The sequence below is a fragment of the Colobus angolensis genome, unplaced genomic scaffold, assembly GCF_000951035.1.
Source record: "Colobus angolensis palliatus isolate OR3802 unplaced genomic scaffold, Cang.pa_1.0 Scaffold229, whole genome shotgun sequence".
Taxonomy (NCBI): domain Eukaryota; kingdom Metazoa; phylum Chordata; class Mammalia; order Primates; family Cercopithecidae; genus Colobus; species Colobus angolensis.
Window position 1 is genome coordinate 2,338,394 of NW_012115477.1, and position 68,869 is coordinate 2,407,262.

At 34.7% G+C, this 68,869-nt stretch overlaps 1 protein-coding gene across 2 annotated transcripts; it reads right to left on the reverse strand.

Annotated features, from left to right (window-relative positions):
- Window positions 1-4,259: 4,259 nt before the first annotated feature.
- TMEM196 (transmembrane protein 196) lies at window positions 4,260-58,123 on the reverse strand. Of its 2 annotated transcripts, XM_011944159.1 has the most exons (5): window positions 56,746-58,123; window positions 14,710-14,766; window positions 10,527-10,781; window positions 9,282-9,355; window positions 6,727-7,076 (listed from the first exon to the last, which is right to left on the reverse strand). In XM_011944159.1, the coding sequence occupies exons 1-5, from the start codon at window positions 56,890-56,892 to the stop codon at window positions 7,070-7,072; spliced, it is 540 nt and encodes a 179-aa protein (XP_011799549.1). In that variant the 5' UTR covers window positions 56,893-58,123; the 3' UTR covers window positions 6,727-7,069. The 2 variants fall into 2 exon arrangements, with proteins under 2 accessions (XP_011799550.1, XP_011799549.1); XM_011944160.1 differs by lacking the exon at window positions 9,282-9,355 and having other exon boundaries at window positions 4,260-7,076.
- Between the last annotated feature and the right edge of the window lie 10,746 nt (window positions 58,124-68,869).

Below are 68,869 nucleotides of genomic sequence, written 5' to 3' on the forward strand. Positions count from 1 at the left end.
ATTTACTCTGAAGTGACCAAGCACAATTTATGTTAATGTATCATATTCTAGACTTCCCCTTACAGCTACAGGGTGCTTAATACATCTATGCTTTGGAAATTATTATAGTTATGAATTTATCATTGTCCAATGGCAAAGTGAACTTGCCCAGTTGTGAAAAAATGCCCTGCAGGAATTTACAAAGTAAGTCATTACTTTAAGGCCACATTTGTTAGTAAAATATCTGAAAGTCCAAAATTTGCACTGAGTAGGATAGACTAATGAATAAAATGAAAGACTAATGAATGAAAGAAAGCTACTCGATTTCTTTGTGTCTCACTTTGCCTTGACATTTTTTGTTGTGATTCCTGTTGTCTTGTACCATATTGGCTTTAGGGTGATACTGACAGTATTAACTCCAGCTTGAATGAAACCTTTTCTCCTGAAATCTTTGGCGCAAGTCAAATCAACTAAACTGGATGTTTAAAATAGAAAAGAAAAAAAAAAGTACCAGAAATAAACATGTCTTTAATATAAGGGAATAATTTTGTTCATGACTAAATTAGTTTTCTCTATACCCTACAGGTCCAAGCACCTTATCAATAAAGCCTAGGGGAAAAGTGATCTTGTTTCCGTTTCTCAGTTACAGCTTTCTACCTGTCTCCAATGACTTCCTAGATTTTCCAGCCTCTTTATATTCAAGGTTTACGGAGCTCAAGTTTTCTTTCAGTTGGCTTTCTTTGAAATCCTGTTTTCAGTCTGAGCACATACTTGTTGGCCAGGTGACTAAAACGGTCGCTTCTCTCACTAGCTGCTGCTACCTCAGTGACTAAAGCTGGATTTTAATTGGCTGATTCAGGAGTAGGGAGTTTCGTTAAAGGAACCCAAGTGTCTAGAGTGAAATAACTGAAGGTAGCTATCAAGGCTTGACAACTGGAGAGATTAAGTCTCAGGTTCAAGTGCAGGGACCGGAAACTGAAATCAAGGCAGCATCAAGAACCAGAAATTTGAATTTAAAATCAGAAGAAGTAGATTAAATAAAGGAGAATGGTTCATATGGGATAGAATTGGTTTGTTTTATGGACCTAAGTATGAGAGTGTGTGTGTGTGTGCGAGTGTGTGTGTGTGTATATACGCATGTTCATGTTATATGATTTGGCTGAATGCCTTTAAGATTCAGGAGAAATGATCTCACTTTTCAGGTAAAATGATGTCTACCCACCTTTTTCTTATTTATTCTATTTCTTATTTCTTGTTAAATAAGAGGTGTTAATATTATAAAAGTATATTCACCTTTATAGATAATGTATATTATAATAGCATTTGCTAAACAGAGCTTGACAAATGCTTATTTTCACCTGCTATGCCACCATCCTCTTTGCTGGTAAATGGCAATAGGCTAATATTACCACTACTAAGTATATTGAGACTTGGAAACTTGACCTTCTCTCCAGCAATTCATTTTATTACAGAGAACACTGAGGCTTTTACTTTGTTTCCTCAGAGGTTGATAGAAGAATACTAATATACTCTGAAGATAGAAAGAGAAGTCTGGCTTTCAAACGCCTTTTTGGATAGTAATGAAAGGAGTGGACATTTAGACTGCTATCTAAACAAGCCCTTAGATTACTTTTATATTACAAAGTTGAGTGTTATTTCATCCTTGGGCTGACTTACAGTTCAGAGTGAGGGGTAGTGTTGGCTAATAGAGCCACCCCCAAAGGTGTCAGTAGCTTTTCTTTCCTGGGCAATGACCCTCTTATTTCAAGGGATTTCTTTTAGTGCATGACACCCCCCCGACCCCAGTTCCCGGGATGGATGTTATAGAATGATTAAGTGGAGATCAATACCCCGTTGGATACTAAGGAACAGTCATGAGTCCCGATTACTTGCAGCTAATACAACACTTGGTGAAATTTTGACAACATTTTAGATTTTTCTGTGAGGTTTCAGGCAAATTCTAGAGCCTTCTTGACAATTTTCAATGGCATAACAACTTTTGGCTTTGGGGAAAGGCTTGCAGTGTATTCTGTGGCTGAAGAAGGTAGAGCCTGTCAGTGAAGAAAATCTTGTGAAAACAGTAGTCCCTAGTTGATGTGGAGGAAGGTAAAGATGGCAAGATTTCCAACTAAATGAAAGCCTTCTGCCTAAAATGAAGGAGTCTCTTTTCACTATAATTTGTTGATGTAGATAATATTGAAGTGTTAAAATATTAAAATAATTTCATTAAGGCTATAGCTTGATTTTTAAGCAATATATTACTTGTGAAATGCATTTGTATTCCTAGTAAAGGACTCTTGTATTCAATAAATTGTTTTCCTAGCAAAGGGAGTAAAAAAGAAATTCCTCTGTTTAATTTTGCTAGGCATCCACATTTCCAGCAATTTCTGAATTGGTTTCCCCTGCTATGAGTAACTGACAACCTGTGATTTATGGATTTGGAATAATTGAATTTCTTGGCTGTCATACACTTTGAGTAAGAAATATTACATATGTTTCCAGAAAAAAATGACTAAAAGAAGAAAAGAGTGAAGTGATGCCAACTTCTGACATTTTATTTGGAAACAGTGCTCTAATTGAATAATACTTAAGATGCTTCTCTAAGTTTCTGAAATATGTTTGCTAAATAATCTTTGAAAATGTAGTTTGGGACATAAGGTTTTAAAATACAACATTTTTGAACTAAGTCAAATAATAAAGTGGAAGACCATATATTTATTATTCTTACATCCCCAAGCACAAGAAATGCAGGGTATCTTTTGACACATGTAATAAGTAGAGTAAAATTCTTCAAAAATAGGGGTTACACACCATCTCATTTTGCTTGTCAAACATACAACATTTGGTAATTTAGTGGAATTGTTCTAAGCAGAACTTTTTAAATGTGAAATCTCTAAAAAGATTTTCTACTTGATTATGGGTTGTGCACATTTGCTAGTTTTTACAAGTTGTGTTCAGTTTATGGATTTTTTTTTTTTTTTAGACAGAAACTCACTCTGTCACCAGGCTGGAGTGCAGTGGTGCGATCTTGGCTCACTGAAACCTCCACCTCCCGGGTTCAAGTGATTCTCCTGCCTCAGCCTCTTGAGTGGGTGGGGTTACAGGCGCGTGCCATCATGCCCAGCTAATTTTTGTATTTTTAGTAGAGACGGGGTTTCACCATGTTGGCCAGGATGGTCTCAATTTCTTGACCTCGTGATCCGCTTGCCTCGGCCTCCCAAAGTGCTGAGATTATAGGCGTGAGCCACCGCACCCGGCCCAATTCATGGATTTATAATTGGTGCATCACCTTTCAAATTCCATGGAGTATTTACTGACTCTTTTTATATTTTCAATTGTAATGACAGTCGGTTAATTATGCAAGAATTTGTACAAGGACTGAAGGAAATGGGAAGTTTCTATGTGCTTTTGACTAGCATTATCCAATGGATCTTTCTGAAATGATGGGGATCTTCTGTAACTATTGCCCATATATGTCTATTTGGCACTTGGAATATGGCTAGTTTGATGGAGAAACTGAGAAACAAAAATATTCTTTTTGTTTTAATTAATTGATATTTAGATTTAAATAGTCACATGTGGATAGTGGCTACCATATTAGACAGTGTAGGTAGACCTTAGAACAGTGAGTTTATGACCTTGAGCAATTCAAGGCTTCTCTTATGGGTGGCATTAAAATTGGCTGCTCTGGATTACGTTCAAAGGATTTCCTCAGTGGTTCTTAACTGGGTAATATCTCCCTACCAAAGAAACAGGTAAGCATTTGTTAGGACATTTTTGGTTATTAACATGATTAGAGTGTCCTCCTGGAAGAGATGAAAGATGCTCAATGGCCTGAAATGTGTGGGACAGTCTGCATAATAAGTTATTATCCAGCCCAAATGCCAGTAGCAACCAGTTTGACAAACTCAAGTAGGCCATCAGAGTTCTCTAAATATTGTGGTTTAATTTGTGACATCACATGCAATCTCTGTCCTACCATAGTAAATTCTGTCTCATATGATCTGTGTCTTAGTTTCTCATGCCCTTAGGGACTTCACATTCTTATTATAATCATTTTGTTTGATGTTTTCAACCAGTCTCTCTATACTTGAACATATTCTAACTTTTGTATCTCAACTAATATTCTTATTTAATTCTATATCCTTCATCTGTGACTATCTCTTTCCCCTCATTCACAGCAGGCTATCCCTTGCCACTCTCAGAATAGCACATTTATTCATGTAGCTATTGGGGAAGCTATTTCTGTATTATAATGAAAAGAAAGCCAACACCATATGTAGTTTCAAAGCACATCATTTTATTATAGACATGTCAGTAGAGTTACCATATCATGTTCCATTTCCAAACCATCGTGTGTGCATATATATACATATACATATACACATATGTGAATATATATACACACATACACATGTATGTTTAACATTTCCAAAGAGAGCCCAATTGTATTCTTTTATGCTTATGATACCTCTCCCTATTTGATATGGTCCAAAGCATACCACCATACCAGTTTCACATATTTTTTCTAATTTAGTATCACCTTGCTTTCTTCCAAGGGTAGGCTCATACTAAAACTATAAGGTAGTCACTTAAAACATTCCAGCATGTGGTTCAATGTATTGTCCAAATTAAATTTTCAAGCACTTAAACAATATCTTTCTAACATCCCCCACTTATCTAAAAAAGAATCACTGCACATCCCAAGTAAATCATTCTAAACTGAACTCTGAAAACACTAGGTAGAAATGATCATATTTAAAAATATATCTATACTTGGTTAAACATACACTGTAAACTATTTGAATAATTATGATTGCATCTCTTTTTAACTATACATCAAAGCAGTGATATGCCTTCTTTTGCCCTTTAATGTTATGTTATAAATCAGTTCAAAAGGCATTACAACATTTTTCTGATTTATTATAATTTTGTATTGTACAAACATGTTTATAGAGAAATGCCACGGAAAATTAGAGTCAGTGTTTATTCTTGCAGTACAAAACTACATTCTTGCGTGAATTCAGTAGGACCGTACACACACAAACATGTTCATGATGTAATTTAGATTTTCATTGGCAAAGATCATGCCTGTTTGTGGCACTGAATGAATAGTTATGATGTTGATTCACTATGTGAGGTTGCATTTATGGACAGCTTCTGTAATATACTAGCCAATGAAGTTATCCAAAGGCATTGGGAGACTTCAAAAACTACACCAAAAAAGCAGAGTCCCGTTATTTCTGTTGAATAGATGACAGCCAGAAATTTTAGTGAGCTGATTTGAATAGGTTACGTGATGATCATGTTGCTATAAAATAAAAGACCTTCAAATTTTCATTAACTTGTATCATTATTACTGTGTCAGCACAATTAAAACTCATGTTTTGTTTATAAGTCATATTCTCATACTGGGTACTAAATATTTTAATTTACCTATGGTTCAATAAGTAACTCGTAAAAAATGACTTGAAAATTGACTAGATTTGGGGAGAAAGAAAAGTATACAATATAGTGAGAGTTATGTATTTAAAAATAATAGATTTCTTTGCCTGTTGCCACAGGTTACATTCTCATAAATATATTCAGATATATGTTTTTTTTTCATGTATATGTGTTGTTCTTGTTTGCTCTTTTGACATTCCATTATTACAGGAAATGAATGAATCTAGCTATATAAATGTTAGCCTATCTTTTTACTTTTTCCACAAAGAATTCTTTCAGGCTCTTTGGATATATGCTTTCTTATATATGGACTGCCTATATTATTTCATGAAAATTGTAAAACAAAACACCTAAATTAAATTATAGCAAAGGTAAGTATAACTTCATTGTTGGGGGGTTACATCATCTACCCTTTTGTATCATTTAATTGGACTGCAAGGTGTTTGAAATATCAATACCATCAACAATTTTAAGTCATGATGTCTTTATAAATATGGAAGTATGTCATTAAAATCATGTTCCTTTATAAATTAATTTTAATTGCTATACATAAGTACTATAATCATAGTGAAACAGTAAAATAAGTAATCTATCTATATACTACACTATTCAGATCACTCATCTTCATAAATATCAGCCACAATGGTATTTACACAAAACAAACCTAATAGAAAGAAGAAAAATGGGCAAGTTTAGTAGAAATTAAACATGTGATTTTGTGGGCATAGAAGAGCCTTGAGCAATTGCCTTCCCATTTCTATTGGAGTAGAATCTTAATAATACCCCCACAGCATCACAATTGCTTTTCTAATACCTATTTACATTCATGTATGCTATAATATATGCTGTATACATGTTGTATATTTACAGTATATATACACACATTCACACACATCCTTTATTCTTAAGCTCATTCATGAACATGCAGATCAGTCTGCACAGTATGATCAAAACATGTTTATTTTCTTAAATGATATTCACATATAACTTTTCCTTCTTTGTGCAAAAATGCAAAAATACCATATAGATTAGTATCCTCTCTCTCTAAAAAGTCTCTTTTTTATGCTTGAGGTTTTTTGTCCTTTACAAATAAATTATGAAATATATTTCATTCACAAGTTGAAAATAATTACAATGTTTTTATAACAAGGCATTACTGAGGTTTTGAATGGTGGCATCCTTGAAGCCATCTGTCTTTCAAAACAAAGACATCAGTAAGTTATTTTTATTTCTTGATATTTGCACTTTTCAATTACTCATATGAAATGTCATTACAAATCTAATAATCATGCTAGTCAAATAGTGTTTGTATAGAATATGCATTTTATTTGTTTTATTATTTCTTTTTCCTGAAAAGGAAACAATCTGGAAAGCCTCTTGAAATTGCTGTATTAGAATGTTTCTGGAAAGTTTTTCACCCCATGAAAAAGGGTGGAGAAACCAGTGAGGCAATATATTTTTTAGGAAGAATAATTTTAGTGGATGCTCAGGAGAAATAAATGCAAATGCAAAAACTGTTTTATTTTCTAGTCCTGTGGTGTCTCATTGCCTCATGAAAATCCTAAAACGTGTTCAATTCTTTAAAACATTGATTATACTCTTCCATTAAATATCAGCTGTGGTCCTCCATTGCTCATGTTGTCTGTCATTTCCTGTTAGAAAAATGACATGATTAATTAAAATTCGCTTTCGGAATAAGACATTGTTTTGGTTAATGAGTTTGCAAAACAGAAATTTTAATCCATTGAAAAACTTGCTAAGTTTTGGGGAAAGACAAGGATATTGCTGTTATATTTGAGGAAATAAAATTTCATGGCATCTTGGAGCACATGAAAATGCTGAAGTAAGAGTCGGTTAGACCAAAATATTCTATCCACAACAACGGTCCATTCTCTCCCCACTTTCCTGAGTTTCCTCTTTCTTTCTTCAACTAAATTTTGGAAAGACCTCGCCTAGAAAGAAGAAGATGGTTAAATGCTCAAGTTTTTCTAATGCATAGACTCTGCTGAGCCTGTCAACAAAGTGCCAATGCATTCTAGAGGTGACCTTAATTCTACAGGAAAATGCGTGGCCTTTTGCTAAGAACAGAAAAAGGCCTACAAGGGAATCATTGCTCATTTGTAACTATGGATCACTAAAAAATCACAGTAGGAAAGACTGTTTTTCATGACACCATCACTCTTCCAGTAAGAAATAATAACAGCGAAGTCTCTTAACATGTTTTTAATGGATCAGTTACTAAAAAGTTAATAAGTAAAACTATATAGAAAAGCACTGAAAATATAGATGCAAAGGACAAACTAGCATTAAAAGTTTCACTTTCGATTATATGAAATAACATTATGAAAAATTGTGATGCTTTTAATTCATATGTTTTATTAAATATTAAACCCTTCCCAACACAATAAAAAGTGATGGGATGTGAAGCCCATTCATATTTTAATGGTTAGAGCATCATACTAAAAATATGTTGATAAAATTATCTAAAAATAGATTGGCAGCATCTTTCCATGCTTGAACAAGCCTATTTACAACAGAGCAGTAAAAAAAATACATATATATATATATGTATATATATACACACACACACATATATACACACACACACACACACATATATATATATATTCTCAATTTATTTCTATCTGTTTCTTTCTAGCTCTGTTTGGAGAATCTGCTAGATATGTACATGGTGAAAGTCTCCTAGAGATTCATGTGATGAAAAATCTGAAAATATATTAGGGTTATTGTGCTGGAGCTAAGTTTATAGCTCAGAAATCTGATTTGAGGTTTCATTGAGGAACTCATCATTGATGGCAAAATAAGCAGAATCACCCCCTACCCCCAATGATCTTCAACAAAATTTACTTTTCCCCTTTTACCTACTAAGAGAAAAATCAAATTTCTAGTAGATTTACATAAACCTATTCGGTGCCTTTTCTCCTTCTACAAGGACTTTGCACTCAAAAACTGCTTAGAAACGATAAAAAGTTAATCCATTATATTAACCTTCAATTGCAGAATTTAGTAAAACAATTTTTAAAAATTTTACAAAAAAAGAGTTTTCTTAACTGAATTCACTCTGCCACGAACACAGATCAAAATCACTGATCGGAAAGAAGAGTGAAAATTATTTTTAAAATGAGTGAGTCTCCAGTTTGCAAAAAAATTGAATTTGCAAATAGGCATGCTTAATTTAATAGGAAGATTGTAGTTTAAATTTGGGCTGGACCAATGTGACTATTTGCAAATGGGCTTTCTGCAAATGGACCATAGTATCCATGTGACTTTCTGTATGTCCACTTACTTTGTTTGAGCAAACCAAGAAACATTACTATTTATTTTTAACAATTTGAAATATGGGAACTAAATTTAAAATTTATCACATAAGATAATTTTACTAGAAGAGTCTTTTCATACTGAAATTTTACTGTATTAGTGTCCAACTTTGGCCATCTTCTCATGCAATTTTAGCATGAGGGAAATACACAGTTTGTCTTTATCCAAACATATCTATTATTAAAAACAAAACTCTGGCCCATGAATGATTATACTGAGTCAGTATCATGAAGTAGCAGACAATAAAAGGAGTCGTGAATCATCCAAGCAGAAATGTGTTTGGATGCTTATAGGCGGGCTGAGTATTTTAAATACTCAACCAACTTTCAAGCTGCAAGACTCGGCCATGTAGGTTTATGTCAGCTCTGCAAAGTAAGCGCTTATGAAAGCGATACTTTGAGAAACAACATTAAACAACATCAGTTCAGACTGATCTGTTGACATCATGACTTTCTGGAAGGGGGTAATACTTTCTGCAGTGACATTACAACATGGTAACTCCCTAGAAATCAGCGTACCTTGTAGGTAACTCTGGTGTCGGGGGCACCACCGGGCAGCTGGGCAAGTCGGTTATTTCAATAGCCCTCAATCTCTAATGTAAATATAACAATCATACAATAAATATTGCACAAATATATACAGAAAACTAAATCAGACTAGTATAAAAACAAAGCACAAAAGAGCCACTATTCATATATACATATAAAATGACCATCTATTTTTAACAATCATTTCTTTAAATTACTGGAGTCTTCCTATGTATATTATTAATTCTTTAATGAAGGACATGCGTAGCTCTGTTTAAAACTGCTTTCTTGAGTCAATTTGAGAACACTTACTCACCTTATTTGAATGTATAGATTGTACACAAAATGGAAACACTACAGAATAAATATTTTTTCTTCAAAATAACATTATAAAGAAATGTGCAGTAAGTCTTGCTGTTATTACTTCTGCTCTGTGCTTATGCAATTTTATTTCCATGACATGAAGCAAAATATAATGTGGCCATTACCTTAGTGAGTTTATTTTACAAATGTTTCCTCTTTTCTCTACTAGATCCAGTAGCAGGAACTGAATTAAGGAATATGTGCAAAATGTAATAGAAACACAGACATCATACTATACCTTTTGTCCTTTTATACAATTAATTTAACTTCCTATTTATATGGGTTTCATGAAACAATTATGCAAGGACAACTGCTTAAAATACAGGCAAAGCTATCCACATATGCATAAGTTTAGATGAGAATTAAATGAAGCTTTATATGGACTGTAATATCTGCACTGATAGGCCAGGCTTTTTGTCACCTTATTAAAAAGCCCCTTTATACTTGAAGATCAAATTTACATAATCAAATGCATCTCCTTACAAGAACAAGGGAAGAGCTAGAAAAGGGAATTCATGCAATTTCTAAAACTGGCATTATTGAGTGGAGAGTGTATTTAGTATCTGTGCTTTTCCTCAGTATAATACATAAAAATCCATATTTATAAAGCATTCACTATTTTATGAAATACTATTTTAGGCACTGTGTTTTTGAATAGACAGATAGACCACAAACTTTTGTTGAAAATAGGTGTACCCATGAACTGCGGAGAAAAAATAAATAAATATAAAATTTCTATTCTTAACCCAATAGAGACAAGTGTGTAAAATCTGATTCCGCAAAGTGTGATCTAAAGTTTCAAGTTGATTCACCCAGAGTGGACTTCAGTCTTCATCATGTGCTAGCAGTGAGAGGAAAAGGTACGAAACTCACTTTCTCAGCCATTTCATGAGAGTGATGCAGGGAATGCTCCCTTTCTGAGAACATCCTCCTCTGTTCATAACTGGCTAGTCGACAAGTGAGCCAGGAAGAGAGAGTGCAGCCCCCGATCCCAATGCACGCGAGAGACATGGAGGCAAGGTGCAGAGGGTATAGGGAGGAAGTTTTCTTTGTGACTGCCCGGAGGAACTGAAAATTCAGGATGCCCCCAATGAGTCCACAGATACAGCAGGCTGAAAAGAGGATCATCTGATAAAAAAAAAAAAGAAAGGGAGCGTTAAAGTTGAAAAGTCAAACCTGACCAGAACACAGTTGCCCTGTCGGGCTGCACGTCAAGGATGACTAACCTACAATAAAGAAGAAAAAGTGGTTTTGGTGCTTCACAGAGGACAGGAGATTTTTTTTTTTTTTTAAGCCAAGTTTCTGTTCACTCTGACTCACTGTAGACAGAGAGAGTATACCACAGTGTTTCAGAAATTGATAGCTGACGATATTAAAGCCAAGAATATAGCTTATGAAAACCCTGAAGCAAACAAAATTTATCTTCTAGGTAGATTCAGATTTAAATATTTATTTAACATCTACTGTGTGCTACTATGCTAGAAACTTTAAAACTTTAACAGATATCATCTCAATTAACACTCCCAGCAAGCCTCTGAGATAGTAACATGCGTTTTAGAAAATGAATGGTAAATAGCTAACGCTAAATTTAGGCACCAAACCCAGATTTTTCTGATTCTAAATCTAATTTCACTGTGTCAATCCTTCAAAAATATCTCAATAGCTGCTCTTTGGATTGTCATTGGTTCCACCTAACTTCAAATCTTTATACCTTCCTACCTATGTGAGCTTAGGAAATTTAGTTAAATCTCTTTTTTTAAAAAAAAGTTCACTCATATTTCATTGTGCATGTATTTCCTAAACAAGTACTTTAGGGACTCCTATGAACTGGCCCCTATATATTACAAATATTTTATTACTTTGTGGCACTATTGTTGAAGAATATACAATAGGTGTTCCAAAAATACTGTTTGTTTGTTTGTTTTAGTGAAACATGATGTAGCTTTGCTTTTGGTCCTACTATTGGTTGGATCTCGGTGTCTATTAATAGAGCTAGGGGGGTTAATCAACAACTATCATAGGATCCCTAGCAGAACCAAGAATAATGCTTTCTGAGACGTAAATATTTTGTGAATATTTAATAAACTTAATTAACTAGTCAAATAACTTTAATAATTATATTTTCTTTTAGCATCTGGTCTAAATTCTTCCATGGGCTTTCATGATACTTTATAGTATGATACTAATTGAATTATGCAATCTCATTTCCATTCTTCTCTGGAACACAGTCTTATTCCAGTCACCTCTCTTGTCCTTCAATATGGGTTACTTATTCCCACATCAGTGATATTTTTCATTTCCTAGAAATAATTTTGCTTTTTCCTTAGACTCCTGGATGAAAGGCACAAATTAAGTCCTAACTTGGACTTTAATGATCTCCTCCTTTGCTATAATTCCCCAGGTCAAACAGCTTTGTAACTCGCTTTAACATTTAATTTTACTTTATCGGGTATTATTTTTCTTTTCTTTTTTTTTTTTTTTTTTTTGAGATGGAGTCTTGCTCTGTCGCCCAGGCTGGAGTGCAGAGGCGCAATCTCGGCTCACTGCAAGCTCTGTCTCCCAGGTTCTTGCCATTCTCCAGCCTCAGCCTCCCCAGCAGTAGCTGGGACCACAAGCGTCCGCCACCACGCCTGGCTAATTTTTTGTAATTTTAGTAGAGATGAGGTTTCACCGTGTTAGCCTCGGTCTCCTGACCTCGTGATCCGCCTGCCTTGGCCTCCCAAAGTGCTGGGATTACAGGCGTGAGCCACCGCGCCCGGCCTTATCAGGTATTATTTTTCATTGACAGTTGAGTTTACCCTGCACTTATTAAGCACCTAGCATCTGTTAGCCCCTGAGTCAGCAGCTGCTGGCATTACAATCAATCATTCATAATTATTCCTCTTGAGAATAGTTAAATCTTGTGAAAGAGAAGATCCAGAATTTTAACATAGCATGATAAATATTAAGAAAGGGATATATGGATTGCCCTAGGAGTAGGGAGAAGAATTTAGCCCAGCCAAGATTTTTGGAGAAGGCTTTCTTGAGAATATGTCATGTCAGTAACTACAGTAACTACAGTAGTTAATTTCATTTCTTCAACTTAATTCAGCATTCCTTATTGCATCTGTATCATCAGAGCCAAAAATCCAATAATGAATAAAATCTTTTTATACTTGATTAAATATAATACTGAAGATCTGTTACCAATAATAAAATCATCCTACTAACTGTAAACTTGTAGCTCACGATGCCTAGTAGAATTAACCAATTATATTTTATTTTAAAGTTGGTTTGGATGTCATACTGTTCTTTGATATATTTTGGTGTTTACTCATTCTCTGAACATATGGAAAGATATTATAATCAAACTTCAAATAATTAATTATTGTTATAGAGAAAGTAGACAATACCTTTAGTTTTCTATCACAGGAAAGCCCATATCTTTCCTGATGTCATTCTGATTAATTCTTTAAAGGCATGACACCTCATTAACATGTGCTAACAAAGCAATCTTATCCAGGAATTAAAATGTTAAAGTCTGTAACCATATACTATTTTCAAATTTCACGAGGTTGGAGACTCTAGACTGCAGATATATTTGGAGTGAAAACTTTTTTAAAAATTTCATTAAAATGTAGAAAATCTTGATAGTTAAATGCCATCAATGGGGACTTCAGAAGGTACAGAGGATAATGTACCTTCTAATAGTAGACACAGCTACCACCTGAATGGTAGTTTCTAAAAAAAAATCAGATTTCATTTTTTTTTTTTTTGTAACTTATAAGAGAAAGACAGAAAAGTGACATTATTGCTTTTGTATAAAACAACAACAACAATAACAACAAAAAGCCTCTTCCTTTCTTTTTTATTTTTTCCTTCCCTCCCTCCTCTTCTTTTTCTCTCTCTCTTTTCTCTTTCTTTTCCTTTTTGTCTTGCTTCCTTGTTTGTTTACTTGCTTTCTCCCAAGGAGTTGTTCCTACATAGTCATAAAGAGTCTTGGTAGAGGAAGAGCATAAGAAGAATGAAGGCCATGTCTAAAGAATGATGGGAGAATCATAAATGCAAATTACAAGCCTGAAAAAATACATTTTTTTCTAAAGGTTTCATTTTTCCCTTTATGTAATTTTTAAAAATCAAATATAAAATTGCTGTCTAAAGCAATGAGGGCTTTAGCCTTTTTGTCGTAATAGATGTTCTCACAAAGAAAGGTGTGATTAGAAAAAGGGGTCAAATAAAAATAACTGCAATGCTTCCAACTCCCTGATTGCTCACATAACTGGCCTCCCCTTGGAAAACTCTTTTTAGGCTCAAAGGCCACTTCCTAGGGTCCCTGTGTAGTATTAATTTTGCTAATTTGTAAGTGTCTATGTTCTTTCCCATAATACTTGGTAAAATAAACCACACTTTTTCCTTATTTCCAAACTCTCATAAAAAATCATGAAAGGCAATGTGGAATCCACACTTCAGCATGCAGTGTGTCTCATCCAACCAATATCAGAGTTAACTGGGAGTGTGTTCCATACCCCAGAAACCCACTCTAGTACCACAAAACATCTGAAAACACTTATGGGTGCATTCACAGTAATAAAAGAAAATAAAATAAATCTCTGAGAATTAACTGTAACCATAGCAACACAGCTGTCTTGCTGCTTCGCAAAACTTGCTTCACAGTCAAAGAAAGCCAATAATCCTTAGGCCCAGTTCCATATTTAAACGGTTACATTTCTCATGGGCTGAAGCTTTATCTTCTTGAGCTCACTGAAGGATTCAGGCGATTGTCTGGCAGTCTTCAAATTGGAAAACTAGAGACTGCCATCTGCAGCAGTCATTAAAGGTTACATATTCCGGTATTTAAAGAGTTTATTAAAGTGTTTTTATATTGGTGGGCTTTTGTCATGGTTTCATTTTGATGGTTTTCTTTGAAAACAGAAAAGGCAGGATTTTTTTGCCAGTTTTTTTTTTTGTCTCAAACTAGCAATATTCAGTATATGAAAACTGGCTAGTCATCATTTTTATTTTAGAAGTTTACATTTCAAACACCTCAATGCATAATACAAACAAACAAAAAACTTACGACAAGTCCTGATTTTTTTTTGGCGCACAATATTCCACAAATGCCACAAAGAAGAAACTGAAAAGGAAAAGAAGAACAATTATGCCTTATCCAAAGACACGAGGACCCCTAGATTTTAGCTTTTAGTTCACTCATGACACTTTCTCCAGGGACGATAGAACATTTTAAATTTCCTTCAAAACCTGGAAAGGATAAGATCTCATTCTAGAATAGTAAAGGATAAAAGTATAAACCCTAATAAAAATTTATTTTTTGCAAGATTGTTACAGGTAATTGAATCCATTTAAGCACCAGGTAAAATTATTAAGTAAATAAATTTAGAGCTTTGTTTCTCTCATTTCCTTTCACTGTCTGATTCCTTTCCACTTTCTTAGGGAGAAAAGTGGTGTGATACATTCATTCATACTTAACAACGAGAAATCAGTAAGTTATACTACAGGAAAGAATCTGCACAAATCAAAAGATAATGCATCAGACAAGGAGATTATTCTCTATAGAGATACTCTTTGTACCTTTCCGATTGGTACAATGACTACTTCCTTATTCTACCAGAAAGACTGTTCTTGTGGATATGTCAGAAGAACACAAAGGGATAAAGCAATTGATAGCATGTAATTTCTTGTAGATAAAACATTGTTGACATAATTGCTTTGCAAAGGCAGTCACATCAGATTATCTACCAAGGAGAGACTATTAGATATTTTGGTGATCATAAAATGATAAATAGTTTAATTTGAATAGAGACAGTTCCATTTGAATGCAAGTTTTCACATACTTCTAACTTGAACTAAACTATATAAAATATTCATTAATTAGTAAGAAGTCCACTAAAGGACTTCAGATTTGTAAAGAAAATTTTGGGCCGGGCGCGGTGGCTCAAGCCTGTAATCCCAGCACTTTGGGAGGCCAAGACGGGCGGATCACGAGGTCAGGAGATCGAGACCATCCTGGCTAACCCGGTGAAACCCCGTCTCTACTAAAAAATACAAAAAAACTAGCCGGGCGAGGTGGCGGGCGCCTGTAGTCTCAGCTACTGGGGAGGCTGAGCCAGGAGAATGGCGTGAACCCGGGAGGCGGAGCTTGCAGTGAGTCAAGATCCGGCCACTGCACTCCAGCCTGGGCGACAGAGCGAGACTCCGTCTCAAAAAAAAAAAAAGAAAGAAAATTTTGATTTGCAAAGAGGACTGGTTTTCGTTGTTGTTTAATTATCTGAAGTCAGAACTAACAATATAGTTTATTTCACTAAATATTTGACACCTGGATAGATTTATTTCCAAATACATATGAAAATATGCTAAAGATTATCTGAGATAATATGCATGTGAGAAGTACCAAGAAAATTTGTTAAAAAGCAGTAAGTAAGGGAAGTTGTTGCAAGGAACCTTTTCCTATAAGGGAGCAAAATGATTATGCAGGCAGTGGTGCAGCAAGAAGGAATAGGGAACACAGAATATATAAGAATTTGGTATATAATTTAGATGACCTTTCATATTAATGGAAATGATTATTTTCCCAATAAATAGAACTAGAATAATGTGTTAACATTCCCTAACATACACCAAAATTAATATAAAATTGAATATTTACACAAAAATGTTTAAATGCCTTGGGAAACAACTAAGTTAAATATTGATGTAATTTTAGAGGACCGGGAAGGATTTTCTAAATGTAGCACCAAAGTAATAAACCAAAGTAGAAAGTACTTATTAATAGAAAAAAAATTAATTCTGATGGTCAAAAACATAACACTCAAAGGCAAAAAATGTTGGGATTATATTCAGAAAGTATATGATAGCTAAATAGTTAACATACTTTCGAAATAGAGCTAACAAAATATTTTTAGTATTATAAAACCATGAGAAGATAGAAACTCAGAACTTTATAAAATCTGAATACTTGCATAATTTTCAGTAGCCTTAAAAAACTATTTCAGAGTGACCATTTCTCACCACCCACTGTGTCCTAAGTGTAGATGATCATGTCCTCTTATGGACTCTTTTTGTTACTAATTTCATCTCACATTTTTCAAGGCTGTGCTCAAGAAATTCCAGTTTGGACCAATTCTGTACCTCTCAGTGCTTCAAGCTTCAGATCAAAGCTCAAGCATACTCTTCTCTTTAAGTTTCCCTGACTACCCTGTTTTCATTCTGAAAGTTCGTTTATCCAGAACTCAATCGAAAAGAATTTGAAAGCAGTGTAGTTTTATGTGCCTTGCACCTGTTTTGAAATCTATAAACACGGCCATTATTCATTTACAGTAAAGCCCAAGGGGTGGTCAGGAGCATAAGCAGAGTTCTCCATTCAACATGGAGCATGTTGGAACATCTAGGTGCCAATAAATTTCCTATTTTGTATTGTCTCACTTCAATTGGATGGAGCTAAGAAATGGGAAATCGAGGATTGGGAGAGGGAAGGGAGAGTAGTGAAGGAATCAATCAATATTTTTTCTACTTGCAGCAGAAGAATGTAAATACTCTCCAACTGTCATTTCTGTTAGAGTATCCACAAATCACATTTCCTAGAGAAAAGCTGTAACCTGAGAAAAAGTGGGCACATGTAACGGGAAGTATATGAAATTATGGGATTTATGAGGAGGATCTAAAAGATCTTGGTTGAAATTTAGCCACCACAGTTTATAGAAAAGAGAAAAAGAGGCCTCCAAAGTAGTAAATTGATATTTTATTTCGTTGGCTATCTTTATTTACCCCAAGTCATAATACTGGAAGAGATCTTAAAAGATTATTTAATTTATCCCTCAAAGCTTACATGTGGGGATGTGGGGAACTAGAGGTCCAGAGAGGTTAGTGACTTGCTAACACATACAATTTAAGACTTTATTAAGTGTCTAATTAATTTGTTTTTAATAATGTAATGGACCGGACGTGGTAGCTCATGCCTGTAATCCCAGCATGTTGGGAGGACGAAGCAGGTGGATCACAAGGTCAGGAGTCTGAGACTAGCCTGGCCAATATGGTGAAACCTCATCTCTACTAAAAATACAAAAATTAGCCAGGCGTGGTTGTGGGCGCCTGTAGTCCCACCTACTCTGGAGGCGGAGGCAGGAGAATCACTTGAACCCAGGAGGTGGAGCTTGCAGTGAGCCAAGATTGAGTCACTGCACTCCAGCCTGGGCAACAGAGCAAGACTCTGTCTCAAAAAAAAAAAAAAAAAAAGTAATGGAAGTGGTTTTTAAAGAGGGTTTTTTTGGTGTTAGTTCAGTGTAGATTATACTAGCAAATCCGACTGGAAGTGTTCAATGAATTCCTACTCACCTACAACTGCAAGACCATTGTTAATTTATATTATAACTTTTGATGTAATAAAATAATAAGAACATCAGTCAATTGTCTTACATTCTAAAATTAAATGCATCTTATTTTATAAAGGAATTTGTTATATTTCAAAGTACATTTTTTTTGTTCAACATAACTTTATCCAGGATGCAAAGCACTTACCCACGTTATGGAAATTATTAAGCAAGTAAAAAAAACAAATTAGCTAAAAAAGTAAAGCTGATAGCTGTGTACATGTGTAAAGTCTGAACAATTTTACATGAGAAAATATAATTTTATTTCTGAGAAGATGGAATGTTTAAATCCAGGGAGGGTTACTTGCATTGCTCTTACTGTGAAATAATATAAATGCTGCAATCTAATGATAAGACATCAAGTGCTACACTATAAAATAAAATTAGTTCATCCTCCAAGCGAACTTCATTTGATTCCAATTTAGATTGTATTCAATAGAAAACTAAGATTGTGACTTGTTGGATGAAATGACATGATTATGAAGACAGTATTTTACACTTTGAGTGGATTTTCTTTATGTTAAGTCCTTGGAGATTTCTGCTTTTGTTTAGGACATAGAAAGATGCAAAGATGTCATTTCCACTCTTACAGCAAGGAAATGATGATATTTTAGAGCCCATCAGAGAGCTGGTTGAGGTTCCAAGACAATGAGATAACCTCAATTCAAAGAGGGACAATCTTCTTCAAGAAAAATCTGATGCTGTGTCACCTGTTGCAGAGTAAGGGAGGAAGAGACAGTGAGCATCACACATTTGTGTGTGTTGAGGGAGGTATAAAGCCCTGCTCCTTCCGTAGACCTTCTTTTTTATGAAGCAAAAGCCTTAGGTTTCTGGCAGAAGGGAAGAAAACTTCTCATTTCCAGGGTCTATTCAAATATAGATTGTCACGGTAACTGGAGGAAAAGTAGAAGATACTTAAAAAAAAAAAAATACAGAGGGAGAGGCAGGAATTCATCTTGGGCCTAGCATCCTATGCCTATACTAAGTAGAGGACATCGACCACTGGAGAAGAGGCAAGAGCCTTCTGCCCAAGGTCAACCCCAGATATAAGGCTAAGTTTAATTGTCTCAGGGAGCAGGGTACAGAATACTGAGAAAGCCCCACACCTGAGATCAGGTGCACAGGGACTTCTAAACTAAAACTGGTCGACAACAACAAAACACCTTCTCCTTCAGCCCCACCGTCACTTCACCATGAGTTAGCAGTTGGGAGTAACAACTGATAGCAGTCTACCAATGAGGGAGAGACAACAGCATGGGAGGAGACCCTACACCCCGACCCTGTGATGAAGATGAACAGGTACTCCAGCCGAGGGTGGGGCACTCACACCAGAAAAAAAAAAATGTCCAGCACATAAGCACAAGGCAACTATAGGCCACTACTAGAGGAGTGTAAAAAGTATTTTGTACCAAAGATAATCACAGCCACAACATTTAGTTCCGTACACCAGACTGACTCCACTTCTCACACTAACAGCCTAAAAGTAGATATTAAGATAAAATACAAAATTCTGAAAAAAAAATAACTTTCAAACTTTGCACTATATATCCAGCCAAACTCTTATTTAAGCAACAGATTATAAGAACATGTTCACTTGGCCAAACGCATGGTGGTAGACTGAGTTATGGCCCTCCAAATATATCCATCTTCTAACCCCCATAATGCATGAATATTATAGGGTAAAAAAGGCTTTGTCAATGTGATTAAATTAGGTTTCCTGAGATGGGGAGATTATTACAGATTATCCAGGGATTCCTTAAATGTAATCACAAGGGTCATTAAAGAGGGAGGCAAGGTCAAAAGAAGCAGAAGACTATGTGTTGACAGAAACAAAGAGGCAGGGAGAAGAAATTTGAAGATGCTACACTGTTGGCTTTGAAGAGCGGCAAGGGGGCTATGAGGCAAAGGAGGTAGGTGACCTCTGGGTACTGGAGAGGACAAGGAAGCTGATTCTCCCTGGAGCCCCCAGAAGGAATGCAGCCCTAAAAACTAATTTTAGACTTCTGCCCCTCAGAACTGTGAGAAAATGAATTTCCGTTGTTTTAAGCCACGAAATTTGCAGAAAGTTGTTAGAGAAGCAACAGGAAACTAATATAGGCTCAAAAACATTATTCCACATAAAACTCTAGAAGAATTACCGGAAGTTGTATTCAGGACAATAAATAGAGAAAGATATGAGACAGGAAAGGAAAGAAATAACAAAAACACAAAATAAAACACAGTAAATGTTTTAAATGGAAAATACATTATTGAAAAAATTAATATCTGCTAATACCCCAGGCGATTTTGGCATAAGCTATGATGTGTTGAGCAGGAGTAAAGAAGATGTAAGTAAAATGTTCTAACATTCTTATATTACTTAACTCAATAAAGAGATCCTAACTAGATTTAGATAACAATTAAAAAGTTGAACATTAAATTTGTGCATTAAATTCTCGATCAGAAAACTAAAAATAAAGAGAATTTGTTTTAAAAACAAGATAAAATGACAACAAAGATTAAACCAATAGGTATTAGGAAAGTTAGAAAAAAATTTAAAAAGTAACACTATGCAATAAATTGGTGTAAATAATTCTAATAAAGTAAGCAATAAGACTAAATGTGAATGTTTTCAATTTTCTTAGCAAGAGGAAAAATAGAGAACAGAAAAGTACTTTGTTAGAATTTCTCCAAAATGAGTAAAACCCTTTTCTTTCTCTGCTAGTTTGTCTGTCTTCTCTGTCTCCCTCTTTCCTTTTCTTTCTCTCTTTCTCTTGCACTGGCCTAGGTACTAGTTAATGTGTTCCGTATTAGTATTCTTTTCTGTACAAGAAAGTTTATTTTGGGGAAGAGAGACTAAAAGTAAAAAAGGCAATGGTAGAATTTCCCAGTTTGAATTATGTAATGGAAAATTTCAGAACCATGATTACTGTGGAAACAGATATAACTATTAGCTGGCAGGGAGAGCAGGCAAGGTTGAAGGAGAGCAGGCAAGGCTGAACTGATAAGATTATAAACGATGACGGGCCAATCCTATTTTAACACAGCTTATTAAAAATTTTTCCCACATAATATTTAACTACTTCAGATGAAGTAATTTTCTCTGAAATTCTCTAGTTATTAGAGGAGATATACTCATTAGAAAATAGAAACAACACTACTTTTTTTTACCCACTGAACCACAAATTGAATTTAATACTTTGATAACCTTTAATGACTTATACAATTTCATAAACATTAGTTCATTTCTTTAACATGCATAGAAAAATCATCAGGAAAACACACAGACAGATGTTAAATGTTTAAAAATTGTTTAGAAAGAATCTAGTTCTGGCTAAAAGATGTATTTATCCTGTACCTGGATTAAAAGTTGAAAGATTTATTTTGAGACCACTAGTTCTTGAATATTCTTACTCTACTTCACTCACCTTTTAATTAAGTAATAACTCTGGAAGCTCTTAGAAAGGTTATTTTGTGGTTCAAAACACAAAATGCACATAGAAAGCATTTCATAGTTTTCTTGATATTGTGCTGGTGATTGTGTTTTTCTTACATCATATCCTGGCTCAACTCATAAGGATGCCTCCTCTGTTATGGGCTTCTTTTCGTTTGAGATCCCACTTTTCTAGTGGTTTCTATTATATATATATACACACTATATATATATATATATATATATATAATATGTATTATATATGTATATATAGTGTATATATATAGTAAATTATCTCTGTAAAATGAAGAAAGCTTATCAAGTTGGAAAGCCTGCCTGAAAGCAGTGGTTTTCAAATTTGGCTGCATATTAGCTTTTAAAATTCCTGACATTTTAACCAATCAAAAATTAGAATCTCCAGGGTAGGACTCATGCATCATTATTTTTAAATCTTCCCAGGTGATTCTAGTATACAGTCAAGGTATAGAGTCCATTTCCCTGGGAATCACATGCAGTGTTTTCAGCAGTGCTTTATCAATAGACCTATTCATTTTAGGGCTCTCCATTTCAGCCCTGAAATTCTCCTTAATTACTATCAGTGAGATCTCGACAAACATGAAGACTGAATAAACTGCTCTTCAAGGGAGAAACATGGAGTCAACATTCAAAACATAAGGTCAAAGAGTGAGAGTTGTTTGGTTTGTAATAGGTCTTAGACATAGAGATCATTATTTTATCATCCTTTAATTTATTTCACTCAGAGCCCTTCATCGTTGCTAATACGTATTTTTTTTCCCTAAGTCTGTAATCTCTTCTAAACTTTTTTCAAACTTTTGTTTTGTTTTAGTTAACTTGACCTAGAATTTGGCATGGTACACTATTATCTGGGTAAATCAGGTCAGTTTTTTATTGAGAATTGAGAAATAGGCAAAAGAAAGACACTTATACAAACAAACACCCCTGCAAAAAAATATTGAAGGGAAATAAACTGAAATTAAACAAGATCAAGAATAAGAAAACAAACAACTGAATTAAAATATGGGTGAAAGATCTGAACAGACAACTGACAGAGAAGATACACAGATGGCAAATAAACATATAAAAAGATAGTCAACATTGTTTGTCATTAAAAATTATAAATTTAAACAACAGTGAAATACCAAGACAAATCTGCTAGAATGGCTAAAATTAAACAAACAAATAACTGATGATATCAATTGCCTGTGATGTGAAGCAGCAGGAATTTTCATTTGCTACATATAGGAATGGAAAATGGTGTAGTCACTATGTAAAACAAGATGGCAGTTTCTTACAAAGATAAACATAGTCTTCCCATATGGCCCAACAACTTTGCTTTTAGGTATTTACCTAACTAATTTGAAATGATTTGTAAAACTAGGAACAATAAAGTTTTTTTTTCATAGATGGATGGATAAACTGTGGTATATTCATACAAGGCAATACCATTCACTGATAGAAAAAAAAAGCTAGATACCAAGACACTCAAAGGCATGGACAGAATGTAAATGCATACTGCTAAATAAAAAAGCCTGTCTGAGAAGGCTGTTCACTGTCCAATTCTGTAAACTTTTGGAAAAAGTAAATAAGAGAGACAGTAAAAAATAAGCAATTGCTAGGGTTTGAGGGAGGTAAAGGGGGTTGAAAAGGCGACACATGGGGTATATATTTAAGGAAATACAACTATTCTGTATGATATTGCAATTGTGGATACATGATACTATCCTTTTGTGAAAACACATAGAACTGTACAGCACAAAAAAACCTTAATGTCTAAAAATTTTTTTAAATTAATTTTGTTAAAAATTAAAAAGTTAGGGGGTTAGGGAATCCCAGAATAGAATGTAGAATGTAACCAAACAATATAACTATAATAAAATGTGTAAGACAATTTCAATGAAAGGGGTCAGGGAGAAAACGCTGACCTGAGATATAACTTTAGAAATAAGTGGAATATGTAAAACTGAAAAAAAGACAAAAAGGCAATGGTATATAAGCATTATACTCTATTTCACAAAGTTGTTTCCTACAGGGTTACTGGTTAACAATTTTGACACCACTATACATGTATACTGAAATTGAACAATTAAATAAATGCATAGATGGTAAAAGCCAGATTTCTTACTGTTAGACTGAGAGTTCAGAGATAAGTCAGGGGAAGAGTCTAGAATGATCCAATGGGAAGGGACTGGAGTTGTAGGTATCAGTATTAAGCAATTTTTAGTTTAATGTAGACACAGACGGTTACATATAGAACTATTTATATGGATGTCTATACACACACTGGCATATTCTCATACACATACTTCTTTGCTCTGATAACTGATAAGTTCTAGAAGGAGCAACATCCCAGTATCAATGAGCACACCTATCACCCAGATCCTGGTTTTGAATGCCTTCTCCTAAGAAAGGAACCATGCATCCTTGGAGAAATGATTGATTTTTGGACTGGGGTAGGAAATATATAAGATGAATGTAGAGCATACAAACAAACAAAACCCACATTGAGATTTGTCAAAGGGACAAAGGAGCCAACTGAAATAGCTTCCAATGACTAAAGCTGGAGCAATTCAAGCAATAAAATAAAATAGCATGGGATTATGACACAATGTGTACCATAAATATCCTTAAGGCCATGAAAATGAATGATAGACTAACGCAGTAAATGGAGAAAAGAGGAAAATCTACTGTACAGAAAAATTTCACATAACTTATGTAGATACTTTGCTCTCAAAGAAGTGGAGCATAACTTCCCACTATGTAAGTGTGAGCCACACTTAATGATTTTCTTCCAAAAAGTACCATATGGGAATACAATAAGTGTATTTGGAATGAGAGGGTGGCACCCCTTTTTGGGGTGGGCCAAGGAACTCTGCTAGCATTTTTTCAACCACAACCACTGAGGTCATTGTTTTGCCTGCCTATATCCAAGGCTGGTTTTGCATGTGGAATTGAAATGAATGCAGAATCTGGAGGGTCAGGCATTTCAGAAACAAACCCAAAAGTTCCATGGAATACAGTACTCTTTTTTCCAAGGAGAACACCACCTCAATCAGGTGACTAAGGTCAATGCCAACAGTGATAAATTGTGTTGATAGCATGCATCCTTCATTCAATGTGATGAAAATGGCAAGGATGCCCACTATTACCACTTGTGTTATACATTGGAGCAGAGCTACTAGACAATCCAAACTGGCAATAGCAATAACTTAAAAGTATTAAAATTGCAAATGTGGAAGTGAAACTATCATTATTTGTAGACAATATAATTGATATATGAAATTCCCAAGAGAATCAACTCTACATGGTAATACAGAAAGGTAGCAAGGCACAAATTAGTATTAGAAATTAGTAATATTCATATATGCAAGTGATAGAATTCCTAAAAATAAATTGTGTAATGTAAGTATAAATAAGGAGAAAACTTAAAAACATTAATGAAGAAACTATAGTAGATTTGTACAAATGAAAATATATAAAACATAATTGCTGTAGTCTGAATATTTGCGAATGGAATTAGTGACCTTATAAAGGAGACCTCAGAGAGCTTGTCTATCTTTTCAGTTACCTGAAGACACAGCTAAAAGGTGCCATCTTTGAAGCAAAGAGTGAACCCTCAACAGACACTGAATCTTCTGGCAGCCTGGGGAAAATATTTGCAACAATAAGCAAAAGACTAATTTCCCTAATGTAAATGAACTCCTAAAAACTAATAAGGAAAAGATAAACGATTCAATGGAAACATACACAAAGGATATGAACAGATACTTCCCTGAAATACAAATGACTTCTAAATATAAACATGCCCAACCTCATCAGTAATAAGAGAAATGCAACTTCAAACTAACTCAAATATGTTTTTTCATTTATCAGATTGCCAGAAATCCTTTGATTCTGTTCTGTACTATTTGATAATCTTGGCAAAGATGTAGAGAGCCAGGCATACATTGCTTAAAGATACTTGATTACTGAAAGGAATTCAGCAACAATTATTAAAATTATACAGCTGTGTTTTGTGTGTGTGTGTGTGCACATACGTATATCTCCTTTGCCTCAGCAGTCCCACAAGTGAGAAGTTATCCAACAGATTTAGCTGCAAGTGTACAAACTGATCCATGTGCCATATTATTTGTTTTAGCACTATTAGTAATAGCACAAGAAAAGCAGTCCCAAATGTCAGTCAGTAGAGAACTGGTTAAACTTAAAGGAGTTCTCTGCATCTATTAAAAATATATGAGAAAGATTACTGTTCACTGATATGGGAAGTTCTCCAACACATATAGTTAAGGGATAAAAGCAAGGTGTAAAGTTGTGTATGTAATATACTACCTTGTGTGTAGAAAGGCAAGAAATATATAATTATATACAAGTTTGCTCACACATGTTTAAAGTAATTCTGGAAAAACAAATAAGAAACAAATGATTATTTGAGTTAGAGGAGTGATGGCAACCCGATCAAGGGGACTGAACTTTTCATTGAATACTTTTGGTTTCATTTACATTTGAACCATTTTCAGGAGTTACTTATTCAAAAAGTTAAATAAGTTGACTCCTATTTGCTCAAGGCAAAATTATGATGTAAATATTAATAAAAAATAGTCCATCAAGATTCATTGTTATTCAGTTTTGTGTTCTCCATAGGTATTTAAAAAATACTAACAAAAACTCCCCAATCTGTACATACTCAGAAAGTGTATTTGGAATGAGAGGGTGGCCCCCCTTTTTGGGGTGGGCCAAGGAACTCTGCTAGCATTTTTTCAACCACAACCACTGAGGTCATTGTTTTGCCTGCCTATATCCAAGGCTGGTTTTGCAAGTGGAATTGAAATGAATTCAGAATCTGGGGGGGGGTCAGACATTCCAGAAACAAACCCAAAAGTTCCATAGAGTAGTTTATAAGAACTGAGCACACTCCTTGAAATAAATTAAGCCTATCATGGAAGACTGAGTTTGAATGTTGAGTATAGTTTTCTTCTTAAATATAATAAAGCATAAACCACTACATGTTGAAGTAGATGCAGTCTCCACCTTCAATAACTAACATATTTCATCTTTAGTTAGAAAGGATCTTGTAGTTCCACACATTCATAATAGTTGCTGAAATAAAATCTTTATTTTGTAAAGCATTTTGGTAGTCTCTTGACCCTCTAGAAAAAGAAATGGATTGAAAAAGGAGTTTTGCTCTGTGATGGGCAAGTTTATGAAGAAAAGAAATTATGGATCTAAGAAACCATTTCAAACCTCATATGAATCTCCATATCAACAATGGAATTAAATGTGTTATTTCATTTGCCATTACTGGCATTGTTAGAGTGATAGATCATCTACTTGTTATATCCACCTTTGCCATAGCCTCTCTGACAAAGCTGTGCTGTTGAAATAATATTTCTAGATGACATAATTGAACTTCAGATGAAATGAATGAATTAGTAAAGGCATTGATGAGTATATTTACAGTATCCGTGGGGAGGTACAAAAATTAGTCAATTTCATCCAATTTTAAGGCACATAACTGGGTGCAATTAATCGTCACTGAATCAAATCCAGTTAAACATTGAAAACAGTTATGATTATTCATGATAGATTAATTCTTTTCTAAATGGTAGCATTTGAAAATAACTTGGATGATGTTGACCTTTCACATGTCACAGTTATAACACTGTGTGTTTCAGAAAGTTCTTTCTCAGTCCTCAGATGCTGTTGAGATGTCAATACAAATAGACTTTTCTATATAAAAGTCACTGAAAAAGACAGTTTTGCACTGAGTGATAATTGCAAAAATATTTTTTAGAGATGAGAAGTAATTTCCCAAACTAAAAAGACTCTGTTCTTAATTGACAGAAAATGATTTGTGAAATTTACCTATAAGAATATATTCCAGTAGTTGATTCACTTTCTCTCAAACATCAGGTTTGCCTTCAGAATATACACAGAATAGCTTTTCCCTTTTGGTGAAACTAGAAGTTGGACAACGTCTTAGCACTTTCATCTGAATGCTGAGATGCTATTACCTGATATTGACTGATTCACTGTTCTGAGTGACTGTAGTTCATTCTCCTCTTTAGACCCCTCTTTAGCCTTGATGCACACACTATCCTAATATCATCTAGAAACTTGCAACCGGGAGAAATCCAGATACGTTTCATTTAGTCAAGATCAGATAACATATGAACAGTCAAAATATATTAGAAAATGTTTCAGGACATTAAAATATCAGAATACATTTTTAAATAGGGTCAATTTCTTTGTTATTTTAACCCATCAGGTACTATACTTTTCATGTCATGCCTATCTAAAGCACAATTCCTAAAGGAGAGAGGCATCTCACTTTTTGATTGAAAACAATGACTGGCCTTTGAAGTACTATAACCAAAGCTGTTGCCATCTTTTTTGTTGTCCTTTCTGAGGAAAAAAGGGTATGCTCTCTCAGGGAGAGTAGGGTGCCCTAAGAGGAACTTCCTTAAACCTCAGGGCTTACGTCACATTAATAATAATCCTGACTTTGTGACTCTGTTTGAAATCCTTTGTAAGATATCACTGAAAGTAAAGAGGCATCGCTCCATTTGACGACATATGTTTTATTCAATAATCCTATCTGAATGTGCATCTATCCGATTTCAACACTCTGGGGAATGAGGCAATGTATAAAAGCTGCCCATGCTATTTGCCTATTTCTTTTCCACAGGTAGTTTGTGAGAACTGGGTTTTGGTTGTCTCAACAACTGGACCCACTTTAGTCTGAATAATCTGAGTTACAAAGCATCCACAAGAATTTTTCAAATAATGACTTCCATAAACCATTATATTGGAATGACATGGGGACACTTATTAGAAATGCAGACTCATGTAAGAGTCCTGAAGGGAGCAGCAATTGATGTCTCATATACTCTAAGGACTCCTTAAGCTTTTATGATGGACAAGGTTCTTCTCTTTCCTAAAAGGTATGGACTCTCATACAGAACACTTCGCTCTCCATTCCCAGGTGTTAAGACAGTTGTCAGAAGCACTTTGTGAGGAGTCAGTGTCTTGTTCATACTTATCTCCATTAGCTATGGGGAGAGGAGGTTACTGTTGCTTTCTCTAGATCCTGTTGGAAACCTTTTATGCCTTTGCATGGGAAGTTTTGTGTAGTTTGTCTTTGAGAGGCTCATTTCCCCCATCAAAGAACTGGTGGTATATTTGGGCTTTTAAGTTCTTTTAAGCTTTGTTTGTTTTTCTGTTTCTCATGATGAGGGATCATTTCTGGGGATCAGACTACCTGGATTGAGGGGAAGGTGGAGCTATCATCCCAGATAGAGCGCCTAAGGAATGAGAGAGTGGCCTCTTCAAGAGGTACTAACAAAAGTAGTTGTCTTACCCAACTTTTTCTGTCTCTCTTTCTCTGTCTGTTTCACTCTGTCTTTTCAGAACGTCTAGAGCAGTTGATTTGAGGCCTTTGAAATAAACACAGGGAAGAATTTCACTCTTCACTCTGTGAGTCAGTATTGTAGTTTATATGACTTAGCCATACTCTCTCTGTTTGTATCAATTTTATAATAAATATTTTGGATCAGGTATAAAAGTATGACTTTTCTTCCTGAATACATTTATGCCAGAGGTCGTCAGTATATATAATTGGACTCTGAAAACGAAGGGGTTGGAAATAGTAAACTAGAATGAACTGTTTCCAAACTCTATGGGAAATCAATGAGTTAAAGAGCACTATTTATAACTCACTTGAAATTTCCTGAGGGAGAAGTATCTCATCTCTCCACATACCTAGTTTGTTAACTTCAAAATGGTTTTAAAGGACAGCAAACATGAATTACGTCTTTCCAGTACCTGGTTCGATTTGATTTGCCACAGAGCCCTAAAATCTTGACAAGGAAAATAGGGAGACTTTTAAATCAAATCTCAAAAGGAAATATTGGAGAATTGTATAATTGAAAAGTAATTATACATTTCTCATTGTCTCAAAAAATCTAAAATAAGATCTTACAAGAACATGAATCAGAATCTTGTCTGATCCAAATCAGATAGAAGATTCCAGTAAATGAATCCAGAGGGTGAGGTTTTTAAGGACTAGACTGTGGAAGAAATCATTGTAAAAGAAGTACAATAATGGTCTAGGTGATTTATAAACTTAAGCTAATAAAAGACCCAGGGAAGATGCTGAGTTTCTGAATTATTTAAGAATAGTTATGAATGGTGGTTTCTAAGTCTCGTTGATTTGTGTTATTAATGTAACAGCTTTCAGCTTTCTCTGGGTAAACAGGACCATCATAAAATAATTTTAACTCTTTTTCTAGCCTTTCACTGATTCATTTATTCATTACTCAGCAATTTTCTTAGGCCTGTGCAGTTGCATAGAAGATTTAACACTTGTATGTCTTTATAGTATTATAAGATGATGCTACAGAGAATCAGAAATAACTTATTCTCTCAACAGAGCCAGACAATAGGTGCTAGCTCTTAAGGAAACAAAAAGATTAAGCCTGACGGATTTTCTATTTCCTGGAGTAACAGTGTGTTTTTACTGAAATACCCACAAAGGTTGCAGCAAGAAATAATAGTGTAGCAAAAAGAAATCATTTGGGAACATAAAAAACATGTGGATTTTGGGCTTTGGAGAAAATATTAAACACGGTATTCTCTATCAATATCCCTTAGAGGTACAATTCTTAGCCTTACTAAAAAAAAAAAAATTATAAGATGTCTTAGCAGATGAAACTTTACCCTCATCATCCAGTTCCTTTACTTTGCTGTTAAATCAAGAATGACCCCAAACGGAAACATTTCTGAGGTATTCTTTTGGAATAAATTCTCAAATTTCAATAGTTTACTTTTTTCAAAAGTTTGTAACACTTACTATCTGAGTTCTCCCAATATTTCTGGGAATACTGAAAAGAACATTCTTTAAGTGTTTTTATTATGTGTGTAGAGAAATAAAGGTGCAAAAAAAAAAAAACAGAAAAAAACTAACAACAACAAAACATAGCAAATCAGTGGCAGAATTTTAATGAGAATTAAAGCTTGGGATTTCCTAATTATTCCTTTTGCGCCCTATACAGTCATCTCTCCATATATGCAGGAGATTGGTTTTGGGACCACCATAGATCCTCAAACCTGATGATGCACAAGTCGCTTATGTATCAAGGCACACTATTTGCATATAATCTTCCCACGTGCTTCTATATACTTTAAATTTCTCTAAATTACTTTTAATGCAAAGACAATATAAATGCTACTATGTAAATAGTTGCATACCATATTGTTTTTCTATGTGTATTATTTTTATTGTTGTACTCATATTTTTATCATTTTTCCCAGATTTTAAAAAAATCTTCAGTTCGTTGAATTGGTGGATGCAGAACCTGCGCATAGGGAGGGCCAACTATTCTTGGTTTCACATTAGCACTAAGTATATTGGAAACACCTTGTCACAAAATACTCTCTAAAAGATCAATTATAAATTGTTCCCAGTGAAAAGATATTGAGGAAAATCTGTCTGGAGGGTAGGGTTGCTAATGAGTATGCCTATCCCCTTAGTTTTCACCTTTCCCTTAAAGAATCCCTTAAGATTCTTTTTTTCCCAATCACTATCACACTTAGACTTCCCACTGTATCTCTTGCCCAGCTGGGAATAAAGTCTAACACAGCTAGAATAAATTTATTTCCATTTATCTATTAATACAGCTAAAATAAGTTGATATTTTCAAAGAGACATGGCTAGAAAATAAAGAAGTACTAAAGGAAAATGAAAGGATTTGTCTTCTTCCTGTTGCATAACTCATTGAACATGCCGGCCCTGTTCCATCCCACATCCTGTTGGAAGGATCCAGTGACCCAGTACTGGGGATGCTGAGAGGACATCAAACCTTAGGAGACAAAGGGCCAGAGGCCACTTCCGTGGTCATCTGCTCCCAATTGAAAGTATCCATTGGCATATTCTATGGGTTATTTTAATAAAAATGATGGTATTTTTACATTTTGTTCTGATTTATATCCAGATTTGAAAAAACCAAGTAACTCAGAGGACCTTATTTTATTTATTTTAAAGTGCTAAGGTCATAAAAATACATGATTGCTGAAAGGTGTGATACACAGAAGGACTACATTTTGTGCTGCAGGATATGACAATTCATAGGTTGAAGCTAATACTACTAAAAGTTCTGTTCTTTGACCTACCTGGGAAATTGAGGTAGTCTAAAATGTTACCTATTATTTCTGAATCGAAATGCTAGCTCCAAGAACAATGGAGAGGAGTTATATAGAGGAAGATTTTAACCGATTATCAGTAAATAATTTCTAATCAATAGATCTATCCACAAAGTAGCTTAAGCTTCCTGATAACATAAATGAGGTCCTTTTAATGGGAAATGTTTAGGTAGTAGGTAAATGAGTACCACGTGGGAGTACAGAGGATAAGGTTGGTGCAAATGTGGCAAGAAGTTGAAGTAGAATCCTATGAAATATACTGACTCTTTTTTTAATAGTAATTTACCACACGGCTAGATGCTCAATTTTCAAAGATATGTAGATGCTCAATTTTCGAAGAATTAGAGTTCAGTGACATATATGTGGTACTGTGTAATTCATCTCCCATAAAACAAGCCATTTTAGGTTGTTTCAGTGTCCTGGGATATATATAGTTGTGAATATAAATTACTCAAGTCATAAATATAATGCATGAATTGGTTAATTAAGGCTACTGAATCTAGAATTCCTTACTATAACCAAATAAACGACCACACTATTTTTACTTTTCTTTTGATTTAAAGATAATAGTAGATGACTTTTGGTTTGTATTGTATAAAATTATAATTGACATCCACATACAAATTTTATATTTTGGGCCACCTTCCAAAATAATTAATTGATTTGTATTTTTTATAGCACTGAATGAGTTAAACAAGGTTCAAGGGGGCTTAATTGCCTTGCTCAGAACCTCAGCAGGAAGGAATTATTATTACTGCCTGATCTAGATATAGAATGTATGATATTTCTTCATTTTTGTCTTCTCACTGTAGTTCTTTCTTTGGAATTAGGGAAATCATAGAAAATCCCTGTTATGGTTGTGGCGATTTTTACTCTCTTAGGTTAAACCTCTTTACAGTTGAGTTGATTCTATATCATAATTTTAATGAACCAAATATGTATTTAGGTTTAGGGAAGAGGAACACAATTTATAGTTATCATAATAAAAAGGAATGGAATAATATTTATCAAGCACTTGCTAGATAACAGCCTCTAGGCATTTTGCACACATCATCTAAATTAACCTCTACATTTCAGCTGAGAAAACTGATCCTCAGATACATTTTTTTCATATCATAAAGCAGGAAAGTGGCAGAGTTGGTGTTTGAACATCAGTCTTTTTAACTCTAGAGGCTAACCTAATTTAGAATTTTTCAATTATGATTTTACCTGAACTCTCTCAGTATTTGTTATGTTTTCTTTTATTTTCCTCTATTAGAACTAAACTTCGGTTTTTTCTCTTGACAGAAAAACATTTAGTTAGTGTGCTAATAGAAACCAAAGACAGCTGGTTATTTAATGAAGATCAGATCTTGGGTGATTGTGATGCAATGGGATAGGATGGAGTACATTTGGATCCACAGTGTGGTGAGGGAACTTTTCTCCCTAAAGGTTATGGGATTCTAGTCTCTGAAGAATTATTTTCTTACCACTTGGTGGCAGTAGCTCCCAAATAATTAACAACTAAACTATTGATCTTTACCTCTAACTGGGGAGTGATTTGTAAAACGGATTACTTCTTTCAATTAATTGTTTTTTCCATGTAATACATGTATTTCCACTGGTTTCTCCCACGCATATTTATTTATTATGATTATGATTTTCTGGGGCATTGCTTACAATGCTCTCCTGCATCTCCTAGGTTAAAATTCTTGCATTTTCCTTTATAACAGAGTTTATACATAATGACAATATAAAAGTTTCCTTCATTCAACCTTATAAATTTAGAGATATTCACTGTGACTGTCCAAAAAAAAAGGGTAATGACAGAACTTAGAAAGAATGAGAGCTTATGAAACCAGAATTAGAAGAGACCTTATAATAATAGAGCATTAACTTATTACTATGCATTTACAATAATCGAGGAACTTTAAGTATGTTGTCCCCATACACACAACCAGTCCATTTTATAGAACAAGAAACAGGCTCAGAGAAATTTAAGTGATTTTGTCCACTTAAACGCAGTGTATACAGCTCATAAATGGCAGAAACAGGACACAAATCCAGAGTCATCTGATATAAACATATGCACCCTCCTTTGTGTCATGCTCTCTCTGATGATGGTAGTACTACGCCTAAGGGAAGACATGTACAGAAAGACCTCAGAAGGGAATATCAAAATTCTAAGAATGTTCAACTCTTCAATGTGAAGACAAGTAAAAGAAATGAGTTGATAGTGATCAAGATACATTTTGCTTAGCTAAAAGGCAAGTGGAAATTTGTAGTGGTCTACTAGAATGAGATAAAGCAGAAAGTATTTTTTAGGAGGTAGAGATAATATTTGCCTTAAATAATTATATGAAATTGAAAGCAGGAGACTAGACTAAAAAATTACTAAAATTTATTTCTTAAAATCATGTCTTCTTAGAATATGTTAGGTCACAATAAAATGTTTATATGACTATTTTCAATTTAATAAAATATCGGAATATAAAATTTTATGCACATTTTGTTCCTAAACTAGAAAATTATTATGAATCAATGTAAATAGTGATTATCTCTTACTGGTAGGATTATTGGCAATTTTAATGCCATTTTGCTATTTTGTATTTTTCCAATTCTCTACAGTAAACTTGTAAAAAAAAATAGGATATAAGTATAATATTTCCAGAAATTTGTCCTGATAACTTTATTTAGGCCATTGGTCTATGGGTTTTACATTTATAGGAGTTAATATATGAACAAGATAAAAATAAACCAAGAGATGCCACCTTTCTTAGAAGTGGAGGAAGACCTACTTATAACACGTGATATGGAAAGAGCCAATGAAAATATTTCCCTCACTTGGCTTAAAATCCTACTATGTGAATTATTCATTTGAATTAAGTCACAGATTCCCCAAAAGGCAACCATTTAATACACAACCTATAAAGTGGTTGGGATTTGCACTCACAAAATTAGTATCCAAGTGAGAAAACACCTTCATCTTGCTTTGTGTGCATATCAGAAACCCTTGGTAATAACTCAGAGCAATGCTAAATGTCCTGGAAAGTTCTGTTTTTTGTTCTTTTTTGTTTTTTTTTAATAAATTTTATGTGTATATTTAAATGTATACAACATGATGTTATGGGATACATATAGATAATAAAATGGTTACCATAGTGAAACAAATGAACCTATCCATCATCTCTTTCAATGCTAGAAAAGAACAAGGCTTTTTGTAAGTTAGCCTTGTTTTCATCAACAACTCCTCCAGATTTTTCTCATCTATTTTTGTTCTCTCCTTTATTTCCCTTACTCACAATTCCTACCTCCAAATACAAAACAGTCACAAACAATTCTCCTACATATTGAGGCTAAGCTCAGCCTGCTGCAGTGGAAATTAGAGTGTCAGTGAGTTATGCAATCATAACTTGCCTGGCATAACTATACTACTCACATTCCTTGCTTGACAAGTTTTCACAGTTTAGGATCAATCTCTTCCATCAACAAGGGCAGCCTTTTTCATCCTAAATGACTTTGATTGTTAGAAAGTTCTTTCTTTCGTTACACCTGAAGATTTTATCCCCAGCATGTCTACCAATTGTCTACACATTAAGACAAGAGCACCACCATTAACCCTGGATCTTCCCCTAGGAAAAACATGCCCTGGCTTCTCAGCCATTTTCATGATCACTCTCTCCTAAACGTTCTGTTGTCTTTCTCTCTCTTTAAGAGTCAGCAAACCTTCCCATTACTCTAAAAGAGTAGATAAGATGTTAAATGTTCTTGTCACACACACACACAGATAAGTATGCAAAGTGATGGATATCTTACTTAGTTTGATTTAATCACACCACAATGTAAGCATATATCAAAACTACCAAAACATCACATTGTAGCCATAAATATATGCAATTATTATTTGACAGTTAAAAATGCAGCTACAATGGAAATGAATAAATTGGAAGATCTTTTTCTGTTAGCCAGAAGAGGATTCTTTTCTGCAAATTTCCAAGTAGTTGAGATCTTTAATCATCATTATGTCCTTACAGATATTTGTATCTCACAAGAACTTCTTAACACATGTCAGCCTTAAGCTGGTGAAAAGTTGCTCTGGGGTTGTAAATACTTTTAAGCAGTGGTCCTCTGGTGCTCTTTACCGAGACCAGGACATTATCTGCTCCCAAATAGGACAACAGAGATTAAAATATATGAGGTCTACAATGCTTAGCAGTCTATAAACAAGTACCATTCATTATGCAATTTATTTCCTTTGCAGGCAGTTCTATCCTTTTACAGAACTCAATAAAAATAACATCATTCCTTCAGAAATAGAGTGAATTTTGCACAATCTACACCAAAAATATACTTTTAGAATATCTGAAAAAGAACGATCATATATTATGTCTTTTAAAATATTTGTTTTAAAGGTTGTAATTACCCAATGCTATTTCCTTGAAAAGTGTTTTGTTTCCAAAGGTATCTGTAAAGGAGTAACTGTAATATGTGGACCAAGTTAAGAGGAATGGTTAAAAATGTAATGCATTCAACGTTTTTCCCTCATTTCTGAGGAAAGAATAGAAAGACTCTCTGATTAGAAAAAAAAGGATGTCATGATCATTTTTATTTTACCTATTTCCTGTTAGAGCAGAAATAGGAAGATGCAGAATGGCATTGTTTTTCTGCTAAACCATATGAAGAAGAAATACAAATATTGGAAGAGAAAATGATTCATTCCCCTTGACAAGATAGATAGCATGATGATTCTGCATCTGCTAACAGAATGCGACTATACAGGGGAGAAAGTTATCTGCAATGGCTTTTCATGTTGAGCTGCTAGTTTCTTAAGCACTAGTGGAACCGTATTTATGCTCTAGGACATTTTTCACTCTGGGAAAGGTTAATTGACAGGTGCTGTCTACGAAGGTCTGGAATATAAAACCAGCACTGCTGTTTAAAACCAAAGCTTAAAAGAAACCAACGAAGTATGACACAATGGTTAAGAGTACAGACTCTGGTGTCAGACAGACATGTGCTGTAAATTTGGCTGTGTCACACACAAGTGGGACTTATAGCAGCTAATTAAAGTCTCTAACTCTCAATTTTCCCATTGGTAAAATGGATGTACTCCTGCAAGTATGCTGATACTTATCTAAAAGTGCTGTTAAAAATATTAATGTGATAATGCTTATGATATTTTTGGTATATTTCTAATGTCCAATAAACTATAAATAAATGGAGCTGTTAATAATAATTATTAAAATTTTATAATTTTTAAGCATCTGATGGGTACAGACCAGTGTCAGAATTCCTAACAGAATTATGAAGAATATTTTGTACTTTTATTTTTCTTATTTACGGAATCTTCCCTTGTACCAAAACTGTGTGTATGTTTGCTTCAGAAAACATACATGTTTCCTCATCCATGGAGGCAGATTTTCCTACATCACACCAATATATATATTCAGGGATTTGAGTACCATTATTCTCTGCAACCTCTGGCCCAGTACACTAAGCTACGATTAACAAGATTTCAAGGATTGTAAGTGGACTGTCTTCTGGAAAATAATTGTGTATTAATTTCTCTTTAATCCAAGGGAAGTCTTTGAAATGCTACCAATCATAATTGTCTCTGAATGTCATGTTGTAAAGCAAAACGTTTTGTTCAGATTGGGCTGATGCTCCAAGAAACTAAAGAATAACACAAAATGTTGGTCATCATAAAAGCTTATGTCTAGTTTTAGCTCAGCCTACAATCATTTTGCAATTCAATGTGCACATAGCCAGATGCACAGTAGTTAATGAAAGAGATCTAGACTTACATTGTCAGCTTCAAACTCAAAACATGAATCTCAATTCTGTTTCCACTCACCACTTTTCCTATGTCTATTACTCTTACTACTGTTCTCTCAAAACTCAAAGACCCTATTGATTCCCCTCTCTTCCTATGTCATTTTCATCAGATTAAATTACTATGTGCCATTACTTTTATATCCATAGTGAACTTCTTCTTTTATTCAAGGCCTCACCAGCTCTTAACTGGATTATTTAAGGACTTTTGAGCAAGTCCCCCTGCCTTTAGTTTCTCTAATATCACTCACTCTAAGTTCATTCCTAGCATAATTTTTAGCGCCTTATTAGTGCCTTATTTTTTCGTTCAATTTTTTAAAATTTAACTTTATGTATTTATTATTATTATTATTATTATTATTATTAAGACAGAGTCTCACTCTGTCACCCAGGCTGAAGTGCAGTGGCCCGATCTTGGCTCACTGCAACCTCCACCTCCCAGATTCAAGCGATTCTCCTGCCTCAGCCTCCCGAGTACCTGGGACTCCAGGCGCACACCACTACACCTGGCTAATTTTTGTATTTTGAGTAGAGACGGGGTTTCACCGTGTTGGTCAGGCTAGTCTCGAACTCCTGACCTGGTGATCCATCCACCTCGGCCTCCCAAAGTGCTGAGATTACAAGCATGAGCTGCCCGTCCAGCCTTTTCATTCAATTTTTAAAATCAATGTCTCTTCAAATTTCTTGTGAGCCCAAATGGATGGTTGGTTCCAACCCAATTTACCGACTGGTCTACTTTGAATCTTCTACAGCCAAAGTGCACTTAAATTATTCTGTACACTCTCAGTTTATCTCTTTTTGCATATTCCACTTCTCTTCTTGGACAGTTTTATTCTTACTATTCTCCAGGGTCCGTCTGAAATTCTCTGTTCAGATATAATTTCATCTTTTTTTCTTAATTCTCATAATACCTTTTTTATGGGGCTTATTACGTTTTGACTCATGTTATAGATATTTATATGTTTATTATCTCTGTTACTACACTTTAAGCACATTAAAGAGAAGTCTATTTTTTATTCCATGTTATAATGACCACCAGCACCCCACTCCCACTCAGAATAAATCAAAGAGGTACAACTTATCTAAACGCATTTTCTTACCCCTTCCCAAACCTACCTTCATTTTTGTTTTTCTGATCTCAGTACATGTTCTCTTTAACCCAGGCAGAAAGTCAGACTTAATTGCCAATCTTTTCAACCCATGTTTTTAAAAGCCTGACTCCCATGAAGTCTTGCTGAATCTGCCTCCATAGTTTTCCACATAATTCCATTGCTCCTGGTGTTCCCTTCATTCAGACCCTTAATTTTAATATTAAAAGCATACATAATCCCCCTGCCTCTAATTCTTCACACTACTCCCTAGGTGATTATTCTTAAAATAAATTGATTCTAGTCACCCTTATCCTTAAAACCTTTTAAAACTTTTTGTACCTGTCCATTTCTAAAGAAGCAGGCTTCAAATCCTATAGTCTAATACTCAGGTTCCTCATAGTTAGACCAAGCCTACCTCTTCAAGCTCCCTTCTTTCTGTGCATTCTGTGCTTGGAAACCAACATTCTCTTTGCCATTCTCAAGCTCTCATAGGCCTTGCCTCCACGAGTTTGGAATATCTCTCCTCCTCTCTTTTCAAGCTCTCCCTACTTCGTTTTTCCAGGTTTGCTACTGAAGGCACATCTTTCTTGAGGTCATCTGTGACCCTCTTCACCTTCCTTGTGCATCCACAGGATTTGCGTACACTTAATTGTGTATTGAACTATATTTATGTGGATTGAGTAGGAGGTAGCGTAGCTTAGTGATAAAGAATGACTACTCTGAAGTCATAGTGACTGGGTTTGCATCATGGCTCTGCCATTTTCTGGCTGTGTGGCTTTGAGAAAGTTACTTATTTTTCCACAGTTTCCTCTTTACTGAGATGCATAACAGTGTACACCTCATAGAATAGCTGTAAATGTTAAATGAAATTGTAGTTATAAGTCACTTGGAAGAATTCAAGCGCTCGCTATCTGTTATTGTTTGCAAGTATATTTCTGCTAACAACTCTAAAGTCATTGGATCCAGAATCTATTGTATTATTTATCTTCAAATTCTCAGCCAAGTGCTTCATTTAATGTTAGCCCAATAATTATGTGTCAAATTGATTCACTTGAGAGCTCTAGGGTCCAGTATATATTGAAGCTTTGTATTAACAAAAGTACCATGATAATATCAGTCCTGTTAAAAAAAATTTAGGAAAGCAAGTGACAAAAATTATCACAATTTCCAAAAAGAGAATATGATTAAATGTTAATATTATAAGTACAGCTCTAATCAGTAGAATACAGACAGGAATCTTTTACAAGTAAGCTGAAAGCTTGCAATAAATCATGAGCATGGTTTGAAGTGTGTTGTTATCAGAGTGCAGGTTTTGATGAAATTGTCTTCTGTAGTTATGGGCTAAAACTTTGTCAACTAACTACTTGTGGCCATGAACGATTAAAAAAAAAAGAAAAAAGAAAAAAAGAAAGTTCTGCAATTTAGAACAGAACCTCTAGGTGGCAATTCTGTCCTCCTTTGTTATTTATTTACCTTAAGCAAGTCAATTAATTCTCTGGGCTTCATCTTTAAAAAGAGGGACTTGGATCAGATAGAATTGTGAATCTCCTCCAGCTCTGACATTTTCTGATCACTAATCTACGTAACTCTATTTTTTCCCGCTCATTTTTATCAGGCATTTCTTCAGTGTCTACCGTGATGAAAATCACAGCTGATATAGCACATATTATTTATAATGAAATGATTCTCTCCATTCTTTTTATAAGAATAAGGAGACTAATGTTAATATCATGTAATTATGGTCTTAAAGGGACAATTCATGTTAAAATGCTCAATCTTGGGTTATGGTACATGGCAGGTGTTAATAAATATTTATTTTCCTCCTTACATGGGAAAAATTTCTTTTTGAACATCAAGGTTCAGTGCAATTATTAACTTTATTTGTGATGCTTTCTTTAACCTTCCTACTTATTCTTAGTTAAAATCTAACAAAATATTGTTTTAAAGCATATTTTAATACTGATGCACTGATCATACTTTCTGGTAATTATCAATTATATATCTGTCATTGCAAAAGGTTTTAAACTCCTTTGGGTCAAGTGCTATTAAAATATATATTCAACCTTTATCACTAACATGAGACCTGCACATACAAAAATTTCAGTGAATATTCGGTGATGAATAGATCGATGAGTGAGTGAATTTAAGTTCGGTGGGAGAAGTGGGAAATAGTCTTCCCTTGCCTGGAACACTTTTGGTACTTGCCAGATTATACTATACTTGAAATCCCACGAATAAAAAGTAACAGAGAGACTTTGGTTTTACTCGTAAAAAAATAAGATTGAAAGTCCTGTGTCATGGGTACAAGTAATTTAGTGGTTTATTTTGGGAAATGCTGTACTGTAACACCTGTTTCTGGTATCACTACAAGGCAAATAAGCCAACTCTGCCTTTCCAGTTTATGACTATGCCAAAAAATAACACAAATTGTCTTAAAGACTTTCCACATTTCTAATTAATGTCTTAGCAAAACAAAACATAAGGTCAGGCGTGGTGGCTCATGCCTATATTCCAGCACTTTGGGAGGCTGAGGCAGGCAGATCACTTGTGGCCAGTAGTTTGAGACCAGCCTGGCCAACTTGGCAAAACCCTGTCTCCACTAAAAATATAAAAATTAACCAGGCATGCTGACATATGCCTGTAATCCCAGCTACTCAGGAGGCTGAGGCACAAGAATCGCTTGAACCTGGTGGGCAGATGTTGCAGTGAGCCAAGATTGTGCCACTGCACTCCAGCCTCCAGCCTGGAAGACAGAGTGAGAATCTATATATATATTTTTTAAAATGAAGTTTCTTGACTCATTTCTTTTGATCAAAAAAAGTATTCACACAAAAGCTATATGCAATAGAAATCTAATGTAAGCCACAATGCAAACGACATATATAACTATACTTTTTAGTGGTTACATTAAAAGATCAAAAGGGGGAATTAATTTCAATAATATAGTTTATTTAACCTATAAAAAGTATCATCGTTTTTCCATGTAATCAACATAAAATGACTTGAGACATTTTACATTGTCTTTTCCATACTCAGTCTTTGAAATCTAGTGTGTTTTGAAATCTAGTATTTTTTACCTGCAGCACATCTTTGTTTTCTAAACTTTTATTTTAAAAGTTACATGTGCAGGGGTACATCTGCAGGTTCGTTATATGAGTAAACTTGTGTCATGGTTGCTTGTGGTATAAATTATTTTCCTCAATCAAGTCTTAAGCCTAGACTCGTTAGTTGTTTTTCCTGATCCTCTCCCTCCTCCCACCTTCTACCCTCTGAAAGGCCCCAGTGTGTGTTGTTTCCCTCTATGAGTCCATATGTTCTTATCATTTAGCTCTCTTACAAGTGAGCTAATGTCTTACTAGTTCACTTTAAAAGTGAGCTCTTATTAAAAGCTCTTATTAAAAGACATTAGCTCACTTATAAGTGAGAACATGTGGTATTTGGTTTTCTGTTCCTGTGTTAGTTTGCTGAGGATAATGGCCTCCAGCTCCATCCATGTCCTGCAAAAGACATGATCTTGTTCCTTTTTACATCTGCACAGTATCCCAGGTATATATGTACCACATTTTCTTTATCCAGTCCATCATTGATGGGCAATTAGGTTAATTCCAGGGCTTTGCTATTGTGAATAGTGTGCAGCACATCTTAATTCAGACTAGCCACATTTCAGGTGCTCAAAAGCCACGTGTGGCTAGTGGCTACTACATTTGACCATGCAAGTCTAGATGATGCACAGTTCTGGTAATGGCTACAAGTCAAGAAAAGACAAGTTTCTTCCCAAATATCTTGTCACTCAGAAAATACAATGTTTTCCTAAATTAGCTCTAAAGGCAGTTTACTTTTTACCTGCATAAGTTTTCTGATAACCTATAGCATAATACCCCCAAAACTTGCATCTTATATTGCAGTCAATACTTTTTTTCTTTTTTTTTTTTTTTTTAAGATGAAGTCTCACTTTGTCACCCAGGCTGGAGTACAGTGGCACAATCTTGGCTCACTGCAACCTCCACCTCTGAGGTTCAAGCGATTCTCTCACCTCAGCCACCCAAACAGCTGGGACTATAGGTGCTTGTCACCATGCCCAGCTATTTTTTTTTCTGTTTGTATTTTTAGTTGAGACGGGGTTTCACCATGTTGGCCAGGCTAGTCTCGAACTCCTGACCTCAATTGATCCACCCGCCTTGGCCTCCCAAAGTGCTGGAATTACAAATATGAGCCACAACGTCCAGCCAATGCCTTCATCTTAGTATTTTATAAACCCTCATGTCTCTCTCTAAAAGACTAGTCTGAAGGTCTGAGGGTCTAAGAGGTTTAGTGAGATAGCTTGGCTGGAGCTGAAAAGACATTAGCAAAATCATGAGTTAAAGTTACTCCTTTTTTTTCTCCAAAATAACTGATCCTTTGAGAAAATATTTTGCTTTAATTATAAGTGACTGGCATCTAAAATTAATTAATATTGCTTGTCTTTTATAATGATATTTTAGTTTCTTACTTTTGTATTAGAAAACAGCCCACCCTATCACTAGTATATATGCTTCACTCTATCCATGGTTAAAAATAAAAGCATTAAAAAGGTTACCTTTTAAAACATATACCATGATTAAAAGGCATTTATCTTTTAATATAGTGTTGGATGAAGCTCTTTTTATATATATATGCATATTGTTTTACTAAGAACTCCAGGCAAATGGTGTAGTAAACTTATAAATTTTAATTCCTATATGTTTGAATTAGAAAGAAAATGCTCAGATAACAAACATTAATAGCCAAATGCCTTTGACATTTCCAGTCCAAAGTTTTGAATGTTCACTGCTTGATAAATGAGCTTTGGACTCTGTTTTTAAAAAACCTTCTTGAAGGCAATTCACTTACTTATCCAAATTGATCAATAGCTCTTGTAGGTTTGGAAAATATTAGCTTCTAAAAATTAGCTTCCATTTCTCAGTTGGTCTGGAAAAGCACCATGGAAAACATGCCAAAATTGGTGTAGAAAGCCATTTCTTTGAAACTTCCAAACAGTTAGAAACCCCTGAAATCTGTTAACATGCTGATTATATTTCCATTATGATTTAGCACTGCCAATAATTTGGGATCATTTCTGTTCAGTTTTGGGTAGTGGCCGGATAACTGCATTTTCCTTTTGGTTGAAAGATTATTTCAAGGATAGTTAATATTTTGAGTCATCTGTAGAAATAATGTTTGAATAAAGAAATAGGTGATTTGGACTCTGGTGCTAGTTCTACAGCTAGCCTGAGTCTCTGGATTTAAGTTTACTTATTTATGAAATGATAAATTTAGAATAAGTTATTTCTAAATCTCTAGTTCATTGCATGACTCAATTGTAATTCTCAACCAATAGGAGGAGAAAACATTTTAATGATGCTTTCAGTGCCCACATACTCAGAATTCTATGTCTTGTTTACCCTCAACTATTGACTGCTAGAGTCTCAGCCTACACAAAAAGGCAGAAGCTGTCCAAGACTCCTCTCTGCATTGGCCATTTAATGTGCATCTTCACTCATACTTGACTTACTCATACTTTAGCCTTCATCTTCACTCATACTTGACTTGCTCTCTCTGTTTATACAATAGACAAAGACGAGACTTAACAAAAAAACTCCCCCTTTAGCTCTTAAAGACTTTTTATCTTTAAATATTTATTTTATCCCTTTGTACCCCGTTATTCACATTGGCACGTAAACATATCCCAAAATCTCCCCTAAAAATAGAAAACTTCCTTGACTCCAAAGTCTATTGCTCTGTCTCTATACAGAACCCATCTCCCTTCACCACTAAGCCTCTTGTTTACAATTTCTAGATTCTTATTTCCCATTATATTTTCAGCACACTTTAGCCTGACTTATATTCCTGTTACCTTACTTCAGCTATGCTTGCAAAAGCAAACAATAACCACCACGTTTCAGCCTTCATCTTACAAGGAAGTCTCTCCTTTTTTCTTTTCTTACACCACTCTTCTGGTCCTCAGCATATCTCTCTGGCCAAACTTCTCAGTACCTTTTTTTCTGGTTCCTCATTTCTATCCAGCCTCTAAATATTATAGTAACTAAAAGCTTTATTTGGATGGTTTCAACCAAACATATGACCTTAAAAATATTTTGTATTTACTAATTACTCCCACACTGATATTTCTAGCACAGCCCTTTCTTTTGAACTCTAGACCTATTTATCTAACAGTCCACAGCATCTCTCCATTTTGATATCTCACAAGCATCTCTACTTTCACAGGTCACAAACAGATTCTTGATCTCCCATCCTACACCAGACACACACACATGCACGCACACACATGCATGCACACACACATGCACACAGAGTTTTTCTCTTTTCTAATCATCTACTTCTCAAAAGAGTAAACAGAAACGCAATTCTATCATTTGCTTGATCTCAAAATCTGGTAGTTATTCTTAATATATCCCTTCTATAATGGCATAAAATTGAACACAAAACACAAAGTCTTATCAAGTAAATATCTGTGCTTCTGTTTTTTACCACCTCCACTTTCACTGCAGTAACCATTGTATCATACATCTTCATAGCCTCCTAACTACACCTGTGACTTCTTGTGTGACATCAATATATTTTCTAAACTGAAAACCAGAATGACCTTTATAATCTTGTCCATTTCCTGCTCAAACGCTTTCAATAGATCCTTTTATAATTAGGGAAAAATCTAAATGTTGTAGCATGTATATAAAGTTCTAATTTTTACCCCTGTTTACCTCGTTATCTCACCCAATGCCTTCTACCTCCTCCTCCTCAGATCATACTTCAGTCACCCTGGACTTCATTCAGTTTCTCGAACACACCAAAGCTTTCCTATCTCAGCATCTTTACTCATGCTATTCCTCTGCATGAAACAATGCTCTTCCCTCTGTATGTCTGGTTAATGCCTCATCATTCTTGAGAAAATATTGCTTCCTTAGAGATGCTTTCCTGATTTCCCCAATGTTAATAAAGTTATTTTATATTCTTCATAAGCCTATATATTTTCCTTTTTTTTTTTTTTTTTGAGATGGAGTCTCACTCTATTGCCCAGGCTAGAGTGCAGTGGCATGTTCTCAGCTCACTGCAACCTCTGCCTCCTGGGTTCAAGTGATTCTCCTGCCTCAGTCTCCCAAGTAGCTGGGATTACAGACATGTGCCACCATGCCCAGCTAATTTTTGTATTTTTAGTAGAGACAAGGTTTCATCATGTTGGCCAGGCTGGTCTCAAACTCCAAACCTCAAGCGATCTGCCTGCCTCAGCCTCCCAAAATGCTGGGATTATAGGCGTGAGCCACTGCGCCTGGCCTATTTTCCTGTTTAACATAGCACAATCTTTAATTTTAATTAGTGTATTATTTAGTCATTGTCTATATTTCTTTCTGAATTAAGCATCAGAAGATCAGAGATTATGGTTATTTTATTTACTGCTAGACTCTCAGGACCAAAATCACAATATAGAACACAGTAGCCATGGAATCAATATTTGTTCACTATATCTAACAAGAAAGAGAACCGAGGAAAGTAAGCGGGTGGCTCATGAGAGTGACAACAGAAGCTTGCGCTCCTGGAGTCCCACAGAGCTTTCTTCCACACCATGCTGTCTTGTCCCCTTTTGTCTCATCCCAACCCAGTGTGGACTACAGAATTAAGGCCCATCAAATGTTATTGTCATTGACCTCAACGTTGAGTTGGCCCCATCTTCATAAGCCTAATCCCTGCGGGTCCCACTCCCTGGGCTCACAATCTAGGTCCCTGGACCTTCCTTGCCTTTATTAGATTTACAGATCTTCTCGGTGGTCTTGGCTTTCAGCTTTCCCCATCCCGGTTCTTCTGCAATTTTAGCATAGTGTACATCTTCAAAAGAAGCCACTTTCCATCTTCCTATTTACATTTCTTTCTTTTCTTAGTCAATGGAAAACCCTGCTAATTATGCAATGTTCTTTTTTCCTTAAACTCAAACTAATTTCTTATCTTTTAAACTATAATGAAGGACTGAAATAATGTAAGGAATATAGTTCCATACACCATGTTTCTTCCACTACAGAAAATTTCACCATCAGTTTAACTGGAAAAGGGTAATGTACATCTTTTATCAAAAGAGACATAACCTCTCACACATATGATCAACTTCATAGAAAAATAAAATCCCAAGATGATAAAATGTACAACAGACATGTTTATGTGATAAGGTGTTCGTCCATTAACACCAGCCATCTTGGTGGCTTAGCAGACCAGGTGAGATAAGATACAACCACAGCAAATAGAAATTAAACCGGAAGCACTCAAGAGAGAGATGGAAAGAATAGTTTCATGGTGTTAAATGAAGATGCACATCAGATAGTGACAGAAACCTTTTCAGAGACTGAAGTAACTGAAGGAAAGATGAACTTAAGAATAAATTTCAGAAGAAATCACCAGACATAGCATGTAACTAACAAGCATGCACACACTTCCAAATAAATCCACTTACAAAAAAATCTCAGAAACTTCAAACTGGCCCAGGACCCAAATCTTTCAGTGTACCGAACAAATCAGCCTTAATTCTCAGAATGCAATTTCTTCACATCTCCCCCTCAGTGTTCATGCAATGAATCTTTCTTGTTTTTAATGCATTATGCATTGTGTTCTGTTCCAATTCTGTTTTGTGATAGTTTTTTCTTTTTTAAAAAATGATCTCTTGAATATTTTGAGCATGCTAAATAAATAGGGCTTTTAGGTGTTAGAGCTGTTTCTGCTTCAAAAGTGACAGAAAAATCATAACCAAACTTGTGAATTTTATATAAGGGGAACTTTGAATTTGCAGTATATTTAAATGTCATTTTTTTCTAAATAAATCTTAGTTATAGTCATTATTCACATAGGCTCTTAAAACAAAAGAAAACCCATCTCATCGATAGTAGTAAAAAAATTCAGAAGAGTTTCTCTTTGAAGTTAAACTTTTTATTATCTTAGTCAAATATAATAAATAAATTTTAAAATTAAATTCATATAAACCTTTATAATAGTGATTACTTCTAGAGGGTAGGAAAAAGGAATGTGATTAATATTAAGCATCAATGTATGGATAATGTTATCAATAATTTTCTAGTTACTGCAATAGCTTAAACTTTTTATATACTTGTGCAGAACCTCTGTATTATATAGTTCACAACAATTTAATAAGTGTATTTTTGTCACTTAAAGTAGTTTTATATTAATGTAGGTTACTCCAATTTACATGATTTTGCTTATATTTTGTGTTTAAGATTCTTTCATATCAAATATGACTAAAATGTACTTGGATATAGCCTAGGACAACATTCAAATAAAAAGCTCACAACTTGAAACATGTGGAAACTATAATAGGATTTAAAATGTAGATGATGAATTTAGTGAAGGAGAAAGAAAAAAAATTACTCCCTTGAGTTGTGCTAGCTTTGAGTCTGATTTGTGACCTGTTCTTACATATTTGAAAATAGCCAATGACTCTAGGGGATTAAAGAATGGAAGTTATGCTCTTCTCAAGAATTGCCAACACAACAGATGAATGTTCATCCAACACGCATGGTGGTTTCTGAAAGCTAGCCAGTTATGGAAACAAATATAGCTGCACAGAAGGTCATGGCATTAGGAACTTGGCCCCACGTCAGAGTAATACAGCCTAAAAATGCAGCTTAAATTGCATATCAATGACAATTACCAACTTTTTCTTAGGAATTGCTTATCTTTTTACCTTCTCTGTGCCTGGGTGTGCACACACAGACTCCTACACATATTTCTCTCTTTAGGTGATTTTGATTTTTATCCTACTTCTGTTACTGGTTTCACTTTCTGATCTTAAATTACTAAATCCTAAATCCTTTAGTCTCTCATCCCTTAAGTGAAGAAATTTATCTGCTGGGATAAATGGTGTAATGAGAGCAATTGGATTTCTTAGGCAATATGGTTTATTATAAATGTAAGCTGCCATTGCTGTTATTAACATCATTGATATTATTTTAATTCCCCAGAATGATCCATATGGAAAAATAATTGGCAGGGTACAAATTAAAAAAGAAGGCAACTAAGAATTCAAAAAACCCTGCCAAATATAACAAGAAAATCAAACATATGTCTCTGTTTAGTAGAATAAACAAAAATCATACCTTGTTATTCCAACATTGACCTAAAACAATTATTCCTGGGACTCTGGAACATGCACACCAAATCACAACTATTAGTAGGAACAAAATCAGTTATGTAGAGTAAACAGTTTCTAAGAGAGGGTATATGACCTAAATGTTAGCAAGCCTAGAGTCCAAGGTCAATTTAATCAATGGTCTTACAACAAGATCCTTTTCATAAATGTATAAAAATAAAATATGTCTATAAATGACAAATAGAAACCACATGCAGATTATAGATTTTCCAGAAAAGGGACAAAAACATGCATCCCATTGTTGTGAATCAGACATGGTTAGTAAATATCTAATGTGTATATTGAATACTTTAATATAACTATCACATTTAATTTTTAGAACAACTCCATGAGATAAGTGGTGGTATTTCTATTTTGCTGATGAATTAACGATTGTCCATGAGATAATGTAACTCACTCAAGCCTAAACAATGAAAAAGTGCTAGAGGTAGAATATGAACCCAGATCTTAATAGCTCCCAAACCTATTCTCATTTCTTTGTATTATGCCGATATCTCCACTTAAATGCACAAATTTCTATTTTTATATGCCAGCCAACTGTGAGATTCACTGAACACAAGGAATTTACAAGCTTAAAAATCTACCATCAACAGGAATGACACTTGAAAATGTGGTTAGATTTGTCATGGTAAATTTACATTTTCCTCAATTTCAAGGATTTCCTCAAGTCTTTCTTTTGATCCAGGATGTACATTTCAGAACCCAGGTGGCATTTTGCCTTGAAATTGAGCAGCATTGCCTGGGCTTAACTGCCTTGACCTCATGATTGTCAAGTTCTACCCAACAGAGCTCTCCAAGCCTAGTAGGGTATCAAGAGCAGACTAGTCTTGCCATTCTTTCAGGACCTTTTCAAGACTGGTACCATCTTATTTAGAAGAGGCAGATCTTCATTTTGCAGGTTTTACATGAACATGTCTTGCCCTAACAAGGCTGATATCCTCAGTGCCCCACAAAAACTCCATTTTATTGCCTTTACCTCTTCTCCATGACCGTACGAATATTAATAGTTTTGCTTTGCACACCTTTCCTCCTCTGCCCACTGGAAACCTATTCTGTCTCCAAGGCTTAGATGAAGAGAAAGTGATCTCTTGCTTATACCTTTTATTTTGAACTCTGTTTAAATTTGTTGTCATGTGCTATACTGACTAGCCCTTATAATATTTAAGGATAGTTTGAGATTCATAATTTAACACTAAGTCTTAAGCCTTGATGACAGGAACAATTTAGGTCCAATATCTTAGATGCAAAATTCTGCTAACATGGGGGTTGTGCTTGTTGATTGATTGTGCTAGTCTCTTCTGGAAAATAGGTATAAAGAATGATTGAGACTTAGCCTTTAAGGTATCCTGCCTGGTACATATATTCAAGGATGGGGAGCAAATAATGAGTTTGGGCCTCAGTGAAAGACTTTTTCATGAAAATTTCCAAAGTTCCACACAACACAATAGAAAAAGTACAGACTTTGAAACAATATTGCTCTGACTTAAAGTACCGACTCAGCTGATTAAATAACAGTGGACCCTAGGTAAGTTCCTTTTTCTACTTAAACTTTATAAAAATACCACATTTTCACAAAGTTGTTAAAATTAGAAATAATAGTACATATGGAAGCATCTGGACATTAGTTAACTATTAATAAATCATGTCTAGCATTATTTCAATAGGATAAATAGATCAGGGCACTCTATCTCCCAAGCTGATCTATTTATTTAACCATTAATATTTTCTTTTTGCCTTGACCACATAGTTTTATTCAATATTTAACAATAGATTATGAACTAATGGAACTTAGAGTTGCTTCTTGGGAGTTTTACTATTGGTACTAATAAATCATGGGCACCAGTTAAGGTTATAATAGTCATTGTTGAAATCTAGGTATTTAATTGAGGTATCTGTGAATAATACATCATGTAATAAACATGGCTTGTAGAACTACTCTTCAGGCAGTTCAAGTTTCTAAGATATTAAGTATCTTTATTTACTAAATATCTAAGATATTAAGTATCTTTATTTACTAAATATCTAAGATATTAAGTATCTTTATTTACTAAATATCTAAGATGTTAAGTATCTATTAGATGTTTTAATTTGTACTGTGACTTTTCAAAAAGTATTTACATAGTTCTAACTGCTTTTTGAATACTTTGTTTTATGGCATAAATAATGGTCACCATATTCACACTATTCAATTTGTCTAATTTATATAATTGTCTTATTAATCTGATTACCAAATATCTTTATGATAGAGTTTCTACCACCCTCTCTCACTCCAAAAGAAAAACAAAGGAAGAAGTGTTTTATGTTTTCTCATTTGGTTTTACACTAAATATTACAAGACTTTTCTAATATAGGTATTTTGGTACATTTTCATAGTTGCTAATGTAAATGTCCTAATTAAATCAAAACCTAACTAAATACATACTGTACAGGAACAACGAAAACAAAAATAATGGGTTGAACTAGGGTTGATGAAAGGTGTGGGAGAAATATGGAGAGCCAGAGCACCACTAGTGGACTCTAGGTCCCAGGCAGGCAAGGAGCAGCACCGGCCAAAAGAGAGAAAGCAGCAGCTGATGCTCACTGATCACCAACTCTATGCCAGGCCCAGAACTAGCAGCTTTAGAAACATTGTTTTCTGAGATTCACAGGAACTCCATGAAATAGGAACTAGTATTTTCCTCCTTTTAGGAATAACGAGACTGATTTGGTGAAGAAATAAAACGTTTCCACTGACACAGTTATACTGAGTGAGATGTATGAATCTAATCTGATTGTCATTTAATTTTAATGAAGTATGTATAGATTAGATCTGCAGTTAAAGGACTGCATGGCTTTGTACATTACAGAGGAAAGTTGTCACACAGTTTCTTCTCTCTTTCTCTTTTCTAGAAATATGCTCAATGAGAGTCTAATTATCAAGGCACTGTCCATTTTGCACATTGAAACATCTATCTGCAGAGTGGCAACAAGAAAATTTCTCTAGATTACTAAGACAAATTTAAATATTTAGACCAATGCTGGACCTAGTTATTTAGGTAAAGAAATTCCATTTGCGTGAATAGGATCATATATATATGAGATATACATAGGATTATATATATCATATATAGGATTATACATATGTATCATATATATGTATCTCATATATGATATATTTTTATTTTGAACTCTGTTTAAATTTGCACTTGCACACACACACACACACACACACACGAAAATCTATTATTGCTTTTATTGAAGCCAAAGACAGACATTTCAGGGTGTATTAATCTACCAGTATGATTAATTGTTGCATGAAGACCAAATGAATATACAAAAAAGTTAGATAGTTTGGTTCTATTCAAAGTACACATTGGATAATCTGGCTCATAATTAAGGCAACGCAGAGACCCAACTAAGATATTTTAGGCAAAAATGTCCAAATTAAAAGGTTTGACTTTGTTCACATGTTTCTATCAAGCAAACTGTCGATTAGTAGGTGACTGATGCAAATATTATTAGTTATCTCTTAATGTTTCTAGGACAAAAACTTCAAGACCTGTTATACCCTTGAATAAGAACAAAAATCTCAAAGCAGATTTTGTCATGGACTTTGGATAGAAATTCCAGTATGTGCCATTTACATGTGAACAGAATCTAGACTCTGAGAAATTCGTCAAATAAATAAAAATGCGACAAAACTCACCATATTTTCTATTATACCATTAGCAACACCAGAAGTGAACACATATTTACATCTCTTTTGATGCATGGTATGGCCCCCTAAGTAATAACTATATTTCCCAATAGTTTGGCTTGCCTAACTTATCTGATTGTCAATCACCCAACTGCTTATGCCCAGTGGACAATCAGCAGCATTTGAGAATGAGACTATGAATCATATAAGAAAGAGATTCTTTACCTGGCCTCTACAGAATCCGCTAATGGACTTTATTATATGCAAAACTTTGATGAAAATTGATTTATATGCCTAGATCAAAACTATTTTTTCTTCATGGAGAAATGTCTGTGAAACTATAAGAATATAATGGTGTCTAATTTTGATAAGGCAGTAGGGAAGAGGACTTTAGTTATAACTTTGAAAAACATTTTGAATGTATTTATAAATTACTTGTATAATTTAAGTTAATTTTAAAATGGGGCATAAAAATATGTTTGTAATTTTTGGGGGGCATAGGAGCAGCATTTTCATCTTATGCCAAAGGATATGAATCCCTTTTGTTAAGTACTTGATCTGGAAGAAGAAATGATATATTACCTGGTTGGAGACATACTAGCTTCAAATTGTGTACATTTGCAGTAAATGAGAGGTTTCTTTCACTTTATTTCTTTTTTATTAAATAAATTTTAAAACCTTAATTTTTTTTTTTTTTTAAGACGGAGTCTTGCTCTGTCGCCCAGGCTGGAGTGCAGTGGCTGGATCTCAGCTCACTGCAAGCTCCTTCTCCCGGGTTCACGCCATTCTCCTGCCTCAGCCTCCCGAGTAGCTGGGACTACAGGCGCCCGCCATCTCGCCCGGCTAGTTTTTTGTATTTTTTTTTTTTTTTAGTAGAGACCGGGTTTCACCGTGTTAGCCAGGATGGTCTCGATCTCCTGACCTCATGATCCGCCCGTCTTGGCCTCCCAAAGTGCTGGGATTACAGGCTTGAGCCACCGTGCCCGGCCCCTAAAAGCTTAAATATTAAAAATAATACTTTGGAGCAGCTATAATTTATATACAGCACCTCATTTGGATTACTATAATATAGATCAGAATGTACAGAGGTGAATTTCAACAAAATTCTACAATTGGCTGAGTTGTTGCCATGGTAAACGAAGCGTCTACAGAAAAGGTATGTGCATTGGTTATGCTGTAAATTTTGCTGAAGCAAAACATCAGATTTATTAAGCAGATAATGATATAATGTATATCAAATATGCTCCAGTAAAATAAGCAATAAAACCTGTAAACATTAAATGATTTAGATAAGAAAACTTTTAAATATTTAAAAATACTACCTTGTGGTTTACACGTGGGAGAACTAGGCTTTGAAAAGTTTGTTTAATAAATTAAGTTTTATAAGATATCAGATATATTAATAGATGGATGGAATTTTAGCATAATATATATAAAATGCAACTTAGCATCATATTTTGTTCTGGATACCACCATTTGAATCTCTAGATTTCCAAATCTCAACCTACAGCAATACAATTCTCAGGGATTTATAAATCTGTGCTACTAAACCCAGTCCATTCCCATTATAGATGATGCACTGGAGGCTGAGAAGAGTGACTTTCACACAGCAACTTGGAAACAGAACTCTGTGCATTTAACTTCCTGTCTGTAAATCTTTTACATCAGTTGTAATTCACATGACTATATCTTTTCCAAAGCATTTTACTCAATGTTTATTAGTTATTATCTAACACTTGTGCCTCTGATTTTGTGCTTTCATTGTAGATGACCATATCAGCTATAACAAAGAATCAAAAAGAAACAAAAATGCTATAATGACACCTATAGCTTTCGTTCTTTATGAAATTATAGTCAACTGATTTTTCCTTCTAATTGCTCATATTTTAAAAATTTATCATAGGAAGCATCCCTGCCTGATTAATCGGATGAAATAGTGCCTTGAAATAATCTGTGTAAGCATCCATCTCATACATATTAAGCCCTTATCTTTACTTTTAAGCCACCTTTTTTTTTTTTTTTTTTTTTTTGGATTTCCGTGTTTGGGGCCGAATAATCAAAATGCAGCAGTTGCTTAAAGCCTTAGTGCACTTGTCCTAGATAAAAAGCTTACAATTTTAGGGTCTCTCTGTATAAAAATAATCCTTTTATAGTGCAGCTTTTATTTCCACTGCCTTTTAAATTTAATTCAGAAACCTTATAGTAATGATATTAATGTGTTGAAAGGAGTTTTACAGCAGTAATCAAAATGTAGTTTGATTGTAGACTATGTGTATTGTGACAGGTTAATTATTGTAAAATCTTATTTGGCATTCATAAATAATCCAGGTCTTTAATTCATAATTTAGCAAAAAGATGAATAATTTTCTATCTCACTTTCTTCTGCATTTCCTTAGTATCACTTTGGGAAGGGGAAGTAAGAATGGGTGTTATTATTATTACTCGAAATATGAGGAAGTGAATCTGTTGCCTCCAACTGGTACACAGTCTCCTACAGTCTGGCCCCAATCATTTTTTCTATCCTTATCTTCCTCTTACACACCTAAGCCCCAGAAAAATAGAAGAGCCTACTCTTCCTGGACCACAACTCAACCTGTCTCAGCTTTTTGCCTTCATCTATGCTGCCTGAAAGACTGTCTTTTCTCACGCGCTCCACTGCCAGTCTGTGCATTCAGTATTATCTGCTCATATTTACTCAGTGCTTACTACATTCCATTCACTTTACTAAGAACATTACAGTCAGCCCTTTGTATTCCCAGGTCCTGCATCCATGAATACAAACCAACCTCTGATTGAAAATATTTGGAAAAAAAAATACAACAATAACAATAATACAAAGGAAATATAGTATAACAACTATTTACATAGCATTTACATTGTTTTAGGTATTGTAAGTAATCTAGAGATGATGCAAATTATATCGGAAGATGTGCCTAGGTTATATGCAAATACTGCACTATTTTACATAAAGGACATCAGCATCCTCAGATTTTGGTAACCAACAGAGCTCTGGAACCAATCCCCTATGAATAGGGAGGGCCAACTGTATTTAATTTGTTCCTTTTAACGACCCCATTTTATAGATAAGGAAACTTTGGCTAGTTACCCAGCTAAGTAAGTGGTAGATGTGGGATTTGCAACCAGGTAGTATGGCTTCAGATCTTACACTGTGAAGCATTAGTTAACACTGCAGTACATCGATTCTAAGTCCTGATAAACTTCCAAGATCAAGAATAAAATAATACTTCCTTTCATTGTCCACCCCAATCTTTTCATTGGCCACCCCAATCTTTCTCCCCCTTTTTTGCCTCTGTATCTCTCTGAAGTCACACTCTAATTTCTCATTGCTGGCAAAGTTACTGATGTACCATTTTGTTTCCTCCACTATGGAGTAGTTTTTTAAGACAGTTCTCTGATTCATCTTTATAGTCTCGGTAGTAAATATGAAAGCCATGTTGCTTGAAGGAAGGAAAAACCTGGTTTTCACAATTAGATTCACATTAGGAATGGTGCTGAGTTATTTTATTGATTATTGGTGGAAGAAATGGGTTTCTAAGGCTTTCTTGGAGATTCAGCCTAATAAAAAAGAAGCTTGTTGAATCTGACATCTGACCTAGAGATAACTATGACAGTTTCTTTGAGCACTTTGGTACTCTGTAAGCAGAATTATTCTCCAATTAGAATGTTGTTACACATCTTACCAGTTGTTTTTCTAACTTACTGTCTAGAACTTACAAAGGAGTTTTCAGAGGTGAAATATCAGAAATGTAGCACAGGAAAATTAAGAGCAATGTTTTCTGGAATGAAATGCACCCACAAACTTCCTTTCACACTCACACCACATTTCTCTTTTTGTTATTGGTATTGCCTTTGGTGTACCTTGGGCGTTATTGCCCAGTGATAAATGCATAACTATCTCTGCTTGTTCCTTGATACGGAAAAATGATGGAACACTCTTATTTTGATTTTCCTTGTAGAAGGAAGAATAGATTAAGTGAGCCTGCCCTTGACAGGTGTGACACCCCCCTTCCCCCGCCTCCCGAACAGCACCACTGGGCAGAGCAGCCCTTTGCAGAATCAGCCAGTGGAAACTAACCCCCCACCCCCACCTTTAAACAAAGCCATTTAATTTGGTCTTAAGCCCAAGTAAGGAAAAAAATGAATAAAAATGAATAAAGGACAATGCAAAGAAGCATAGCCTGTCAGCATGAACCTACATGCAAGCCAGAGATTTACGATTTTGTTTCCCAGGGAGGGAGTGACTAATGCGCGCACCCTGACCATCACCGTAAGGAGGTAAAGAGAGAGTGAAATGGCTCAACGTACACACACCCCGCTCCATACCGGGGACGAGTCTCCGAGCTGCGGCTTGTGCTCTCGGAGGGCCAGGCTGAAGCTGACTGCCCCCACGGCCACACTGGACACCCCCAGCCCTATCTCCAGCACGGAAAGCACCAAGAGGCTCCCGATAATCTGACCGCTGGTGCACATCCTTCCTCGGTCATCTTCCTTCCAGATCAGGGAGGGAAACCAACCATCTATCTTTTTTTCTTCCACTATCCTCCTTACCCCTCCACCCCCTACCAGATCCCAAAACTTTTCTTCAAGAGCGAGGCATTATCCACAAGGGCTGGATTTCCAGAAACGAAGACCTTCCCTGGCTGAACCAGAGGCAAAGGAGCTGCTCCACCCCCTGGCACGTTCAGATAGGGATCGTAGAAGGATCTTCCTGGGTTCGGTTCGGTGGTGCGAAGATTGCACACCAGTACCAGGGCTTTTAAAGAGCCGGAAACCTGGAGTAGCCCAGGGAGCTCCGAGCCCTGCTCCCCAGGCGCTGTCCAGAGTTCTGTCGCGTCCCAAACCTCCGCAGGGAAACCCGCCCCCTCCTCAGCCTACCAGACCCTTTCACACGGTCCCTTCTGTTTCACTGCGGAGGAGAGGAGCTTTGCTTCCCGGAGACCCAAAGGGAACTGCTCCGAGCTTCTCTCTCCCTATTCCTTTCGTCTCCTCGCCTTTGTTTTCGTGGCAATGCAAAGTGCTTCTGCAAGTCTCTGGGTCCCCAGGCAGAGCGGGCCGATGATATTCAGCACCACGCTCCTTGCAGTTGCTATGTCACCAGAAAAAGCGACCTTGTCTGATGGCCTCTTTCCGTCTGGGTTTCTTCTCCCTCGTCGTCGTCCTCTTCCTCCCCCTCTCTCTCGAGCTGATTCTCTCTCATTGCTATGACCTCATTGAGATTTAGGAGGTTGACAGAGGAGGAAAAAGCCTGATGTATTTGTAGATCCAGGACCAATACTCTTGGCTGGCCTTTGATCCGCCCCGCCCCCGGACCGCAGCAACAGGAATCCAGGCGACCCCTACCTCCGCTTCTCCCCGTGGCTCCTTTCTGGGCTTCTATCCAGCGGAGAGGGGAGGCGATGCCTACGTCAACGCAGGCTCATTCTGAGAAAAACTTTCTTTGGCTTGTACGCGGGGTAGGGGGAGCTGTGAGCAAAGAAAGACGGAGAGGGGTGGAAAAAGCCAGGTTCCTAATGTCACTAGGACTTTCAAGGCCCCTCACCAAGGAACTCCCCTGTCTAGGAGAGCTAGATTCAAGCCTGCTTACAAGGAATGTCCACTCCTGGCTATTATAGCCTGTCGCCTTCCGTGTCTGAGGGCGAAGAAGCAGTTGACTGGGGCTACACCTCCAGGGTGATTTTGTTCCTTTCCAGCTGCAGACCCTTGCTTTCCTCTAGGAGCGTGACCACACGTTCTGGGATGCATAGCTAGATCCAACTGAGCTGGGATCATATATTCTCATCCAAATTCAAGAGACGTGTATGCATTAGAACAGGCATTATTAAAACAACAACAACAACAAAACAAAGCACATCTGGCTTAATGCACAACTATTTTTGACGGTCTGTTTTCATCAGAATCTTTAGGGCAGGGGCCAGTCCAGCTTGGCCTGGGGTATTTTTGCATTGTCTTTTGATGCCTGTGAGAGTCTAGATGTCTAGGGATCGCTGTATTTAGACCCCATTTTCATTACTCTAGTTTTATGAAAAATCTCAAGGTATTCTATCAAGGAAATCTAGGAAGTGGGATAAAGAGAGGGTTCTGAGTGTGGGTCATCTTTTTCAAAAACTGGATTCTCCAGTTACAGATGGACTGAAGGAAAATAGAACAAAGGAAGATGAGGTTAGGGTACATTAACGCGAGACTAGGACATCTTGACTTCTATACACGTGCAGATCAGTGCGGTGCAGGCGCCTCTGTGGTTAGAGGCTTCTTAAAGCTCCCATGATGATAACATAAAAGCTTGGTGACTTATAGCATAAGTTCTGTAACATAAATGCCAGTTTTAGTTTTCTTAAATTTGATTAAGGGCTTCTTTTAGAGTTCAAACTCAATTCTACACTATAATTTTTTTCATATGTTTATATTTTATAATTTAAAAATTTGGGTCCTCTTAAAAATAAAAACAAATGCAAGGAAGAAGAGTTACAATTTATTAGGCCTCAAAGAGCTTCAGTTACTGTGATATTTGGAATACAAATAAACGTTAGTACTGAATGATAATTACTAGATTCATTTCTATATTTTAAATCCTCAAAGACATGCTAACATACCTCATTAGTGTATGGTTGTAATGATGTAAAGTTTATTTAAATATTACAGAAGTCATCTAAATTATCAAATTGACATACATAAATAATACAGCATATGTGGTGTTGAATTTTTGCTTGGTCTTTAGTCACTTCTTTAGGAAAAAAACACTTCTCTGTTAGGAAGAGAACAACACATTGTAATATTAAAATGAATTGATTAATGGAGACATTTAGGAAGGTAAATAAACTTTTGTGGAGGACATAGGGATGGTATTAACAATAGTTGAATTTCACAGAGAAAAAGAAACAAACAAAACATATATTATAGTTAACATTTTATCTCTGAATGTGATGGCTTGGAATATAAGATTGGTTATTATATGCCTGATTAAAACCAATCTTGATTGATTCTGGGTCATTGGTTAGAAATCCAAAACTTTTGAAAATTAAATTGTATATGGAAGAAATGCAACTCATCTTCACATAAGTAACTACCAATAATTCACAATAAAGCAAATATTTTTAAAAATAAAAACAATTATTTTATATAGAGGAAACTGCTGTTTTGTGTTTTAAAACATGAGCATCAACGTTAAAATTTTCAAAAAAATTATGTTATCTTTATTGGGACACAAAGGATATTTTTTGTGCCTTTTAAAAATGACATAATGATCCTCCTAAGATAAACCCAAATACACCTAAAATTTCCTCCTGTATATAGAAATCAAGAAAAAAGAGTTCAAACTGACAAACTATTTATGATTCTTATCATAATTATCCCTCCAAATTATTTGCTAGACAAATAATTGTAGGATAAAACTATAAATCAAGAAAAAGTCATATAAAGCACAGCACTATCCAAACACCAGTAGCTCCACAATCTCTGAATTTGATTTTTCTAACACCATAGTACACCAAAAGAGCTATTCATGAGATCCATTGATAGATAATTCAGTATTTCCACAACTTTGACAAGAGCAATAGCACAAAAAATCTCAAGTTTGCCATCTGCTGGCTTATGCATGATACAAGTGAATGTGAGTAGCCTCAAAATAATTCTTATTAAATGCCTTAATAAAAGAAAACATCTTTATAGTGGCTATCTTTAAGGACCTAAGAAGCACTTCCAATAAATATTCAAGGATTCTGAGGTTCTCTCATTCACCCATTTACCCAAATTAGATTATGGAAATTTTAATATCTGGATGAAGGAAAATCCAGGAATGGGCAGACAGTACACTGATGCCTCCTGTGTTAATAAAGTAAGTTGACAAAATTATCAATACTGCCACATTAATATAGAGTTACTGAAAAAGCTAAAAATGTGAAATGATTAATTTTAAAGTCTGATTTAATGTATCTAAGCTATTATAAGCAAAATTTATATGGTAATCATGGGCACTGGGCTGAATTGCCAATGCAGTACAAAAAATTAGAAAAAAAATCATAAAATGATTTCAATCATTTAGCTAGAAGTTCATCTAATATTTAATACTCTTGTCAGTGTAGTTAAAAAATATTGGATCTACCTAGGATTTGATGAAGTAGTTTTGCTAAAAAAGAAAAATAGCCCACATTTGGAGTATTTTTTTAATTTAATGGTCAAGAAACAGTTATAATAAAACCTGAATTTATCTTCTGCCTTTTCTTGGCTTTTAGTAATAATGCAGCTCAGAAGTCAGTATCCAATAGTAATTTCAGTGCTTGTGGAAATTAATCAAAGAAAGTATCATATTTAATACTATATTTAGCACATTTTCTCATTTATGTTCAGAATAGTTTCTGATTATTAATAACCTGTAAACATGTAAACAAACATATAGTTTATAGTAAATTCTAATGTTTAATGAAATATATGGGTATTTCCACTCCTGGCCATTATAAAGAAAGCTGGACTGGACTTACTCTTCAACTGCGTACACAATATAACAATGTTCAGATACCGCACAGTAGGCAGCACAGAACTGTGATCCTTGGTAAGAGAGTAACAAGGTTTGCTATGCTTGTTTTCTTATTACAGGCCCTTAACATATAATGATCCAAGAAGAAGGGTACCAGGCAGAGAATGGTGGTCTTACAGAATTTCAAAGACAAATCGCAGAGTTACCAGGGGCTGAGTGTTGTGGATTGCATGTTTGTTTCCCTTCCTTCCTCACACTCAGATGTTGAAACCCTAAACCCCAGTGTGATGGTATTAGGAGGTGGGGCCTTTGGGAGGTAATTAGGTTTGATGAGATCATGAGGAGCTTCCATGACAGAATTAGTTTTCTTGGAAGAGGAGAAAGAGTCTAGTGTTCACTCTCTACCATGGGAGGACACAAAGAGAAGACAGCAGATCAGCAAGTGGGCCCTCACCAGATACCAAATCTGCTGGCACCTTGATCTTGAATTTCTCAGTTTCCAGGACTGTGAAAAGTACGTTTTTGTTAAGTCACCCAGTCCATGGTATGTTGTTATAGCAGCTCCAACTGACTAAGACATTGAGGTAGCCAGTATTTTCAGGGAGATGAGGGTATTTCATAGAGAGATCCATAAATCTCCATAAGGATTTCTCGAGCCTGTTGCTAAATTCCAAGCTGCACAATTGTAGGGTGCAATTCTACAGGGCTATATGAAAGTATTTGAAGTGATAATAATGGTCAATTATTTTCCAAATTTGGTGAAAACTACAAACCCAATAAGCTCAATACATTACAAGTAGGATATACACAAATTATTTCAGATAGGATAACCTCACCAAGGCATATCACAATTAAATAGCTGGAAACCAATGATAAGGATTAAAACTTAAAAGCAGCCAAAAGTAAAAGGACACACTAGGTGGATAGGAACAAAGGCAACAATTCTAGATTTCTAATCTAAAATTATTCAAGCCAGAGAACAAGTGAATAACATTTTAAAGTAATGAAATATTTTGCAAAACCAATAAAACCCAAAAACCTATTAAGCTAGAATTATACACCTAGCAAAAATAACTTAAAAATAAAAGGGAAACAGACTTCTTCAGACTGAAAAAGGCTGAGAGAATTTTCTAACATAAGATATTGTGGAAGTAGGCTGGATGTGGTGCCTCATTCCTATAATTCCAGCACTTTGAGAGGCCAAGGTGAGTGGATCACCTGAGGTCAGGAGTTTGAAACCAGCCTGGCCAACATGGTGAAACCCCTTCTCTACAAAAAGTACAAAAATTAGCTGGGTATAGTGGTGGGCATCTGTAATCCCAGCTACTCGGCAGGCTGAGGCAGGGAAGCAGAGGTTGTAGTTAGCTGAGATCATGCCACTGTACTCCAGCCTGGGTGACAGAGCGAGACTCCCTCTAAAAATAAAAAATAAATAAATAATAAAAAAAAGTGTTAAAATAAATATTCTTCAAGCAGAATTAAAAATATACCAGAAGAAAACTTAGACTTACACAAAAGAATGCTGAATATCATAAAGGTACATATGTGGGTAATTGTAAACAATGTTTTCACCTTAGTTATTTAATAAATAATTGGCTACAAAAAGAGAATATGATAACATATTTTGGAGTTTATAACACATTTATAATTTATGACAGCAATAGCACGGTCAATACAAAGAACAAGAAAGAGATAGACTGTTGTAAGTTTCTTATATTATATTATGATATTATTTCAAATTAGTTATGGTAAGTTAAAGATGCAATTATCAGTCCTAAGCTAGAGCAACTACTAAGAAATGATGATAAAAAGAAACAGAAAATTAGCTAAAAATGGAGATGAATACTAGACATTACTATACTGATTTAAAGAAGGGATGAAAAAAGAACAAAGAATAGTTGAGACAAATAAAAAACAAATATCAAGATGATAGGATCAACCCCGACCATATAAATAGTTACAATGAAACAAGTAGTTTTACCATTCTAATTAGAAGGCAGTGATAGTAAAGGGGGAGCTATACAAGTAACTCCCCAACTCTGTGGTTTTCAGTCTAGGCCTAGATGCAGGCTGTATAATGCATCCAGCCATGGCAGGGCCATGGCACAGAGTCTTTCTGGCTGAGATAACCAGGAAATTGAATCCGGAAAACTGTCAATGCCTCTGAGAATAGGGAACACTTGTAAAGGAAGAAACCACAGAATAGATCTCCAATCTTTGGTAGACCCCTGCACTACACATGCATGTAACTGGCTCAAAGATGTAAACAGACCAGAATTTCTATGTAAGAAACAGAATTTGCAGTTCCAGCACAACCAAGAAAATTAGCAGCTAAAACGAAATAAATTATGTTTACTAGAGAAAAATGAGAGAATCAATAATCTTCACAACTTAACATTTATAATATTCTAGGCATAATAAAACATTGTTCAATGATGAACCAAGAAAATAGACAGTATTCTTAAGAGAAAATATTGATTCTGACTACAAAATAAACCACATTTTGGAACTAACACATAAAGATTTTAAGAGAGTAATTATAACTATCCTTAATGAATTAAAACAGAATACTTTTTAACCAGTTAATATTTCAGTAGGGAACTGGGAAATGTTAGCAGGTAATAAAAGCAATAAAAATAGCCAAATGGAAATTCTAGAAGTTAAAAATATGTTTGGATATTAAAAAAAAAAATCAAAGAACAAAAAACACTGGAAGGGTTTCATACCTAAATGGACATGGCAAAGAAAAAGTAAGTTTAAAAGAAAGGAAAGAGTAAGTTAATTTGAAAATACACATCAGTAAAAATTAACATCTGTAATAAACAAGACATTTTAAAAACGATTAGAGTGACTGTAGCTAATTATAATGAATTATACATTTCAGGATAGCTAGAAGAGAGGATTTTGAATGTTATCAGCAGAAAGAAATGATAAATGTTTACAGTGATGAAAGTCCTAGTTAGCTGACTTGATTGTTATATAATAAATACATGTATTAAAACATCACACTGTATTTCATAAATATGAGCAATTGTTATATATCATTTATGAATAAAATAAAACTTTAGAAAGAGAATGAAGCCTTACAGAGCTGTTAAATAATATCAGATGGTCAAATATAAGTATAATTGGAGTAAAAGAAGAAGGGGATAAAAAATTGAACAGAAAAATAAAATTTGAGAAAATTTGGGATGCTAAATGAACACAAAGCAGAGTTAACATAAACAAACAATGAAGCACAAGAAGGCAAAGTTGAGTTTTAAAACCCAAAGATAAAGAACGTCTCTTGAAAACAAAGAAAAATGGCATGTTATGTATAGAAATCAATGACTTTGTACCAGGATCTATGGGAAAAAGAAAACAGTGGAATGCTGTATTACAGTGGAATGCTGTATTTTAAGTGCTTAAAGAAACAAAAACCCTAAAATTCTACATAGTGCTAAAATATCCTTCAAAAGTAAAGGCAAAACAAAGACATGTTAAGAGAGACAAGACTAAGAATTAATGTATATCAGACCTGAACTACAAGAAAATGAGAAAAAAAATACATGTATTTTAAGAAAGGAATAAAGAACACCAGAAATGGTTAATGTCTGGGTTAATTCAATATACTATTTCTTCTTTTTGTCTTTCCTCTTAATTTATTTATAAACCATGAAACTGTTTAAAGCAAAAGTTATGACATTTTCTTGTGGGGTTTGTAAGGTATATAGATATACATTCTATCACCTATCAATCTATATCTATATCTATCTGTATCTATCATTTATCTATCTATATATCTATTTTCTATATATCCATCTATATCTATTTCCTTCTCTGCTTGTATGTCTTAAGACAAAAAAAAAAAAAAAAAGACAGCATGCTGTTACATTGTAAAGACCTACAAAACAAGAGGTTGAGGCAGCCTCAGACCCACAGGCAGTGAGAAATTAATGCCCTCAATCCAACAACCAATGAGAGAATGAATCCTGCTATTAGTCATATGAGTGATCCTTGAAGCAGATTCTTGAGCAGTCAAGCCTTGAAATGACTACAGACCTAGCCAACACTTTGATTGCAATAAAGGACCTACCTAAGCTGCACCTAGATTCCTGATCTTCAGAGACGGTACAACTGTAAATGTTGTTATTCCAAGCCACTTACTTTTGTGTAATTTTCTGTAGGACAATAGATAAATTGATACAAATACATGAGCAACCATAAATGTGGAAACTTACCATAACAGAATTTCAAGCATATGAGGCAAAAATGGATGGAATTACAAAAAGAAATGGAAAATCTCATAGTCATATTTGGAGATTTTAACACTCAATTGATAGAACAAGTAGGAAAAAATCAGCGAAGAAATAGAAGATATGAACAAACACTAACAGTCAACAGTCCTAACCTGTTTAACAGTTATACTAATACCTGCCCTTTTTACCTTAGTGAGAATGACATGCCTGACTGTTGAGATTCAGTGAAATGAAGTGTTCTGTCCAAATTCTTGCCACCAGAAAAAGACAGGTTTCAGACTTATTTATGCCTTCTGATGCTTCCTTGATCACTTTAAAAATAAGTGTTAAGATATTTAACAATCAGTTTATTATATATTTATTAACTGAGCAATATTCACATATTTATTTCAAAGAATAAGAAATTGTTGAGTCCAAACTATTAGATTATATAAACAAAAATGAAAGATAGGTTAATATAGACTGGTAGAGTTGAAAAGTAAGAAAATCTTTCTTGTTAGATTATATCCTATACAGTATTTAAATCCTTTCTACCAGATTCTGACCTCTTCACCTGTTCCAATGACGAGAAACATTACATTTTAAAAAGGCTAAATATTAAATCAACATCTATATTTTTGTGAATTTTATCCATTGCTGTCAGTTCTTTCATCTGATATAACAGAATAACTAAAAACTATTTTTGTTATGATAATGATCAAATATTTAAACATTTTATGCCTTGTATTGAGTCTGACATTTATAAGAGAAATTTCCAAATCGCTTTAAGAGACAGCATCAAATAGTTCAGCTTATTAACACTAGTGAATGTTGCACCTGTGCCTCTAAAGTAAAAACACCAATAACTGTATAGAGTACAAGACGTGTGTCTAATAAGGACCAAGTAATGGAGGATAATTAGCTTTGTAATTCTACATTTCTGTAAATGTTTTGTATAGTGATTGTGATTATCTATATCTATTTATCTATTGTGGTAATTTTTGGCCACACTCTGAACCAGTGATTCATACTGAGTTTTCAATCAATAAAAACCTTAGAGTATTTTTTCTGTAGACTGCCCTGTTTTCCCAATCTTATACTTGTACAGTTAATCTTCCTTTTACCTAAGGGCACGTTGATTCATTTATCACTATCTAATTTGCTCTTATTAGCTTTGGCTCTTCATTCTTTCCTGTTGAGATCTTTTTGAGTGCTCTTTCTGTCATCCCCTGCGTTAACTATTCCTTCCAGAATTATGTCATATGCCCCCAAGCAGTGGGCCTATTCTGGACTCATTCTTCTTGTTCTGAAGGTTTCCAAAAATGTCATTTTCATTGTTTCTGGTATTTTTAACAAGGCACTGCTTATTTATGTCTCTTGCTTTCTGTCTTCATATTTCTAGATTTCTGCCACTCTAGGGTTTACCATTGAGTGAAGGTCATATTCTTGACCTTTCATCTTTTCATATCTCCTTCAAACTGTATGCTTATCTTAGGGCAGGAACAAGATTTAATAGATTTTATTCATTTCATTGGTACACAGGGAATGTGTAGTTATCAGAATTTTGGTTTCAATCCTCCTCCTATTCAATCGGTTATCTTACAACTAAAACATCTGGCCAGGGATACATCTCACATATTGCTGAGATTTAGATGATACGTATCTTGCTGTATCATGTGAAAGCTCCTTTCCCATGTTATTTAGAATTTTAAGATGACACTAACTTATGGACTCACTGAACAAATACTTAATAAACATTTATTGTATAAATATATGGAAAAATAAAAAGAAAAAGGAAATTGATGAAAAATAAGTGAGAGATGTGTTATTTTTAAAATACTTTATCCACTTCAATTTTATAAACTACTTATATTCAACTACAACACTTCAAATCAGCCTGATTCCCCTCCTTGTCTTTTTCACTGATTCATTTAAAGACAAAATGAAAAGGCAAATTATAACCTGAAAAATTTGAAACATTTATGACAAAATCTTATTCTTCACCTGCAAGTAGCTATTTCAAACCCAAAATAAAACAGCCTGATGAAAAATGTAATGAACAGGAAATTTTCATACTCAAAGAAAATATTAAAAATGGCCAATGAACATGTTAGAAAATGATAAGACACTGTAGTAAACAAAAAGTGTAATCAGTCACAATTTTTATTGGACCAAAAATATGTATTTTAAAAGAATAATCAGTGTTGGGACAAAGTAAAATGGTTGTTCCCATAAATACTATTGGAAATGTAAATGAGAACAATATTTAAAATATATATTTAGCAATCTTCATCAAGAGTATTAAAAATGTGTATACACTTTGACTCAGTATTTTTTCTCATTTTTACTCTAATATACTTTTTCATTTATGATTCAGAGTTTAGATATACAAATGTGTGTAACAGTGTTATTTAAAAAAATAAAAATCAGCTTAATTTTCCAATTAAAGTGTAATGGTAAGATAAAGAAAGGTAAAACTATAAAATACAATAATTTAGTCATCAAAATTTACATTTTAAAATCATGTATTATCTAGCTATAACAATTCAAAAATATTTTTAAAGCCATACACATTTTATTTATGCATATAAACAAAATAATCTTCATATTCTTTAACAGTATGAATATAAAGAACACTGTAAGAAGTTACACACTCATTATTGCATTAGATGGTGATTATAATTTCCTTCTCTCTTTTATACATTCTGCACTTTTCAACTTGTGAACAAAAAACTTGTAATTTTTAATTAAAGTATGTCATATAACTGAAAAATAAACTAAAAAGCACAGCAATCTGGAGTCATTTAATATTGGTGGAAAAATGTCTATGAATCTCAATATCTCATGAGAACTTCATTATATTAAAATATAATTAAAAATTTAAGTTAATGATAATGCTTGAAAATTAAAGCTTTTTAATTTTTAAAATTTTTATTAGTTTTTTATTTTATTTTTATTTATTTATTTATTAACTTTTATTATAGGTTCAGGGGTACATTTGCAGGTTTGTTATACAGGCAAATTGCATGACATGAGAATTTGGTGTATAGATTATTTCATCACCCAGGTAATAAGCATAGTGCCCAATAGGTAGTTTTTTGATTCTCTCCCTCCTCCCGCCATCCACCCTCAAGTAGGTGCTGGTGTCTGTTGTTCCCTTCTTTGTTTCCATGTGTACTCAATTTTTGTCTTCCGTTTATAAGTGAGAACATACAATATTTGGTTTTGTGTTCCTGTGTTAGTTCACTTAGGATAATGGCTCCTAGCTCCATCCATGTTGATGCAAAGGATGTGATCTCACTGTTTTTCATGGCTGTGTAGTGTGCCATGGTGTGTATGTACCACATTTGCTTTATCTGGTCCACCACTGATAGGCATATAGGTAGTTCCATGTTTTTAATATTATTAATAGTGTTGTGATAAAGATATGCATGCTGGTGTATTTATGGTAGAACAATTTATATTCCTTTGGGCATATACCCAATAATGGGATTGCTTGATCAAACAGTATGTCTGTTTTAAGTTCTTTGAAAAATCTCCAAACTGAATTCCACAATGGCTGAACTGTTTACATTTCCACCAGCAGTGTATAAACATTCTCTTTTCTCATTGTTCAGTTCCCACCTATGAGTGAGAACATGCGGTAATTGGTTTTCTGTTCTTGTGATATTTTGCTAAGAATGATGGTTTCCAGCTGCATCCATGTCCCTACAAAGGACACAAACTCATCCTTTTTTATGGCTGCATAGTATTCCATGGT

Bases quoted from the DNA above. Each gene is read 5' to 3' on its own strand.
- TMEM196 (XM_011944159.1), bottom strand. From the start codon at position 56,892: ATGTGCACCAGCGGTCAGATTATCGGGAGCCTCTTGGTGCTTTCCGTG. The intron at 14,767-56,745 runs GTATGGAGCGGG...TTTCCTTTTCAG, and splicing joins AGCTCGGAGACTCGTCCCCG to TTTCTTCTTTGTGGCATTTG. The intron at 9,356-10,526 runs GTGAGTTTCGTA...TATTTACATTAG, and splicing joins CTCATGAAATGGCTGAGAAA to AGATTGAGGGCTATTGAAAT.